We start from the raw sequence: 60,013 nt of genomic DNA on the forward strand, positions 1-60,013 counted from the left end.
TCTCTCTCTCTCTCTCTCTCTGTCTCTCTCTCTCTCACACACATACACACACACAGAGAGACACACACACACTCACACACTCATGGTCCTCTCCCTCTCTCTCTGACACTGGGCACTATGGTTCATCTTCTTCTTCCCGTGAATTAGTGGTGACCAGACACAGCTCTGGCTCCTTCTCAGACTCTTCTGTCTTTGCAAGCTTTCCATCTTGTGTGAGAAGTAGAATCTTCTCTGCCTTCCTTGAACTTTTATTCTATCAAAATGCAAAGCAGAGAGGTTTTTGGATAGAAAGCGAACAAACCTAATAGAAACGCGTTTGACTCGGTTGGATTTTCATCTTTCTCTGAGAGTTTGCCCCTGTAGCAGATAGGTGGGTTTCTGTGCTGCTTCACGGAGGTAGGACCCCATCCTGCCCAGGTGTCACATCGTATTTGATGCATGAAGTCAGAAATGGGAGTGAAATCTGGAGAAATCCAGGATCTTTGGCACTTTTCCAAAGGCTAAAGGAAATGAAAGGTGTTTGCAACCTGGGAGAAATATAATCTTAAAAACATGAAATCAAAACTCTGTTCTCAAAGAATGACAGATTTAGAGGATGAAGGGATGACTACTCTGGCCTTGAGTCACAGTGTTCTCCCCTTCACGTGTCAACATCAGATCACCTTTTCTGGTGGTCATCTTTCTGTAAGCACACGAAGCTCTCCTGCCAGGCATCATTGTCATTTGCTTTCCATCTCAGATGTATGTCTAATTTCTCTTGCCTTTCCTTAAAAACAAAACTTCCCCTTTATTAAGCTCAGAGGACTTATTACTCTTTGACTTCAGTTTAAAGAGGATCATTGGACACTGAACATCATTTGAAGGACACGAATTAAAAGATTTTTTTTGTCTTAAATCAGTAGTACTTTAAAGCATGAAAGACACTAAAATCCCTTAGAGATGTTGCTGTAAAAGATGGAGAATATGTAATGTGCTCTCTTACATTAATTCACAAGCAAATAAAGGCACATCCTTCTGGGGATACACAGAAAGCTGCACACCGATAGCCACCCCCCTATATCACTATATATCACTATATCACACTGTTTCTCCCTTTAAGGCAGTTTGACTGAAGCAGTGTCTAATATTGTTGAAGTCTGAGATCAGACATGGATGTGGCTTTTTCTTGTTGTACCTGTTTTTACGTCATTCGTTTTGTATTCTAAGGTCCCAGAGTGATCATCTAACGCCTTTTCACCCCAAGATTTTGTCTTTCACAAGCGAGGAGAAGCTGGTACAGGAAAGGGGGACCAGATCCTCCCAACCACATGAATACTCTTTGGGAGCCACTCCCTTATCCAGGCACCATGGGAATGGTGGAGAAGCTGTTTCAGTTTTAAGCTGGAGTATCCTTCTGAAGTTCACCCTGTCCTTCAGTGTATGGTAATCCTCTTACCCCAACCTCCAAAGTGCTCAAATAGCATATATGAGCCACGACCTGGTCGATGCGTTTCTTAAACATCTTCCCTGCTGACTCAATACAACAATGAGCAAAAGCAGAATCCTGACTCCTGTGAGCTCATGTGGATCTCTGGGCTGCTGTTTATTCGTTTGCAGCATAAGAGTGAAAATTTAGTAGTACATATTTGAGGGCCCTGGTCACAGGCTTGGCCTGTTCCTAAAGATTAAGTGTATAAAGGGTTCATGCTCTTTGAGTCCACTTATCTCTAGAAAACTTGACGAACTCAACCACTTTGCACAAACCCACATATGGGAACAGATGTGCACCACCTCGCGCTTGAGCGCTCCTGCCTGTTGTATGTCCCGTTGCCTCTCCCTGTTGGCCTATCCTGTTGCAAAAACTGTGTGAAACCAAACTTTGTAAACATCTGAGTCTTGGCCATATTTCAACCCCAGACATACTTTTAAAAATTAAGTTATTTGGGGATTTTATACATGCGTGTGATGTGCTTTAATTGAGTATACTACCCCCATCCACGTCCCTCAAATTTCTCCCCATTCATCATACTTTCCGTCCCAACTCCATACACTCTTCTTCTAAACCACCTGAGTCCACCTAGCGCTTTACCAAGTGCAGAGTGTAGGACCATGTCCTGGAACATGGGCTAATTTCTGAGAGGCAACATCCCTGACTCGCCCTTGGTACCATCCATTACCAAAAGCTCCTGAGTTAGAGATACGACTTCATGAGTCCTCCCCAGTTCATGCTAAGATTTTGGAGGACTCGGTTTAGTGTGGGTTATGCGCACGCAGTCACAGCTGTTGAATTCAGCGTGCATTGGTCCTATCCCGCAAAGACTGTTTGCCTGCTGCTGTCCTGGTAGTATCTTTGGCAGCCCTCCTTTAACAGGGCAGCCTCGCTTCGAGTTTAGTGCCCAATATAAACTATGAAAAGTCATCCAACTCCAGGTGAAGGGTCACTAATTAAGAGGTAAGCTCGTACCAAAAATAATAACAGATTTCACATTGACTTCATTCCGTCATGATGGGCTTTGCTGCTAGGTTTCTGTCCTCACCCCTACTCCTGACACCCCCGCCCCCACTCAGACCCCTGCGCCCCTGACTCTCGATTCACACAGATTTTGACAGATCGCTGGATGAAATGTAGTTGAGTGTGATATTAAAAATAAAAAAGGCTGTTTATTTCAGTCCAGTGCTTGAAGAAGACATTAGAGCTAATACTGTTTTGGAGGGAGACGAGCAGTACCTACCACACACTCAGCCTGTTTCTTCACTTAGGTGTGTGGGGGAGACAGCATTATGACGATAGAGCTGTGCAGAAAAAGTTCTGTTTGGACGCAACAAAGGGAAATTTTTTAAAGGCTGGCAACCTTTGAAAATAGAGCACGGGAGGACCTAATCTAGATATGGGATGAGTCTGGAAACGCTTCTTAGAAAGTAGATTTTAAACGGAAATAGTGAAATGAAGAAGCAAAAGGAAACTGGCGCTTGTGGAGGGCTCATTTTAAAACTCAGAAACCCAGATACCTTCCTCTAATCTTCACAGTTTGCGCTTCTCGCGATTTCCGTGAAGGATCAAATCTCATATGGCTTCTCCTCAAATTGCATATTTATCATTTTTAATTTATGATTAGTGCGTGTGTGTGAGTGACTAATGGGGTGAGGGGTGGGAGGCACTGGTGCGGTGCTGTATGCAGGGAGCGCGCAGGTGTCATGGCGCATGCGTAGAGGTTGGGGTAACAACATCCTCCCCCCCCCCCCCACCTTACATGAGTCCAGAGAATTAAACTGAAGCTGCCATGCTTGAAGCACATGACACGTGCCTTTACCCACCAAGATATCTCCCCGGCCTTACATATCTATAGCAGACTAAAACCACGTTAAAGTCTCAGTTCTAGTGATTGTTATATAACTATGAGTTCATCGGAACTCAGTTAAGTGCACTTCAGAAGATGAGTTTTACCACATATACGTTAAAAAAAAAATCAAATCAAAATGCAAATTAACTGTGCAGCTGGCTACTGCCATCAGGTTCCTCCCTCAGCTTCACCCTGAAAGCAGCAAGGAGATGAATGCAGAACTGTGAGTTTCTTGTACTGTGAGCATTTCCTAAACCCTAATCTACACACACACACACACACACACACACACACACACACGAACACACACAGCAGACAGAGGAATGGAATAGGCCCTCTTGATTTGACTCGCGAATTCCTTTATATTTTTAACCCAAGAAGGTTTCTGTAATATGCCTTCAAAATGTAGGCAGGGAAATTCCCAACGAAAGTATGCTTTGTAACTCACTGATTTGACAAATGGAGTGTCAGTTTAAGGCTTTATTCTGGCACCACATGACAGGTGCCTTTGTTATCTGGAAGAGATACAGCGACCCTCACGGAGAACACATGATGTAGGCAACTGAACATCATCACTTCAGTAACGGGGAAGGCTTGGAAGATTGTTTCCTAACCTCTAAGACTCTGCTATGATCGTTGTTACGTTGGAGGGCTGTCATTTCTACACACGTCATCTGGGGTTATTATCTCTGATATTTATGTCAAAAGAAATCCCTTGCGATTTTTACAACTCCAGTTGAATTACATTTTCTTTACAGAATTGAAGGCATCTCACTTAGAAAGGGCAAACCCTTTTGAAATGTGGTCTAGCACTGCCTGGAAAGGGTTTCCAGTCCCTTCTTGTGCACAGGGTGGTCACTACCAATTCACAAGCGACATCATTTTCACATAAACAGTACAGAGAGACAGGCCTGGGTGCTGTTTCTACTTTACAGAGGAGGAAAATAAGACTTAGAGAGCTTAGGACACTTGCTCCATGTTGGGGAGCCAGGAATTTGGAGAGGAAGACCTACCTTAAGAGTTTGTGTGCTTCCTGCTCCCAGGCTGGGGGAGGAGACATCATAGGACAGCTAGCTCATCCAGCCAGTCTTTTATCATCATCAACATCATCATCACCATCATCATCATCTTTTTACAGTCTAGTCCTTATCCACCTCCTGGCCCTCTCTCCTCTCTCTAACTGTTCCTCATCCCATTCCTCCTCCCCTATCTACAAGAGGATGTTCTTACCTCCACACTCACACCTCATCAGACCTCCCCACTCCCTGGGGCTTGAGGGTTAGGTGCATCTTCTCTCCCTGAGGCCAGACCAGACCGTCCTCTCCTATATATATGTCAGGGGCCTCATATCAGCTGGTGTATGCAGCCTGGTTAATGGCTCAGTGTCTGAGAGATCTCGGGGAACCAGGTTAGTTGAAACTGCTGGTCTTCCTATAGGGTCGCCCCTCCTGCTCAGCTCCTTCCAGCTTTTCCCTAATTCAATCCCAGGGGTCAGCAGCTTCTTTTCATTGGTTGGATGTAAGTATCTGCATCCGACTCTTTCAGCTGCTTGTTAGGCCTCTCAGAGGGCAGCCATGCTAGGTTCCTGTCTGCAATCACACCATAACATCAGTAATAGTATCAGGCCTTGGAGCTTCCCCTTGAGCTGGATCCCAAGTTGGGCTGGTCACTGGACCTCCTTTCCCTCAGGCTCGTCTCCATTTTTTGTCCCTGCATTTCTTTTAGACAGGAACTATAATCTTTATGTGTATGCTGATTTCTTCTTGCTGGAGGATCACATCTTGGGTCCGCTCATGTTAGTAGCAAAGTACAGGCCCCTTCCATTTTCATGGACCAAAGTTTCCTGTGATTTCTTTTAAGGAGTTATAAGCAAAGGTCCCTTAAGGCTTTGCTTGGCTAACAATCCTGGCAGGGATAGCAGTGTATTAAATGTCAGAGAGTTACAAAGGCAGGATATAATTTTTTTCTCCTTATCAATGATCAGAAAGGTAATAGAAATTCTTAATAATAATTTCAAATGTCAGTGGCAAACCAGTGTTTAAGCCAGTCTTTAACACTGACATAGGCCATTCCTTTACTTCTCTTCTTCTCTTCTTTGTTTGTAGCAGTTTGGCGCCACCACCAGCCTTGGCCAGCATGATTCTTCTCCTTAAAACACATTGACCATTCAAATTTCTGACTTGACTACATTCAATTTTTTTTCACCAAAAAGGCCTATTATATTCGGCATACAGTGGAGGGTAACATCTGTCCAAACAAACCCCAGGCCATATCAAATAGCATGGTAAAAAGTCCTAATGTACTTTGCAAATATATCCGAGTGAAATTCTTTAAGCTTCAGATTTGTTTCTTGGTTTCTAATCGATGGAGAGACTGGTGTGGGGATGAATGAAGAACTTCATCTCTAGCAACTTATATGACATGAAGTCATTCAACTCAGTCGTGAGGTTCTCTATTTTTTGAACTACCACGGCACGAGAGTGCTTGCTGTAAAATATTCTAACATGGAGACCTGAAGCAAAAACTCTCTTTTTAAAGAGTAGACAGATGTCTCTCTGGGTCCCCACACACTGCAAACTCCTGCAGCAGATGTGTTCACTTGTGGCTCTTACATAGTTGCAGCAACAGAAGCCGATGCTGTTGAAGACATTGGAAAACACACATGGGTCTTTACGGTCATCACCTTCCTTTCCTTTGGTGGTGTCCTTCGGAACAAAAGCAGCTACAGCCCTCCCATGTTCACTGGAGTTGCCTTTAGCCAATCAACCACCCAGCAGGCTGCACACACTTGTAAGGAGAAGCTACATCATCCCCCCCTGCCGTAAATCAGGATGTTTAAAATCATTAATTTTATTTTATTGTCCGCACTTCTCCAAGTCAAATGAATTTAATTAAGACCTTTTTATCATTAGAATTGTGCTTTTTGTGTATTAGGAAACTTTGTTATTTAAACATACTTAACACAAAAATTATATTTGTGCAGTGATTTCACATTCACAGTAACACTGAGGCTCTCATTTTCTGCTAAAAACAAACAAACAACAACAGCAAAACAAAAACAAAAATGAAGATGGCAAGATAAAAATTATCCCTCAGTTTTACAGAAAAGGAGTGTTAAGTTCTGAGGTTTGATAGATGCTAGTCAGTTGCTATGTGTTCATGTGTTGGGGTAGGCTGTAGGATTGGTTCCTAGTATCAACTCTAGTTTTGAAGCACCATGGGCTTCCATTCTCTGCTCACATTTCTTTGCTTTGATTCTGTGTAGGTAGCACAAATAGCCAGAGCCATCTATCAAACTACACTGTCCCTGTCCTCTGGTACCGAATCCAACTGTGTTTGATGTTCCAGTGGCCTTTCCTCTTCAAGTCTCCTGGGACATAAGTTGAGGCCCCTGAGACTAGGATGTTCTGGCATGACCCAATAGAGTTTGTTTATGTATCCCACATACTTATTGGGTGCCCACAGTGTGTCAGGCATGATTTGTGTACATTGCCTACTTTGGACACAGAAAACATTCCAATCTCCATCGAGCTTACACACTAAGCAACAGATTGAAACAGGCAGCTCTCGCAATACTGAAATTCTCCTGTGGCAGGTTAGAGGATGATATACTGCCACGAAGATTCAAAAGCCTAGCTTCTGGAACAAACTCCTGAGCTTGAACCTCAACCTTCCAAACTACACTAAGTGTGTGTGTGTGTTTCTTAGCTCCTTTGTGCCTCGTATGTGTTAGTGACCTAAAAGGAAACAAGACCATGGTTCCTGTTTCTGAAAAAATTTGTGAGCATCTGACAAATTAGTGTCTGACCAGAATGCTTGCCTTACGGTTACAGTCTTTGTAACTGTGAAACGAGAAAGACCATGGCTGCCTGGGAAGGAATCAGAATGCAGCACAGATTTCACAGAGGGGTTTCTTCTCACAGTCTTGCTCAGAAGTGAGGAGAAAACATCGGAGAAAAGACTTAGAGAGGTAAGGGAGTTAACCAGACGCCTATACTGGAAGCCTCAGCCTCAGCAGAGGAAGCAGCCCTGGTGGCCATCTGGAGATAAGGAGGTGGTTGCCGAGTTGGAAGAACTGAGGGGAAGCCAGGGTGGCCTCAGTGGAGAAAACCTCACTAGGTTGGGGCTTGAAGGTCACTCATGACACTTTTATTTTGGATGAAATGAGAATCGATGGGGAGTTTTAAGAAGGAGAGTGAGTTATAGACTGATGGTAGCTTTATAAAAAGATTACTTAGCTATGATGAGATCAAATTGCAATTGCCCAGAGCCCAAAGCAAAGAGACCTGAGGTTGCAAATATCCACAAACAGTATGGTGGTGCATAAGGTGTGATGGCCACTTTATTCTATCTGGGTACAGGGGGAATTTACGCCCAAGTTACATTTTGTAGATAACAGGATTCTTTATATATTGAATGTGGAACATGCAAGGAAAGAAAACCCAGCAATGAACACAAGAGTAAAATCCTCTAACAATTCTTGTCTTCCCTCCTTTCTGTGTGCAATATTTTTTAACTTACCTTAAATTCCCCTTTGGAGTTAAGTGTAAAGAGCTGTCTGAGAGTAGGAAGGACCATGGTGCACGGAGAGGATCTTGGTGTTCTGAGAGACAATGGGGCAGAGGCAGGAAGCATATCTGCCCGGAGGAGGAAGACTGGCTGGCAGCTCCCCCAGAGAGCATCCTGGAGAACAGTTCCAACTGGAATAGGTGCAGAAGGATCCTTAGGAGACCCAGCTGTGTGGGCAGTCCTTCACAGCAGGAGGCAGGCTCCAGAAATTTCCGTGTGCCAGCATGAATTTCTATACATACTGAGCCCAGGCAAGAAAGGTTTAGGGCCCGATAGTGAGCAGTAGTGCTGAAGTCTCTTAGGAAAAGAAAAACCCGTGAGCTATTTATTTTTGCTTATTCTCACTCCCTAACGTCTGCTCCATTTTGACCCCTTCTTTCTCCATATAAGGATATAAGCTGTTGTCAATATCTAACCTGTCCAGGAAGTACTGATTATTAAGGGATTTATTATGTTTTTTCTAGTGATGTGTAGGACAGCATATTTAACTGTCCCTGGAAGCACCAGTCTAGTGCCACCATTTCTATAGAGAACAAATTTGCTGGGCTTTCCTGTTTATATCATTGCCTCCTTTTTCTCTCATAGCCTTTCTTCTTCTCGTATCAGGTGGGTAATCACCGGCAAAATCGTTCCGACCTGCTAAATTAGAGCCTCCCCTAAAAAGGCGTTCTCCCGGACTCTGAGCACGTTCCTTTGCTCATTAACAGATGTCGCAGCCCCAGGCTGCATTTCTCTGGGGTAGACAGAGGAAGGCCAAGAAACTCATGGACATCTTCTGTTAGAAGTCCGTAAGCTGCCATTTGTTCCTCCCAGGGCCTGGGCAGTTGCTCATCCTTTCTTCTGACAATCGAAAAACGTTTCCAAGACCCCATGACAGCATTGAGTGGGTCTCCTAACAGGTGTTCCTCCGAATAACCAGACAACAGGTGTGAGCCTGGAATGGCCTGCCAAAAGCCAGGGTATCCGGAATATAAAACATAGCTCATTTTTGAAAATGATTACTATAATTAAGCTCTATAGTAATGCAAATGATGACCACACACACACACACACACACACACCAACACAGACACACACACACACCATAATCACCCAAATCCCCTGGCCACTTGGTTAAGGAAGTGATTGAGAACAAATTAGGCAGCGTTACAGTATACTTTCAAATGTTAAAAGTTCTTACTGCGTTGGGGGAGACCTTTAAACAACTATTCAGCATCACTAAAGCACATTTCCCATAAGGACCCTACCCAGGGTTTGCTCTCGATGGTGTAGAGCAGGATACCCATGAGAGCACCACAGTATGTTCGTTCACTCAGGAGTGACTGTTGCCACACCCAAGTCTTACTGTGCAGCCTCTGGTCACCTCAGGAACTGCTTCATTCATAAGCAATACAAATTTTGATCCTTGAGGGGCATGCCTTGTCTGCTCCTTACTTCTTTCCTTCAGAATTGTGCAGGAACCTCTAAGACAGGGCAGCCATAATGATTTACAAAAGGTAATGTGGTCCCCCCCCCGCACCCCCATTTCCCCTCCTCCCTCCCTCTTCCTGCTCTTCTTGAGACAGGAGTTTTGCCATGTTGCCCAGGCCAGCCTCCAACTCCTGGGTTCCATGTGATCCACCTCCTCACTGAACAGGGGAACTGCAGGCAAGCCTTGCTGACTACTGTGCCCAGAACTCCTTCTTTTTCTCCCCCCTCCCAATTCCTCTTCCTCTCCCTCTCCCCATCCCTCATTCTCTTCCTCTTCCTCTCCCTCTTCCTTCCTCATACCCCCTTCCCTTCTCTCTTTCCATTTCCCCTCTGCCCTTCTCTGTCCCCCCCCCCCCACCTCCCTGGTCTCTCATCCAGGAGCTAGGCTATGAAGGCTGGAAATCCTTCATTGCTCTAACCCAGCAAGCTACAGGGATGGAAAACAAATGTATCAGACCCAGGCACAAATTATAGCAACATGATTTTCTGGTTGTGTATCTATGGTCATAATAATCAAACTGATTCACATGAGTTAGTGCTGTGTTCTACTTTAGATTTCTTGGTTTGCAAGTGAGAGGAATGGGGGTATTGGGTAGAATTCAATTCCAGCTAGTATATACTATGGGTTATCAATAATTCCCACATCACTTTGAATAAACAGTTTGGACGTTTAAATTAGCTGTTACCTACTTAGGAAAGAGTGGCTTGAAGAAACCAGAAGGACTATCCAAGTAAGCCTTGTAGAGGCTGCAGCAGCAGGATATTTTTCTCCCTCCCTCCTTTCCTTTCCTTTCCTTTCCTTTCCTTTCCTTTCCTTTCCTTTCCTTTCCTTTCCTTTCCTTTCCTCCCCTCCCCTCCTTTTCTTTTCTCTTCTTTTCTTTTCTTTTCTTTTCTTTTCTTTTCTTTTCTTTTCTTTTCTTTTCTTTTCTTCATTCCTTTTATTGATTGATTGATTGATTGTAGCATCTTTTGGCTAAGCTAAACGTCACCATTTCAACTTCTAAAAGGAAGTATGGAACAACTGTTTCTTGAGTATGTTTTGCCTAAACCAGGTATGAGGTGCACACCTTTAATCCCAGCACTTGAGAGACAGTGCCAGGTAGATCTCTGTAAGTGAGTTCATGGTCAGCCTGGTCTACATAGAGAGTTCTAGGTCAGCGAGGGTTACTTAGCAAGACCCTGTTTCAATAAAGAAACAGATAAATAGTGTGTATTCATTTTTTCCTTGGAAGAACAAAAACTACCATCACACCAAACTTAAACAAATATCCACATGTGCTATTGTTGACAGCATCTTTCAAATTTTGTATACAGTCTCCGGATGGCTGCACAGCTATGTCTTCCTCCTTCCCGATCACCTGAGTGCACACTCGTAGTTTGAGAAGGCATCTTCAGAGTCCCTTCCTGAATGAAGCCTTTCATTCAGGTTGGCTGGTGAATAGACAACATTGTGAGTTTGGCACTCTCCAATCAGCTTAGGGCCTGTCGCTGCTGTTCACATCCAACCTTTTCCATTTGACATGTCCCAGGTGACAACTCAACATTTCTCTTTTTCCTACCCCCTTTCCCCATCTTCCTTAATGCTTTCCTGTTTGCCATCACTTGCCTTTCTGGATACAGAGGGTTAGATGGACCTATCTAAAGAGCAGACCTGATTGTCTTCCTTCTCCTTCTTCACAGATGGAAAAAACCTGTGATCTCTCACCCAGTGTCCCATGGTAACCTGCTGAGACCCGGGACACGGAACTTACCCCATGTGCACATAATATGTTCTTTGACGTGATTAGAAATAGATAGGATAGTGCCTGGAACAACAATCTGTCACATACTGCTATTGTGTATGGATCTTGTACAGGGCTGCAGACGGCTCTATATTGAAGGAGGGAGGGCTTGAGTAAACCGAGAGTTATGACTTTGGCATTCATAATAAATAAATAATCCTCTTGACATCTCATCTTCTACTGCTGACCATCTAATACTTTTAGTCATTTCCCCACTGTTGGATCTTGTGCTCTGAGATCATTTGACAGTGTTTGGGGGGAAATTGGTGCATGAATTTATGCATAAGCTCAAACACGAACAGTTGCTAGGTTAGTTCAAAAGCCTAGGAACTGAGATATACTGAGAAAGATATAGCTGACTTCATTGAGTTCATTCAGATTACAGAAGGTCTCTTTACATCTGATGCCACAAATGCCAAAGAGGGCAGCGACCAATTCCAACCGTCACCCCCTTTGTAGAGAGATCAATGGACTCTGAAGACAAGGGAAGAGATCTAATCCTCTTCTGCTCTCCTTGGCTTTCTTCTTCCACCCAAGGCCCTTCCCACCCTTCTCAACCTGTTCAGCCTGCTCCTGTAGCCATAGGCAATTTGACTGCTGTGCTAGCTGCCAACTTGGTTGGTGGGAAGCCAGGCCTGGAGGTGATTGATGGTCATGGCAACAGCATGGTCTGAGGGCCCTACAGGTCAGCTCCTAACTCTTCCCACAAGACAACCTTGTTGCTTTTTTGTCTTCAGCTGTTTTAACAAGACCATTCGAGACTGGATGGCTTAGAAAACACGTAACTGAGCTACACAGTCCCAGAGTCTGAGAAGTCTGAGATCAAGGTACCTTATGGCTAGGCTCTTACTTTCTTACATGGTGGCAGGGGCAGGGAGGGAACCAGGTCTTTTCTTATCCCTTTTTATAAGAACACTGATTCAGGAGGAATTCATCCCCAGAGCCCACTTACTCCTCAGAGTTCCACTACCATGTACCACTATGCTGGAATTTAGAGTTTCAGTGTGAACTTTGAGACAATATATACATGAAGTCCACAGCAAACTTCTTGAAACTTTGTATGGCATCCCTGAAAACCTGGCTAGCACAACATGGTGTGTATTGTTATGTGGACATAGCCTCTTAGTAAGGAAGAGAGACAGAAATGGTGGGAGCCACATAACACTTTAAAAGCAGAGTTAAGACAGCTTTTGTAGGCAAAAAAGATTCTGACTGTCTCCTCATATCAAGAAGAGGCCTTACCTTCCAATTTTATGAGTCACAGACCCTTGAACATACAAACCTCACCAAGGACTTGCATCGCCAGGAGCAGAGATTTGGCTCAAGTGGGGCTTTGGGGCAGAAGTCTAGGCAAGGTCCTGGCACTGGAGTCTACTTCCAGGTAGGAGAGCCTGTAGGATGGCTTGCACTGCCCTGGGTAATGCACCCTTAGCCATTATCTGCATCTTTGCCCACATCCTGGTCCTAGCATGATGCACACTTAGGAGGGATGCCTCAGCAAAGCTAGGCCTTGACTTACAACCAGTTCAAGGTCATTAACAGTGAACCTGTTCCTTAGGTAAAAGGAAGCCTTCACCTGAACCTCTATCTTCTTAGGCTTCTGAGGTCTATACTGTGTCTTCCTTACAGATGATTTCTGGGGCTAGAAACTAGATCAATGATGTAGCTGATATTCTTCTCAAGTAGGAGCGGATTGGAAGGGTCCAGATTCTATGGTCAAGGAAAAGGGAGTCTGAGGTGTTGGGGCTTCCAAATTTGAGGTTTAAATCAATAAAGTGAGCATGTGAGACTGAAGAAACAGGACGGTAGAAGGCCACCATGATGGGATGGGGCCGAACAGACGGCACACCCCTATCCTGGAGCCTAGGTCATTGGTGGAGTCAATCAGCTGCCGGAGCGTTTTATTGCTCTGTTAGGCAGCAATGAGTACTTGCACTGGCTCTTCTAGAACTACTAGCTTTACAATGCAGACAGCTAAGAGCATAGTTTTTTTTTGTTGTTGTTGTTGTTTTGTTTTGTTTTTTCCCTCCAGGTCTAGCCTCTCAGCTCTGAGAGACTGGGAAGTGGGGAATGAATGACACCATGGTACAGGCTATGGGCACAGGCTTTTAGGAACTGTGTCCAGGGTTCAGTGGCTCATAAATAGCAACTGTGGGACTAACACCAGCAGGGGACTTAGGGTAAATGCCTTTTAGAAAACCACCTGAGAGAATGGAGAGAATGTGGTATAGAGTCACACTCATTTTGGGAGCAGCCAAGACGTTAAAAGGAGAGATTGTCGCCTCCAACAGAGTTTCCTCTGAGCCCAGCTCTGGCTGAGACCAGGTAGTCATGTGTGAGAGAGGATGTGAACACTGCAGGTATGCACAGCACTGGTGTGTGGAGCATTAGGTAAGCTGCAGAGGAAAGCTGGCTGGCTTGGTCACCCAGCTCACTGGCAGGTGACAGGCATGCTGTTATTGTCTCAGTTCCTCTGGCTCAGTTTTTGCAGCCCCCCACCCCTTAAATAAACACAATCCCAGTTTAACAGTCTTTCATAAATATTAAATTAATGGCAATTTCTCTATTTGCTTAGATGCAGCGACGGGGCAGGGTTTTAGACGCACATGTACACACTTCTGCCTTCTGAGAAGAGAGCGAAGTTGCTTTGCCAAATTTAATCACTTTCTCCAAAGCAGCTGGGGTTTGTCTCTTTTTAGTGAGCCCCACCCGAACTCTCGAATGCCAGAAAAAGTTCATCTGGCCAGGCCCTGAACTGAGACAGACTAAAGCCAGAGTAGGTGGTAGCCTTCCTAGGTCACCCTTAGATAAGGAATTGACCTTCAACTTGGTTCTTATGAGAGACGAGAGTAACACAGAGATACTGCCTCGGCTGAAATGGAGCTCAAAGAGTAAAAAGTCAAGAGGATGAGTTTCGATTTTAGAAAACTCCCAGAGTCCTCCGCTTTCCCCCACCCTGCAGCAGGGGGATGATCAGACGCCTAAGGAAGAAGGTACTCCGGCTGCTCCTTCCATAGACTCCTTAGGATTGGAGCTGGTGACCCAAGTTAGTCTTAAGGAGTGGATTGAGTGAGAGTCTTACTGATGTCATCCAGAGACACCAAAAGTGGCCTAAACCATGGAAGACTAAGGGTTTCCTCTTCAGAAGGCACACACAGTAGATCAGCATGCTAACTTTTAAAAAGACTTATTTATTGTTATATGTAAGTACACTGTAACTGTAGCTGTCTTCAGACACCCCAGAAGAGGGCATCAGATCTGATGGTTGTGAGCCACCAGGTGGTTGCTGGGATTTGAACTCAGGAGAACAGTCAGTGCTCCTAACCGCTGAGCCATCTCGTCAGCCCCGAAGTGACTCTTCAAATGGACCTTTTGGAAGGAAACTGGTGTTGTTCTCAGAGTTCAGTGCTGTCCTGTGAGAGATTTGGGCTGTGATGCACACCAGGGGCACCGAGCCTCAGGTCACAATCTTTTGTGTTGGATATTCCTTTTATTCCCTTTGGTGACTTCCTGTGTTGATCAGGTGACTGGCTGTCTGCTGCCTTGTCCCCAATCCACGGAAGATTTGCAATTCTGAAAACAAATCTACATCTGTTTTATAGGTTTTCACGATGAAGATAGGAAGCCTGAAGCAGATACTCAGTAATTAATAAAGTCATGTCTTAACATCTCGCATGATTGATGCAAGTTGACCCCATTGGGCGGCTTCATTGACTTGATTTTAAATGACCAATGAGTGATATATCATAGTGTTGTTTAAAGTTTCAAATATGTTTTCAGACAGAAATATTCCAAGAATGCAAGTCAGGTATATTTCTCAGATAAATAACAGCCACAGCATTACGTACGGGGAAATTCTCCCTTCTCAGGTTTCCCTAGGTTGAGATTCAGGGGCCTGTCATTAATCATTCATTAGGGTCGGTCCTCCAGTCAATGGAAGTTGAAGAGAGCTGTTAGCTAACTCCTCCAGGCAATGGATCATGGGGTCAGAGAGGACAACTGGGCAGTCCCAGTGTTCAGACTCAATTCATCCTTGCCTGGAGTTCAAGTGTGTCTGGTGTGTGTGTGTGTGTGTGTGTGTGTGTGTGTGTGTGTGTGTTCGAGGGCATTCACCTGTTCCAACACAGACATGGGTTTTCCTGAAGAAAAAGCTGGACACGTCGTGCATCGACAGAGTTTCTTAGAGGGCAGCCTGAGACCTGGCATAACAATTCAGGGTGGCTTTCTTATGGAGAAATAAACGCACGCCTTAGTTCTTTAATAAATCAATAACAGCAAGAAACCAGTCTTCTCTCCCACCCTGGGCCACCCCAAAGCCTTCCCAAGTTCTGCTGCCAATCAGTTTTTGGTTCCCTTCGGAAAGTGGTTCCCAGGCTCCAGATGGTAGGGGCCAGCAACCTGGAATGCGGGTGCTGGGTAAAGAGTGAGTTGGCTGGGACACATGTGACCACAGAGAACGGGAACCCATGCCCACGTTGCCGTCCGTCCGTGCCCCTTGCGTGGAGAGCAGCGCGCGCGGAGCCGATTCCGGAGCCGCTGGCTCGGGCAGGGGGTGGGGTGACTGGGTGGCTCATGACAACCGCTGGGTAGCATGACCCGTGCATGGTCGCAGCCAGCGTCCCGGGGGCAGCTTCTGAGGGCGAGACACCTCCTCCCACTCCCGGGATCGCATCTCCCTCCTTCTTCACACCCCCGCCCCCGGGACCGCGGCGCTCCCTCCCCGTACCGGCCGTGAGTACACAAAGCGGCGGGTGAGGGGAAGCTTCGCAGGCGTGCACGGAGCAGTGAGATCACTGGCGTTATAAATATCCCGGTGCCAGCGCCGAGATCCGCTCGGGTGGCCTCTCTCTCTCTCTCCCCCCCTCTCCCTCTCCCTTCCCCGAGGCTATGTCCACCCTGTGCGGCCAGGGAGGCAGCGCCAGAGGCACGCAGCCGCGCGGGGGCTACGGAGCCCGGAGCCAGCCCTGCAAGATGCACTTAGGACCCCCGCGGCCGGAAGAATGAGCCTGTCCTTGCTCTTCCTCATCTTCTGCAGCCACCTGATCCACAGCGCTTGGGCTCACGGGGAGAAGCGTCTCACTCCCGAAGGGCAACCCGCGCCTCCTAGGAACCCGGGAGACTCCAGCGGCAGCCGGGGCAGAAGTAGCGCGACGTTTTCTTCGTCTTCTGCCTCCTCACCAGTCGCAGCTTCTCCGGGCAGCCAAGGAAGCGGCTCGGAACATAGCAGTTTCCAGTGGAGCCCTTCGGGGCGCCGGACCGGCAGCCTATACTGCAGAGTGGGCATCGGTTTCCATCTGCAGATCTATCCGGATGGCAAAGTCAATGGCTCCCACGAAGCCAGTGTGTTAAGTAAGTTGCTCACTCTCCAACAAAACCTGTTCTGGGAGGGACGGTCAGGATTCCTTTGGGCCACGGGCACCTCTAGGAGCCCTAGCGTCTGGGACTCTGCTGGTTCTGGAAAGAGTCCGGTAGGGTTTCGTGGAGATGCGTCTACTCAGAGCAAGCAGACGCACCCTTCTGTCTTGGGTAGTAAGCATGGCTAAGCCCAGGTGAGGTTACCGTGGTGAGACAGGCAGCTCTTTTCCAGAATGCCCGGGCCGAAAAGACTAGCCACCCACTCTAGCTGGAGAGAGAGAAAAAAATAATGATAGAAGTAACAATCTTTCTCCTGGTACAATTTCTTTCTACTTATGAACTAGAACCGCATTTTTCTTTAAGCGTTAAGTATATCTCTATTCCCTGTACATAATTTACGTTAGTTTATGAAAAGACCCCATCTGAGTACTTCCATTCTCCAACTACAAATATCCTATATACCCCATATTATGTTTGTTTATTAATATCTCTATGTAACTCCGCATGCATAGGCATCTTTCACACGAATACATACATATGTAGATACATACATGCATACATAAGCGCGCGCACACACCAACTACACATGTCTACATAGAATATACGTGTACATGCGTTTTGGAAGGGCAAAGTTCTGCTTGCAAGAAAGCAACATGATTTGGAAAACCGGACAGACAGTATTATGACTAAGTCCGGTGCTGAGTTTAACAACATTTAGTAGGCTGAGACCCTGACAATACCTTGTTAGCCTTTGGTTTCCAGGGACAGATGGAGTAAAGTTCTTAATTTTAAAAGAATTACAGACGAGGTTGTAAATGGTTGTAAATTGAGCAAAAAGTGAAGAAAAAAAAAAAAAAAAAAAAAAAAAACAACCACCCAACCTGAAATTTTTCTGAGTTCTCTCTTTCTCCTTTCATCTTCACTTCCACCCCCACCCGCGTTCCCTCCACCCCATCTGCTTCTCTGGACCACCACGTTAATCATTCGCACTCCCCTCGCTGCTCTAAGCTGCTGAGGTAGGAGCGGAGGTTTGGAGCTGTGTGCATGCATGGGACTGTAGTTGTAGTTGTAATCCTGCAAGCAGTTTTCTCACTAGGTTCAGGTCGGGTTTCCAGCAGGGCTCAGTCCTCCAGATAAAAGCCACAGCAGGGACCGCTCAGACTCCCATGGAGAGCGGAAATGGGGCCAGGAGATAGTGCTGCGCAGTCACCTGCCCCCTCTTGTCTTCCTGGTGGCTCTCGGGTACACTTCACTAGACCAGTGTCCCCAGAAACTAGAACACTTTTGTTTACTCAGCTCCAAGAACCTCGGGCTTTATTTGTTGGGCTGACAGTCGGCTGGGGCCTGTGGGGAGGGTTTGGAAATTCAAGCACAGGTGGGATGGCTGACCGACCAGCCTCTTTCAATGAGTTAAGAGGATCAGGCTGGTGAGATCCGGTAGTAGCTTCCCGACAGGTGCTGTTCTGAGCCTGCCTGCCGGCTGCTTGCTTTGTCTTTGGAGAGCAACACTTCAGTCGGCTGAGGTGCAGGTGGAGAAGCAATGCACAACAGAGGGCCCTAGTCTCCCATCCCATTGAGTCTCAGGGCTTCCAATATGGTCCACATTGGACCCCTTCTCTTGACGTTCGAAAGAAACTTTGGTCTTTGTGTATGAAGGGAATAGTCCGTTCTGGTAAGGGTGGATTTTCTGATGCTCCTCGGAGATGTTACTTCTGTTTCAGTATTTCTGCTCACTCTCCTCATTTTGCAGGGTGCAGTTCTACCACAAGACAGCCTTTAGTCTCGACCTCAACAATTTTCTTAGCTCTTGTAGAAAAACTTTCTCTACTTTGTTGCTGTGAATGAGCACCAAGTATATACAACCTTTGCTTGCTCAGGAGAGACCCCAATAGCAGGTAGCTAGCAGTAGGTTGGGATCTCCTGTGCCTGGGGTAGCTTTGGAGTGCTAGGGAGCTCTGGTAACAGAACATTTAAAAAGCCCATTGAAGCTAAATGTGGCTGCAGTACAGGCCTTGCTAGAGGGGGATTTTTCAGAAACATAAATGAAGGAACTCGAGAGCAGATCAACAGATCATTTATCTAACAAAGAAACTAGCCAGCTACATATTATTTCCAAGGGCTAATTTATTTTAATTTAAAATCCTCATTGAAATTATTTAAAATCCTCATTGAAAGGTGGCCACAAACCAGAGGAGATGTATCCTAGACAGGGACTAATAAAACTTTGTAAGTAGCTTTTTCCTAACTCCCAACCTTGCAATTTTAAACAGCCATTCAGAGTTTAATTTGTGTCTTTCAAAAGACTGGCGTGCATGCATGCATGCATTCATTCATTCATTCATTCATGTACCCAATGTAGGATGCCTGCCTCAGAATGCGTGTTTTGGCTACTTATGTGCCATGTTTTCTTTTCCTTTTTTTTTTTTTGCATTTTCTCTGGCTTTGCCTTCCACAGACAGGTTTTTCTCAAAGAAAAGCATAACTTAAATCTCATAGTCACAGTCCTTTTGGTTATCAGTACTTCCCAACATAACTCTATGAATTGATTTTATGTGCAGTGGAAAGGCATGGGATTTGGAAACTTAAAATGGCTCTTTACACTTAGGTAGCCATGGAAGAAAAAGCAGCATCTATTTGCAATTGATTACTATAGTGCACTTTAAAGATATATATATATATATATATATATATACCTTAGACTTTGTATTGCTTAGAATATATGTAGAAACGTGTTTGTCTCTCACAAGAAAGACTGAAATGCATTGGGGGAAATAACCCTCAGTATGAAGGTGCTTTTGTTTGTTTTGTTTTTATGCCACAATGAGACTTTTTTTTTTAGATAAAATGTCGATTTTTACTTGATAATAAATATATTTGCCAATCATGAAGATTTGTTTAGTTTTACTATCAAAATCATGCTCTAGCCACAGATACTGAAACATCCCTTTAGGTGTACTTCAACTAGTCAGGCCCTGGTTTGCCTCACTCAATAGTGGGTACTATGCTTTACAGACAGAATATGGTATCTGGCATCTTGCATATGAACCCTTGTAGGAAGGAAATGCTGGGGAAAGATGAAGAATGGACATGACCAGGGGCTATGAGCTCTAACCCTGAAGAGAAATGAACAGCTGCTTTCCCTTACAAGCTGTCAAGTCTAGCTGCCATACAGTGTTTGACTTGACTTACCTGGAGCCATTAAAACTATAGAATGAGATAGCAGTTCAGAGGAAAAACTTTGGGTGACGGCTATTCAAAGCAGTCACACAAAATAGGAACCTTTCATTCATTCACATTTTGACTAGGAGGGTCCTCAATGTTACACTTTGTTCTGAAAAATCTGATTTGAGTATTCATTTCAGGATCATAGGCTCATCAGACATCACCCCAGGCTGGATAAGCCAGAATTTAATGTGCAGAGAAATTCAAGGGGGAGATTTCATCAATAATTTAATCAGCAAAAGACAGAGCTAAATTGGATCATTCAAGACTGAGATTCGATAACTTGGCAGAGGAGCATGTCGGTTACCATGGATGAGAGTAGAAAGACTTCAGTGTCGCCATGTTTTTCTTTTGGGGAAATTTCAAATGCTTTATTGAAAGCTTCTGAACACATGTAATATCTATGTTCTCTTAGCTTTTATTCTCCAGTCTGTAATAATGTGTCCCCCATCATCAATAGCATCTTCTGATATTAAGAGAGCTAAAGAACAGGAAAGGAAACTATGTATGCTTTTTTCTTACTGAGGTAAACTTATTCATAGTGTGTAATCATCCTCTGAAGTAGGCAGATTAAGGACCAATTGTAGAGACACCCAGAAACTTTGTCTCTTTCAACCTTTACATTTTACTAAGAAAGGCTTCTTCCTTCCATCACTGTCTCTCCTCTCTTCTCCTAATCATAGACACCTTGGGAAAGATGACACACCATCTTTAGTACCTGCATATGAATATATCCTGAGTTCTCCACACCCATCCCCAAACAGGAGACAGACACAATAAATAGTAAGAGCAACTCAAAACACATGAACCTACAAGGGGGTTGTCCCCAAGACAGTGCAACATCAAAGATAGTCACTGGTCCCTACAGGAGTCTACTTGGGTGTCCCCAAGACAGCACAGCATTGCAGTCAGTCACTGGCAGGTCTGTGAGACAATCACCTTCCATAATTTTGCTTAAGGACACTGTCTTAGCATCCACAGGGTGAATAACAAATTATTACCTTAAGTTTATCATCTCCAACTCCTAAAAATTAGAGGACAAATAATACTGACTTCATAAAGTCAGCTTTAGCGAAATGCACTTTGGGGTATATTAATTCACTATTTAACACACATGGATTTACAGTATTTCCTAGAATTCTTTAATGAGTTACTGAGATGTGTGCTCTCTTGGAGAGAGAGAGATGGAAAGCCCATTGTGAGTCATGCAGGATTGTGCTGGTATTCTAGAAAACCAGACTGTGTGAAATCATTAATATTAGTTTAGAAATTATGATTTTAACAATGACTCCAATATTAGGTTAAAAATTACATTAAGATTTAAAAGATTAATTACAAAGTTGCCTTGTGAAAAACAATTCTTATGCACACACATATGCATATACATGCTCACTTACATACATACATGCACACACACACACACACACACATATATATATATATATATATATATATATATATATATACTTATTAAGCTTTTAGGAACACTAAATCTTAAAATTACATAGTCTTTCCATTATAGGGCATTATGTGATTTTTATAATAGAGTTTATCATACAAACAATGCAATGTGTAATAACATTACACTTTTATAGGCATTACTTCATCATCTCCCCATATTTAAAATTAATTGCAATGAAAATGTATATAATCAACACACATAGAATAAAATACGCAGTGTATTGAGATGCAAGTTAATTGAGGCAAAATGAGTTCTTAAAAGAAGGTCTTATGGTCAGAAAACAGTCGTTTAGTTAAACAAGGACCTATTTTTTTAAACCAAATAAATATTTATAAAGCCATTTGATTTCAACATCTCAAAAGGTAGACTGAAAATATAAGAATTTGATCTTTGATACTGCTGAATATTTTCCTTAATGTAGGACCAATCTACATTTATAAAAATGAGCACATCCATAAGAAGAACAGAAAAGTCTTCATGTTCATTGTCTTCCTAATTATTAAGATACAGAAAAATATTGAATTTAAAAAGGATCAGAGAAAATGTTTGTTGGTCTACATTAGTATATGAGTGAACGCACCCTTAGCAATCTAGAGGCATGAGTACCCTGAACAACCATGAAGAGCTCATGGTCCAACCCTATTGTCTTCTCATGCCAATCATCCCACGTAGACGAGCTCTCGCCACGGCCCTTCCGTACTTCTGATCACATATGTGGTGTCTACATGTTCATCCCGAATCAGCTAAATATTTGAACTCAAGCTTTCAATATTATTCTCAAATTCTGATTCAAATATAGCTTTTTGTAAGAAGTGATGGCCATATTTTAATAACAATATATCCTACTATTTTTTATAAGGTTAAATCTCATGTGTGGAGTATATTTTAAATTTTAGAATGTTAAATACACCATGTAATTATACCTATTATACTCTATATAAACTGATGTATGTAACTTTACAAAGTATTCTGTGTGCTTTGCCAGTATCTGGTAAAGTGACGATGCTTCTAAGTTCCTGCATGTGTATCTCAATCAATTTTTATATTAGGCTCTACCTAAATAAAAATTAGAAATATTTGAAAGGAAATGATATGTGGAACAGTAGTGTCTATTAACACTAGTGTCCGTTACATAAGCAAAACCAGCTCTGGGTAAGGTGGGTTTTGTTTTGTTTTGTTTGTTTTTTGTTTTTTATGTTTTGTTTCTTTTCATTCTCCCGAAAAGACACAACAGTAAAGTGGTGCCTGCCATGGTTTTCTTATTCTGGGCTAAGACTGTCCAAAAACAACAATAACAAAACTGTTCCCCAGGTGTTCCCTTTTCTCTGTGAAACTTCTGAGTGTTTAAACACGGAGCTGAGTGAGCACATGGTGAGGACTGCAGATGCTCAGCTTGCGCTGTGCAGTAATAAGTCTTCAACAAACTGATTCACCTGTATGCACTCATCGCCCTCGTTGGCAAATTTAACCATTGTGCACAAGTCCTGTAGGGGAGAATGCTACTTCAAGGACACCTGAGGAAAATGTCACCTCCACAGAAGTATTTCCACAATACCCTAAGCAGGGTACATGCTTGAAACAATTGTGTCCAAGTGTTGAGGTCTGCTCTCTCCTCCTCTGAGTTTTCTTTGTTTTGTTTTCCTCTGTTCTAATGAACTATCTTGCTCTATTTCAGCTCTAATGAAATATACTGTTTCTATATTTTAACAGTATTATGTGTATAACTAACAAGAATATATTCTCCCCACTCATGTTTATATATAAAGTCTTTTGTGACTTTATATATTAGCCAGGCTTTCTAGCTATGTGCAGAGCACACACTGAACCTTTTAAAAACCCTCGAGGAATTGCAGTGAACAGTTTCTTGACTCAGCACATGTGGGTCTTGAAATGATTGCAGGAAATAAAGGGACTATGGCTTGACACACAGACTGTGCATCACACAGTCACAACATCGTAGATCATTACACTTTTCTAGGAAATGACTTAAAGCGCAATATGTCTCAAAACGTAATTCATTAAACAATTCACAGTAGTGTAACTTATATTTTCAGCATCTTAGGTGTGGTTTTTATGGTTTTAAAAGATTGTTTTATGTAAGAAATTATAACTTTCCAGGCTTTTGAATTTTTTTATACTTGTGGAATAGTAACAAATTAGAATTATCTAAAAAATATTTTAAAAGCCTCTCTCAATACCTTCAGGGCTTGAGAAGGATCTATTGTCAAATTTACTAAAAACAACCTGCTATGTGCAAATACAGAATTACCGAGGAAGCAGGGTAAAGTTTCCAAATCTTGAAATAAGTCATTCCGAGTGTACACGCAGTGTTAGCCATTCTTTAACATGTTGGAGGTCACAAAAGGTCATTCTATGTTCTTTCATTTAATCTCAGTAGTAATGACTGAGAACAGTTGACGTAGTAGACATTGAATTCTTCACAGTTCTGTATAGAAGAGTCTGTGTTTTATTTTGGGATTTTTTGTCATCCTAGGTATTTTGGAAATATTTGCTGTGTCTCAGGGGATTGTAGGAATACGAGGAGTTTTCAGCAACAAATTTTTAGCGATGTCAAAAAAAGGAAAACTCCATGCAAGTGTAAGTAGAAACCCCTTTGTGTTTGTTGAAAAGTGCTCCACCGGTTGTACGTCTGTAACAAAGTGAAGAGATTGTTTTTGAAATGAGTGGATAAGATAGACCATTTGCCTAAGGAACTTATTTTACCTGGTAAAAATGATATGTATGTATAACCAATTGTGAATCTGTCTGTGAGTCATTATTGGAACATGTCTCTGTTTTGGAAACAAATAGAACCTTCAAGGCTGTAAATGTACTTGTAAACAGCCTTTGCAAACGGATTGCCATTGTTAGTTTTCTAGAGAGCCCTGGGCGAGACTTGTCACAGGAGTGAGCTATTCCGTGGCCTCACATAAACTTTACATTTGGTGGCATGTGTGTTTAATAGACAGAGGGGTTCTTCATTGATTTTACAGATTACTCATGATATCAATTTGAGGTCTAAGTAATATATGTTTCCATGTAAGGAAGTAAAGGACAAAAGCGACACCCGCCAAGCCTCTCACCTCCCAGAGAGAAACTGTGCTCGAGGAAGCAGGGGCATTTCTGTCTTGTCTTTTTTTTTTTTTTTTTTTTTTTTTTGTCACTTCAATTATAATTACTTAATACTAATCTTGCATTCAAAAGTTTTCTTCAGAGTGCTTACACATTTTATCATCATTTTAAAAATTATTTGCTTCTTAGCTTTTACCACATCTAGATTCTGTTTGTATTAGTGTATATGTGTCACACTTAAAAGTAACTTTGGGCTTTTTTGTGATGAAAGAGATTTTTCTTAACACGACATAAATTTAAAAGGCAATTACTCCTTAAAGTTAGTCCTTTAATTAATAGGAAATGACTAGTTGAATATTTCTTTTGTAATTTTCAAAGGGTACAGGGAAATCTAACTCGAGGATGAAACCAATTGACACCAGCTTCTAAGCCCTCCTTATTCTACAGATCTTGAAGAACCAACCAGAATTCCACACTTTTCTATATGGAAAGCTCCACAATGTCCTTTCCTTTGCATCCAAAGGGATTAATAACTTCTGGAGAACGCTATATCTATTTGGAGTTTTGTGAGATGGTAGATATAAAGTCCTTAGGACAGCAGTTGGGGCCTTGTGAGTTTTTTTTTTTTTTTTTTTTTTTTTTTTTTTTTTTTTTTTTTTTGGTTTTTTTTTTGTCCTGGAACTCACTTTGTAGACCAGGCTGGCCTCGAACTCAGAAATCCGCCTGCCTCTGCCTCCCGAGTGCTGGGATTAAAGGCGTGCNCCACCACGCCCGGCTGTGAGTTTTTAATAAACAGTGTGAATTATTAAATGCAGGAAGCTAAACATAATGTAACGTAGCAAACCACCACAATCTGGGATTAATGAAAAGCCTTTGTTAAACTCTTTCATCATTAATTTCAAGAATTATAAGAGCAATTTATTTTGTTTCTGTGTTGTTTTACTCCAGTAAGGACTAACACAATTTTTCTTAAAAAAACAAACAAACAAAAAAACGAAGGCTATAACTGAACAAGTAAAAGTCACATTTCATTCATTTCTGTGGGAAAAATCAGACATCTCTCATTTTGTTAAGGATAACGTTTGATCACTAAAAAGTCACATCCAGGTTGGAAAATAATGACTTTTCATTGTTCTGCTTTAAGGCTCTAAAGCCTTCAAAGCCTCAGTGTCCTAAGATACGAGACAAGTAAAGAGATCACCTCTTAAGGGTTTGTCTGAGGAATGAAAAATTGTAACACTGAAAATGTTCTCATCTGCCGTACTTGTGCATACAAAAATAGATGGAACTCGGGCCAGCGTGAGGATAATTGCCACAGAAAGCAAAGTATTATAAATGGATGCCAATTAGAAGGGTCAAGCTGAGAGGTCAGGATATATGATTCCTCCGTCAAATGCAAGTAACTAGTTTCTAGAAATTTGACCCAAATGTCTAAGGACGACTGGTGGAAATAATGCAGATAATGCAAAAAACAGCCATCTGTTATTCTTCCTCATGCTGGCAGGCCAAAGTTATTTCATGGGATAATGACTTTTAAACAGTACAAAGCAAGTCTTGCTCTTGTCACTCAATGGGCTTCTTAGATACAAAAGTCATTCTTGTGACTTTGAGCTGAACTGGAGATAAAAAAAATTAAGCCCCACAATTGTGCCCAAACCTCCATTCTCTTATCTGAGCTTTTATTAGCACTTCCCCCCCCCCCCGATGGAAACCTAATTAAATTATGAAGTGATTTATTTTTAAAGAAGTCGAGTTTAGAAACAGCATTAATCATAGCAATTATCGGCTTTATGCCCAGCCACTTTGTTTTCCTGTTCTCACTGTACTGGAACACGTTAGAAACACTCTTCTAACTTTCAATGTGTTTACCTGCTTTGGTTTTGACGCTTACAGAATGATTATCACCCAAACTACTAACCCACACTCAGTAACACGTAGTTGGTGAGTTGCTTTATAGTAACAACCTTGCAGTGGCCTTGGAGAGCACCTTTCAGCTTCTTCATCCGAACTGAAAGTGAGTTAGACGTGTAAGGTAGCCAGGTAACTCTCGAGAAAATGATTCCCCTAAGGTGGAGTGTCCATTTCAATCCAGTTCTGATAACAGAGCTTAAGCTGGCCACCAGGCTACGGTGATGTCGTTTCACAGTTCTGCAAAGGACCTTCCACTCACATGACCACATCACCCACTGAGGCACATGACCTCATCACCCACTGAGGCAAGGAAAGAGGCTGGAGAGGGGTAGTTATTTCCCTAAGGTTACATAGTTGTAGGATTGAAAGGAAACTGTGTCCTTTTCAAATTCCACCTTTAGATATCCAAATGGTTTGCAGACATAAGTTAGTTTAAAAGATAGCATTGTGTTTGGGAACAAATTACATTGTTTCCATGTGCTTATAGGAATTATTAAGCTATAGCCTTACACCATATGTCAAAAATGAAGACTATGGCAGACCATTAAGAGCATTTATAGCACGCTGTTAACTAGCAAAGAGGGAAGGAAATTCTAGACCAGATGTGTAAAGTTATAAATTAATTTCCACCGTCTCACCTTCCCTTGGATTCATAACATTTATTTTGGCCCTAGCCTTTCCCCCAAACTCTCCAGTACTTGATTTTAGTCTACAGAGGAGGGGATATGTCTGCCACAGAGCTTTACACAGACATATTCATTCGGTGTGACAATGGGTCACTTAGGGAACCCCTCTGGAGGCTAACTTTCAAACAGAAAAGAACTGCTTGGTTCCCCCAAATCCTCAAGCAGTGACTGCTACTTTTTTTGTGGGTGTGGGCAAAGATAGCAGACTGCAATGGTCTGCCTGGAGCAGCATGAAGGAGGCACGCTGGTGCTGACAGAATTGTCCCGTTTGTCAATGTCACAATAGGAGTTTTACTTGAACCTCCAAGAGTGGACAGGTGGTGTTGAAGCTCTCACCCCATCCCCTCATCCACACTTGAGCACCTCTCCTCAAAACCATTCACAGATTCCAAACACACAAGATAGCCATATTCCACTGTGTGAATTTCCCAGCACACTTGAAAAGAATTTAATTAAAAACATATATTTTTCCATACAACCTATTCTGATGTTGGTTTTTCCTCTCCCACCTCCTCACAAGATCCTCCCCACTTCCCACTTCCACAAATCCATACTCTTTCTCTGTGTGGAGAGAGAGAGAGAGAGTGTGTTTGGGCTGAAAGTTTATGGTCTTTTTGTCAAAATGTGTGAGGAGTTCTGGACAGGAGAAGAGCATGATTGCTTCCTAGAGAGGCAGCAGGGTTAGTCAGGGTATCACTGTGGCTCCCATTCACTGTCTTAAACTGTTCTGGATGAAGGCCCTTGCTGTGTCCTCTCAGGCTTTCAGCCTGTTGCCCTCACGTTTGGGGCCACAGGACCTTTCTGGCTCTTCCGACACAGTTTAGGTGTGAAGAGTGAACACCTCTGGGTATGCAGTTAAGCCCAATTCCGCTCCACACTTGTGTCACGTTATCGAATATTCTGTGTTTTGCTTTTATAGTTGAAATAAACAGGAAAACTATAGTGGCTGCCTGAAGTGGTGGCCCTGTTTTCCATGAGACAGTGTGTACAGAGGTCTTGCTGTAGTGCCTGGAAACTATTATCACTGGCCATTTAAACAAATCTTCCAGAATGTGTTCTCCGGCAGCTGGTGGGTGATCTCCAATGTCTCCTTCTGATTTCAAGGTCAAGCAGCTTCGGCTCCTCGGCTATTTAGATTAGCCTAAATCCTACTCGCCATTAGTCCTTCTTCCTTGGGACATCACTGTTTGCCCACACAACAGCCTCTTATCTGCTAGGTTTTCCTTTTGCCAAGGAATCAAATTTGAAGGCAAGGTTTCCAAGCTCACACCCGCAAAGGGGGGGAGGGGAGTTCCTGTTCTCATGGTCTTCTGGTCCCTTTGGAGTCCTACAGTCCATTTTAGTATGGAAAATTATAAATCTTGGGGAAGTTGGAGGTCATATGTGCTTCAGTGTTTTCATGAAGTATACATGGTAGCTTGTTACATATTGGGAAAAAACAACTATCCAGAGAAAGGCATATGGTCAAATGGTTATTTCCTTATGTCTCTGGGTTTTAGGGGATCATGTTTGGAAGGAAGTCTAATTGCAGAGTTTACGAAACAGGCTTGGAATGTGTGCTGATCAGCCCTGAGTGAGGATTAGAATATTCTCCTTTCCTGGGTTCAGAGGGTGCCAGCTGGCTAGCCAGTCTGGACTGGACATCCAGCACTGGGGGCAGTGAGTGAGGAGCCAACAGCCCCCCAAGCTCAGCATGTTTAGTAAAAGGGGAAACAGAAAGACAGGAGCAACACTTACAATTATCTCCTGGAAACATAACCTATTGCAAGCCCCACTTCCTGTCACAATCACGGGTTCTAGGTATAGAAATGTCATTAGCACAGTAAGAGCTCACTTCTATGTAAAAAGGAAAGAGACTGTGATTTGCCATCCAGAATGAGTTTGCAGTTAATTCCTGTACCAGCCTTTAATTTTTCCTTCTGTCAGGTTGATGAGAAGGACTTTGTTGAAGAAATGTGGGGAAAATGAAGGGACTTGTTGATTCCAATTACAAGTTGTTTAAAGCAAGTATAGCGCGCCATCACTGATGGCTTAGGGGATGGTGCTTAGCAGGTATCAGTCTTTAAGGATGGAAGAAATTCAGAGTAAGTCGTCTATATAAATGTGAGGAGACAAGTCTCAGTCAGGAAATGAGAGCCATGTGCCCAATCTGGTACTTGGAACTGTGGGACTTTAGGTGGACAGTGTCTTTACTCTTTTGACTCAAAGCCAAACAATAGTATCTTGATTATTGCAGGAGGTAAATAATGCAGGCTGATCATGGTATATAGAGTAGTGCAGTTTTACAGGGCTATTAAAGACACCAGAAATCAAGCACCCGTTTCCTTCCCCTGGTCTTCAGATACTCTTTTTACCTTGCCTCCATCACTATTCTCTATCTGCTGGTGATTCAAGTCCAAAACTCCCATCTCCCGCTTACTAAAATAGAATCTCTGGAGATACAGCCAGGGGTATAAGCATCTTAAATCTGCTCTATGATTAATTTTTTAAAAGTTATATTGATGTCCTTTTAAGCTGTTTATTTTGAAGCCATCTGAATATCTGTATAAAAATTTTAAGCCTTCTGAGGTTATGGACAACTAAACTATAAATCTGCTATCTGATTGATTTTTAAGACAATTCCTGGTTGGCATTTGCTGCTGTCTTACTGGAATGGTTATTGTTAAACCCAGTAATCCCTTGACTTCTCAGTAAGAATAATGAAGCAGAGAAGGGTGAGATGTCAAGTGTCAAGCAGGAGCTACGGCCCTGCTGGGATAGCACAGCAGAGCTACCATGGACCTCCATGGGACATACATGGTGAAGGGTAAAGGGCAGCTCCTTTGGGCTTGCATCTCCCTACATCAGGACACAGCTATACACAGCAACACTGGTAAAATAAAGGCAGGAGCCAAGCATTACTGAACATGGGCAGGGGAGCCAGAAGCTGGGATCCATGCAGTCAGAAAACTGCTTAAAGCACACCTTGGCTGATACTTGTTTTTATTGCAGCATAGAGTAACATTTTAATTATTTGGGTTAAGTTAGTTCTTTCTCGAATTTATAACTTTTAGGAGGATGAAGGCAACCAATGAAAACATGGTAAAATAGATAAATAGATGAAACGCCTTATAAGCTCTGTGTGTTAGGTGCCGTCTATCCAAATTTACTTCGGTTGGCACCTTGTTCATGCACTGCATCTTCATCTGTCACTGTACATTCTGAGCACTGATATTTGCGTAGCCCTGGCCGGGAGCTAGAGATCCTTGGATTGAGCTTTCCCAGTGCAGAGATTACAGGTGTTCGGCAAGAACCTTTAACTAGCACCCATAGTTTAGAATGGATTCCACACTGGGAGAACACACAATAAAATCTAAACACTACTTATTTATTTGCTTACTGATTTACTTATTTGTTTCTTTGTTTATAAATTAGCCCACCAGTTGCCTCCTTAGCGCAGTAGGTAGCCCATCAGTCTCATAAATCAGCCCACAAAGTATTAGAGTTCACTGTTTTCAAAGACAACTTGTGGTTATTCATTTTCTGTTTCTTTTCTCTCAATCTCGACCCCTCCCTTGTGATCAAGTGCTAACCCCCCACAGCTACTTCCTGTCTCACTTTTGCTACCACGCTTACCTTCTTTAACTCCCTCCCCCTCTTCTGGTCTCCTTTCTAACATGGCCTGTATCCACTTCTACCTCTCACCCACATTAATTTAAAAAACAAAAACAAACAAAAAAAACACCTAAAGACTCAAGAGAACACATGAAGTTAGTCTTTCTGTGTATTGCCTACCTAGCTTGATATAATACTCTTCCACCAGATGTCTGAAATGTTCCTGAGTTCACTACTCTTTACAGCAGAATAAAATTCTACTTTGTGTAAGTACCACGCTTCCCTCACCCAGTCTTCCCTGGATCATCATCTAGAATGGTTGCATTTCCTTGCTAGTGTGGATAATGCAGCAATGGAGATGTGAATGTCTCTATGGTGGGATACAGTGTGGTGTCTGAAGATGCTCAGGGTCATATAGTAGGTCCAGATAGATTTCCATGGTGGCCACATTGGTTTACAGTCTCAATAGTACATAAACTTTCCTCCTTCCTCCATCTCCACTGTCATCTGCTGCCATTTGATGTCTTGATCTTGCCATTCTGAGATCAAACTCAAAGAAGTTTTAATTTGCAGTTTCCCAATGTGCACTTCCCCAATGGCTAGTGATGTTGAATGCCTAAAAAAAAAAAAAATACATATTGATAACTTGTATTTCCTTTTTGGAGAATTGTCTGCTCATGCCCACGTATTAACTGGCTGTTTGATTTTTCTTGGTGTTTAAGTTTTACAGTTCTTTGTGTATTCTAGATACTAACTCTCTGCAGCATTCTGCAGAATCCCTGATAGCTTTCTTTGCTCAGAGAAATGCTCCAATTTCAAATGAGTCCATCTGTTGATTATTGGGGTATACTATTCCATAGGCTACAGGAGTCCTGTTCAGGAAGCTCTTACCAGGAGCTATAACTTGAAATGCATTCCCTGTTGTTTTCCTCCAGGAGCTTCTGCACTTTGGGTTTTGAGGTGAGGTCTTTAACTCACTTCACGGGTATCTTTGTGCAGGGTGAGAGATGGACTTATAACTTATTTCCTTTGCAGGCAGAGGTCAGTTTTGCCAGCACTGTTTCTTGATCCCTTTATCAAAAATTAGGTAGCCATAGCCTAAAGTACAGCGTTTGGCAATAACAAACTCTTGCTTTCCTTAGCATTGTATGTATCCCCTTCCTCTGTGTAATGATTTGGATATTTAAGCAAGCATGATTTAATTGCTTAAATTTTACTTGTTTTGACAGAAACAGTAAATTACAATAAATTAGTTGGTTTGAATATTTCACTTTAATGTTCAACTCAGGGCCTCTTGATTGTAACTTGTTTAGACTCTTGTAAAATGAAAGAGAAATACACAGATAATTTAATTCATTAAGGAAGACTGGAAGGGCTTATATGCCTATATAGTGTTTCTCTGTAGAAGCTGTAAATGCCCTAACATTTGGCTACACAGTCAGCAACAGTTATCAAATCAATTAAAACATATCTGAAACAAAGATGGTGATAATCCTGTTTTCTACTTTTCTTTCTTTGCTGAGACAAAGTCTCACTGAACTCCTGGCCATTCTCTCGGTTTTACTCTCCTGAGTGCTAAGATTACAGCTGTGTGCCATCCTGTCCAGCAATGATAGTGATCTGAGGCATTGCTGCCCTAGTGAGAGACAGTAGGTGAATGCTAAAGTTATGGCTGATTTCAGTGGCTCATTTAGCATTTGATTTACCTGTCTATATCAGACCTTTGATAATGAAAATACCTATGGCAACTTCACTCTTCCCCTTAAGGAAGTAATGCATGCCTACCATTTAAAAACCATAATCTTTATTGGAAAATGTCCTATAATTTAAAGGAGAATGTAGCATGAAATTCCCTTAGAAACGCTCAGAATGTCATCATCAACTTCCCCCAGCCCCAAGACTCAGGGAAAGATGCAGAAGAGGAGGCAGAAGGGGAGCGTAAGAGCTCGAGGGTATGGAGGATATCAAGGAAACAGGGTCTCCAGACACAACAGGACAGATGCACACATGAACTCACAGAGACTGTCAGCACGCATAGGGCCTGCACAGGTTAAAGCCAGATGGGGCCTCAGAGGTGAGAGGGGATTGGACACAATCTCTCATTCCTAACCCAGAACCTGTCTCCAAATGACAGCTTGCTTGCGAAGAAGAGTCAGTTTTCTCTTGTGGAGTCTCACTGGTGTACAAATCACACTTAAGGACAGGCAGGCCTGATACCCCATAGTAGAGTCACACAAAATGAACTCAGGGATACTTTTGTAGGAATTTTTGTTTGTTTTTTTTTTCTCATATTTCTTGTTTGGACACTTAAGAAACCTCACTGGTATTTTGCTTGTGTCTTATGGTTTTTGATTTTGTGTTTTTTATGGGTTTTGTTTGTATGTGTTCCTTGTGCCTTTCCTTTTTGATAATCCTACTCTCTTTTATTTGCTTGTTTGTTTGAGAGAGAGAGATAGGGGGAGAGAGAGAGGAGGCATGGCGTTGGATGGATGGAAGGTGGGGGTCATGGGAGGAAATAAGGGAGGGAAAGTAATCAAAATTATCATTTGAAAATTTTATTTTCAATAAAATAGTTTTTAAAAATATCACTCTAGAAAGTAATTTTCCAACTTTTTTAAAGAGTCGTTGTATCCACTTTGGTAAATGTATATGTATTGTGTTAGGCCCATGTTTTCTGGTCACTTGGCTCTTGAGATGTTCCACGCTAATCATTGCATTAGAGATACTCTGTTTAGTCACCATTATATCTTTGAGAAGGCATGAATAATGATGGCAGCCGTCAGTCCTTTGAGATGAAGCTAGATTTTCTAATGAGAAAGGCCAGGGAAAGATTTGTTTAAATAGTTCTGGTACATCATAGATGGGGGACATTTTTCAAACAAAATACAAATTAGAAGTCAATTAAGAAAACACAAACAGTCTGATTCTCTTTACTCCGGCTTTCAAGTGGAAGGGATAGTGAGCTGCACACAGCGTACAGGGCATCAGCACGGTGTTATCGCTACATGTGACCTCTGAAGGATGGGCTGCTTCAACAGCCAGCACCTTTGAAGGACTTTCTAATGAACTTCAGAGCATGAAACCTTCAGAGTGGAGAAAGTCTCTAAGTTGAATAGTTTTAGAGGCCGAGTAAGTGGATTTTCACTCTAGGATGGAACTGATACATTTTTTTAAAGATATATTGTATATGCATGCTACTATGAACATGTGCATGTGCATATGTATGTGTCCGACACCTCCTAGGAAAGAGGGCGTGTCTTTACTTACTTAGAAACCAGGGGAGTAAACAAGACTAAACAATGCAGCCCACTTCAAAACCCTACATGCCAGTGTGAGCCCTTGTTATCTGGCAACATTGTTAAGTAAAAAGAGTTTCATTGTTTGAGATGCTAAAGGTTAAAACCAGGTCCTCTCAGATACTCAAGAGTCTAGCACCAACCCGTTTGAGGCTCAGGTCTGTTATTCTGTTATTCAAGAAATGCACCACATCTTTCTTGTCCTTTTGTGGAATCACAAACAGCTGAGATGTTTAAAATTTTTATTTTAAAGTGTAACTGCAAGCCAGGTGTGGCAGACAGCTTTATACCTTTAATCCCAGTATTTGGGAGGCAGAAGCAGGTGGATCTCTGTGAACTTGAGTCCAGCCGGGTCTAAAGAGTGAGTTCCAGGACAGCCAAGGCCATGGAGAGAGCCCCTATCTCAAAAAAACAAAAAACAAAAAACAAAAAAAATAACCCAAAAAGAAAAACATAAGAACAAGCAAACAAACAAATAAACAAAATCTACCCTCTGTCAGAAGATAGTTTCTGGGAGTTTAATTTCTGGGAGTTCGAGGCTAGACTGATCTACATAAAGTTTCTGTCCAGCAAGGGGTATAGAGTAAGACTTTGTCTCACAAAAACCAAACCAAACCAAACCAAACAAACAACAAAACATTGAAATCATAAGTATGTTTATTTAAGTGGGAAAGCCTTTTAAAGAGCTAAATAGCTATAGATAAAGTTAAATTGAATTTATAAAGAAAGTTTCTTTAATAAAAACTGGGAACAAATAATGTACAGCATTATTATAAGGGTCATGACAGCACCCTCTCTGCAGACCCTGGCTGGCAGTTTGGGAATTAAAGACAAGAATATATATATATATATATATATATATATATATATATTCTTCATAGCCATTGCTTTGAGCCTAAGTGTAAAGACTAAGGAGACCGCTGGGTCGTTGTGACATAGGACTTTGATCTCGGCACTCTCGAGGCAGAGGCAGAAGCAGGCAGATCTCTGTAAATTTGAGGTCAGCCTGATATATATATATAGCAAGTTTCAGGATAGCCAAGGGCAAGACTTTAATCCCAGAACTCCAGAGGCGGAGCAGAGGTAGACAGATCTCTTTGAGTTCAAGGCTCTGGCCTACAGAGCAAGTTCCAGGCCAGTCAGAGGCTATACAGAGAAACGTGTCTAGAATCCCTGCCCGCTTCCCCCAAAACACAAACTTGGGGCATCTGTTACACAGAAATAAAAATGTTAAAAAACACTGTAAAGTTGGTTGTGTCTTTGGATTTGCAGAGGTAGAAATTTGTTTATGGGAGTGTTATTAACGGATTTGTGTACTTTTCCTTGAGGGTCGAGACGTTCAGACTTCAGTGTGTGATCTTCATTATGGAGAAAAATTGGGTATTATTAGAAAAAGCAAGGCACAGAACATTTTCTACACAGACGCATACCACAGCGGGGAAAGCCACCCGTTGTTCTCAAACCCAAGAAGTCTTTACAAATGGGACTCTCTGAAATTGTGAGCCTTGTTAGTCTGGACTAGTACAGGAACTCCTAAGCCATTCAAGGTTTGGGGTTCTCTTATGTTTGATGGGAACTATCAATCCCTTTCTTGGGAATATGTGTTTGTTCACATAGTGGCCATGTAGGCAGGGCTTCTGTTCTGCATAGGAGCCAAAGGATAAGAGCTTAAACAGTAGTCCCAGGTCATGGTAGGAAAACCGGAGTTCACCCGCACTGTCCCTCCGTCGTATACCTCCAGATTGCTCAACTTAGCAGACAAGCTCTTTTGGGGCTGGCACCCGCTTGCTTTGTCAGCCCCATCTCTTGTCCTTTCTGCCATACATCCCAAGTAGAAATCACACGGCAGCACTAGTAAGTGTTCCCAGTGTGCGCACACACATTCATGTTCCCCCGGGGGCTCTTTCTCAGCCATACACCATTTTACTACTGTCTCGCGCATGACACAGCCACAATGCTGCGCTCCCACCAACCACCTCTGCGGCTGACATTGTACTCCCTGTCCAGAGAGGTCACATGACCTGTTATCAACAGCTGCACCTTGGTGGACTCTTCCTTTCTGGGCATCCAAGCTAGCTTGACTGTGTGGGTGTGGATAAGACTCAGGTAAAATGTTGCCGATGACTCTTTTCTTCCCGGCATCAGCTGTACTTTCTTTCTTGAACCACATATGTGAAGAGATATTTTTTTTCCTAAAGAACTTTAACACATGCAATATTAATAGAGCCATATGCCACCACTCTCTCAGCATCAAGAATCACACTGATAACACTGAAAATGTATGCCTGTTTGAAAAGAGTCACATGACTCTGATAACTACATCCCTTGTGGGAACGTGGCCCTCTGCTAACACAAATGCTTGTTTGATTGGGCAGTTGTTTCTTAGGAATCAACAGATCTATTTTTTTTTTAATGACTTAGAGGGGAAAATATTAAGTTAAATTTTAGGTACAATTTTTAAAAACAGTAACAGTATTTATACATATTAAAATGAGAGTTCACAACGCTTAAGTAGTTCCAAGAATTTGTGTTAACAATGATACTGTCACCTAAGCTTAATGAATAAAAATTGTGTTGCAGAGGTAACTTAGAAATATATAACCCACCCTGAACGCGCGCGCACACACACACACACACACACACACAGAGCTAACTCTAAAAAGAACATATCTTTATAAAAGGGAACAGAATAAGGGTATCCCAAATTCATCCAACTTTTGGATTTTCAAAACTTAGTATTTATTATATGTTGAAATATTGTCACAGCTTAAATGTTCTCTTTCCTCCTCCCCCCGTCCCCCAGGCCAAATTTACGGATGACTGTAAGTTCAGGGAGAGATTCCAAGAAAACAGCTATAATACCTATGCGTCCGCGATCCACAGAACTGAAAAGACAGGCCGGGAGTGGTACGTGGCCCTGAACAAGAGAGGGAAAGCCAAGAGAGGCTGCAGCCCACGGGTCAAACCTCAGCACGTCTCCACCCACTTCCTACCCAGGTTCAAGCAGTCCGAGCAACCGGAACTTTCCTTCACTGTCACTGTTCCAGAAAAGAAAAAGCCACCGGTGAAACCAAAGGTGCCCCTGTCGCAGCCTCGCAGAAGTCCCAGCCCAGTGAAGTACAGACTCAAGTTTCGCTTTGGATGATGCTCGTCCGCCAGGGCCTTGTGGGAAACAGCTCTCTCTACAGGCGTCATCGGAACCCTGAAGGAAACTCTCGGATACAGCATCCCTCTGCTGTGCCTACACGAGTGGAAGTCAGGTCATTTTGTTCCGCTTTGACTGGAACTAAACTGCTTTCTAAAATTTAAATCGAAACAGAAGTGGGATTCTCTGTAGCAATCCAGGGAGTTCATCTCTTCAGATCACCAAGGTTATAAAGGCTTCGTGATTTGAGGATGGTTAGCATTCTGCAATTTCAGACCAGTTCGATAGCCTGGGACTATGTACTTTTCTCATTTTTACAGATCAACCGGAAAGAACATACATGATACATGTTTATTTTTGTTTTCCAAAGAATATTTTGATGCAGATAAAATATTTTATAAACTTTTGTTTTTTTTTAAGGTACCTCAGCATTGAGCATATTTTCTTACTTTTATTATTTTAATTAACGTGACACAGCAGTTGGTTTATTGCTGTTCATGGATTATAAACATTTTGATAGTTTGTGTGGTAGGCTCTGGATCTCCTGTGCGTTTTTCTCTCTACTACAGCATCGTTTACTTTATTTTAGCTATACCTCAAGTCGTATAAATTTAGTTCTACATTTTAAAATTTTTTTAAAATGTGCTTTCAAAGCCCCAAAAGGCTCAGCTTGGAGGTGTGCATGGTGTATGAAGTTACAGCATTATGTAGAATCTGGCCATATTAGTGGCTGGGCTCACGATCATAAGGAGGAAAATATGAGGATGTTTTGATGGATTTAAAGGCTTTATGTAAAGAAAAGGACAGAGGTCACCGCACACTAAGTGTGCAGCGTCCACAGAGATTTAACTCTGTCTTTTGCTTTTTCTCCTTTTATCTGCCCCCTGCCCTCATTCAAGAACAGCTGAAGGAATAAGTTTTATTCTGTCCATCGAGCATACACTAGGAAACTGGAGTGCTTAAAAATACTTCTATAACTCCCTGTTATCCTTACTGTATGGACCCACAGGGAGTAACTAATCAGGGTGTGTGTGTGTGTGTGTGTGTGTGTGTGTGTGTGTGTAGCTGAAGGAGATGAATCACTAACCAAGTTTTCATGTCTCGTCTCATGGTCAAAAATACTTCTATTATTCAGTCAAATACCCTTTGAGCTTTCTACCCTAAAGGTAGTGACTGGAATGAGTGCATCTGCTCTGCTCTAAGAAAACCTGATGTACCCTAGAAGCATCTGCCCTTGTGACCCAGGAGCTTAATCTGGGGATTTGATGAGCTGAAAATGACACTTCATTCTCAACCCAAATTCCAAACCCTGAACAGAAATCACAGAAAGTTTAGCTTACAAAGAGTTACAAAATGTATGTTCTTGGGTAATCATTTTTATGGAGATCTATGAAGAATAAGTGTTCACCTTATATTCCTAAATGCTGCAATAAAGAGGTGTAGATGACCATAGATGTGTGTCTTTCATAGCGCAAAAGAGTTCACGCGAAGTCTGTGCTTTATCCTCTGGGATATTTGAGGGATACTGGTCAGCTCTTTACTTAAGATGAAGTATGGCTTACTTTGGAACACAAACGGTTAAGGCACATCAAAACTGAGCTTAGTGGCACACACAGAAATTATATTATTTTAATGGGAACAAACTGTACTTGAATATGTTATATATAATATGCTCAGAATTAAAGTCAATAAGGTGACTGAATATCACACTCAACACAAAGTAATGAATTGCTACAAATTTTAATTAGCATATATGTGATAATTCTCCTGATTTAAATGAGACAATGGTGTTCTGCACAAAACAGGTTATGTCAAACGCCTATATAACTGCCACAGGACCCTGTCTACACAGGACCATGGTACAAATCCTATTCTAGTTTATTTAAGTGTCTTTTTAAAAAAAAAAAACTGTGAAGTCTTTATTAAGTTATTAGACTACACAAAGAAACAGATTAGTAATCTTGTTACTAAATGGGGAAGGAACAGATGATAGTTAACATATTAGTATATATCAAATCAGCTGAATACCACTGTGCACTAAGCGTAGCTTATCTTGCACTTTGAGTTTGATTTAATTAACATATGAAGGTTAAGTAAGGAGAGCCACCCAATATGTAGCATATACAAGTCAGGACTCATTAACTTCAGAATTTAAAGCTGCACTAAAATTGAAAATAAAGTAAATTACACTTATCTGAAATTTACTGGCACTGCACGGTTACATTTAATTAATGCACAGTTAAGCAGGAAGCTCCTAAGTTAAGCGAATCATGTACAGATAACATGCATACATACAATTCCGTCTTAGAACAGCTTCCTAAGAGAGACCGTGGCCGTGAGGTTTCTGACTATTTTGAAATAACTAGCCTATGTCACCAGTCAATAACGCTGCCTGATTACGATCTGGTTCACCCCATAGTGTTAATAATTTAGGGAGCCAACTTGTGCCAAACAGACATAAACATCATCAGACAGATACATCAGTTCTGCTAGTTGTTTTATGTTTGGTTTTTTTGTTCACGAAATTCGTTGTCTGAAACACACAGAGACGAGAAACCAATTATGAAGAACTGTGAATATAAAACACCTCTGTCCTTTTAGCTGAATTAGAGTGGCCCTGCCAGTGTGAAGTTGTATAACAATAATAAAAGAGGCGGGCAGTGGTGATGCACGCCTTTAATCCCAGCACTTGGGAGGCAGAGGCAGGCGGATTCTGAGTTCAAGGCCAGCCTGGTCTACAAAGTGAGTTCCAGGACAGCCAGGGCTACAGAGAAACCCTGTCTCCAAAACAAACAAACAAACAAACAAAAAACAATAATAAAAGAAAGATACCAGTGGGAGTCATTTCCAGAAGACACATAGTCTAGGGACAGAGAAGAAAGCACAGATCGGATAGGCAAGTTTATTATAGAAATGAGCTATAAAGTGTTTAAAAGAAAGAAATTTTAAAGTAAAGTATAATTGCTCTCAATTTTCTTTTATTATACAATTTAATTGTACAAACCTGTGGTAGAAATAAAATTTTCATCTCATGAAAGCAGAGACAATATTACTACCTCCAACCTTAAGCTCTTTGCTCTATTTGAAAGTTCTGGAGAGAGAAAAGACAGATGTTGGTGGAGCCTGTGAGCTTCCTAATGCTAAGACTGTTGTGGTGACCCTCAACCACGAAATTATTTTGTTACTACTTCGTACCTATAATTTTGCTACTGTTATAATTCCCAATTGTAAATATCTGATATGCAGGATGATCTTAGGTGACCCCTGTGAAAGGGTTGTTTGACACCCTCTAAGGCTCATGACCCCCAGGATGAAAACCACTGGTCTTATCAGTACTAGATCATTCAAGTGTGCCTCAAGTCATCAACCGGCATTTAAAGGGTTACAAATTAAGAAATATGGTAGTTAATAAATAGAGAGCTCTTCAGCATCTTTCAGCTTACTAATCTTTTCATTTTTGACTCATCAAAAACATTACAAGTTACTCAGTCCCAACATGACCCCTACCATTTGATCTTCAACATCATCTTTAGCTTTATTACCATAAACTGTATGGCCTTTAAAACACTGACAATCCTAGTTATGTTTCAAAAAGAGACATAGCTCTTGTTTAGATCTCACTAGTAATCTACATCAGGATGAAATAGGGCAATCACTGGGGCAGGGGGGCAGGGTCAATGAAGTAAGAAATAGACATTTCTTTTCACTTATTCACTTTATATCCTGTTCACTGCCCCTCTCCTGGTCACACCCTCCCACAATCCTTCCCTGACTCCCTCTCCCCTTCTCCTTCTCCTTCTCCCCTTCTCCTCTGAGCTGGTGGGGTTACCCTGGGAATCCCCCTACCCTGGAGCATCTAATCTCTGTGAAGCTAGGTACATTCTTTCTCACTGAGGCCAGACAAGGCAGCCCTGCTAGAAGAACATATCCCACATTCAGGCAACAACTTTTGGGACAGCTCCCACTCCAGTTGTTCGGAACCCATATGAAGACCAAGTTGCACATCTGCTACATATGTACAGGGAGGCCTAGGTCCAGCCCATGTACATTCTTTGGTGGTAGTTCAGTCTCTGAGAACTCCAAGGGTCGAGGTTAGTTGACTGTGTTGGTCTTCTTATAGAGTTCCTATCCCCTTATGAACTGCAAATCTTCCTCCTATTTTTCATTAAGAGTCCCCAAACTCCATCCACTGTTTGCCATGGGTGTCTGTATCTGTCTGGAGTCAGTTGGTCGGTGGAGCCTCTCAGAAGAAAGCCATGCTAGACTCCTGTCTGCAAGCATAACAGAAGATCATTAATAGTGTCAGGGATTGGTGCTTGTCCATGGGATGGGTCTCAAGCTGGGCTGGTTATTGGTTGGCCATTCCCTGAGTCTCTGCTCCATCCTCTGTCCCTGAAAGGTAATACACTTATTTTTAAAAGACAAATTCTTACTTTTTTTTAAAATTATTTGGGATAGAAGTCAGTGGAAGAATGTTGATTAGAATTCAGAGAGCTGTGTGTTTGATCCCTAGACTTAACAACTGGCTAAGATGAAGACTGGATCAATAGACTCATAACATTGAGGTCATACCGGGAGTCCAGTATTTTGTGAAAGATATACAGAAAGCAATGGTTGGAGCAGCATCATTGGGCACAATAAATAGTTCTCAGACCTCACATCATCTTTTAATGTTCCTTTTGTGATGATAATTCCATGTTCTATAAGCCTTCAAGGAATGTATGAAGGGTTAGGAGCCAATATTTCTTGACATCATTGCTCTGAATAAAAACAGCTCACCGCAAACACCCAATCACTTTTTTCCTTCTTTACTGTCATTCAGCAAGTTTTCTCTAATGTTCTAACTTGCAGAAGACACTCAGTTCGTGACATATGTTTGATTTGCCCAATTCTTTTTTTAAAATTTTTAATTTATTTACCCTCCAGTTGTTGCCCTACCCCCAATGTCTATTCCCCCCCCCCACACACACACATACATTTCCTCATCCCATTCCTCTTCCCCCTTGCCTCTGAGAGGGTGCTAGCCCCATTAGATCTCCCTCTTCCCTAGGGTCTCAAGGGTTAAGTGCATCTTCTCCCACTGAGGCCAGACCAGGCAGACCTCTGCTATACATGTGCCAGGGGCCTTGGACCACCCTTGTATGCTCCTGGTTGGTGACTCAGTCTCTGGGAGATCACTGGACTCTATAAGGTTAGTTGAGACTGCTGGTCTTCTTATGGTGTCGCTCTCCCCTTCAGCTTCTTCAATCCTTCTTCCAATTCAACCACAGGGGTCCCCAACTTCTGCCCAATGGTCTGATACAAGTATCTACATCTGTCTCAGTCAGCTACTGGTAGGGCCTCTCAGAGGACAGCCATGCCAGGCTCCTGTCTGTAAATACATCATAACATCAGTAATAGTGTCAGGTCTTGGTGCCCCACCATGAGATAGATCCCAAGTTGGGCCACTCATCTCCTTTCCTTCAGTGTCTTCTTCATTTTGGTCTCAGCACTGCTTTTAAGCAGGAGCAATTCTGGGTCAGAAATTTTGACTGCGAGTTGGTTACCCAGTCCCTCCACTTGAGTCCCTGTCTGTCTACTAGTGGTGGACTCTTCAAGTTCCCTTTTCCCGATGTTGGGCGTTTTGACTAAGGTCACCCCCATTGAGTCCTGAGAGTCTCTCTCCTCCGGGTCTCTGGTACTTTCCAGGGGACCCCCCCCCCATGTCCCCACCTCCGAGGCTACCTATTTTTATCCATTCTCCTGGCCCTCTGACTTGCCCAATGCTTCTTCAATATAGTCTTTGTGCTCTCTTATCCTTACATTTTAAAACGATATTATCTACACTTATTACACTTTACAATCTGACATTAGGCAAGTCTTTCATCAGAAAGCTCTTGTGAAATTCTCTTAGCTAGTAGTAATTTTGAATATGTTTCTGTGACATATTTTTGTAGAGACTAGTGGATATGCAACTTATCCACAGAGCTTACTCTACACATATAGGTCCAGGTCCCTGACATACGCTAGCTGCTCAAAAATTTTAGCACGAAATTAGTTGAGGAGTAGCATGTATTTGAGGAGGTCTATCCCAGGTAAATGAATTTTATGTTAGGTATAGGATAGCCCCTTCAGTGTGAGCAAGACACCCACTCTCCCTGGCATTTTACTTACACACAAATTGTGAGAACAAACTAAATATGCCAGGCATTAATGAGCTGGTTTAGGTACCAGTACATTAGTTAGCACGTGACATTTCAGTGTCATTGACCATCATAAAAATAGGTCGCTAGGCAAATCCCGATGATTTTGCTGTTTGTAAACCAGAGAAGCTGTCTAGTGAGCTGGTCGGTAGGTATCAGTGGGGGAGTGGAGGCATTTCTCTTTCAGCAATTTATTTCTCGATGTGTTTTTCCCCTTTCTCAGATAAATTCTCTCAGGAAGGACTGAGTTTTTCTGTCCCCCTACAGTGGAGATTAGTGAACGCACAATCACACGGTGACAGGTCCTGTTCCAATGTGTTTCTCATTAAATTCTCTGTCGTTCTCTCTGTGGGAAACTGGGAAATTTATCAGATTTTCATACAGGGAGGTGAATTTCTGCTGAGGAGGCAACGTGACTGCTTTTACTCTCCAGAGAGCAATTACGGCTGTGCATCCACCCACAGCCCTGCGCTTTACGGCGGCTTTCTGTAGAATGTGTGCATTCCACACGCTGACACACGCTATATATTTACATCCTCTTTGTAAAGTTTGATTGTTGTCCTACATCTACCTCCACAAAGGGCCCCTGAGAGCAAGGGGACCTGCATATCTGATTAATTAATGTATAAAATATACTACTTCGGCAACAGTCCCTATTCAATTGGAGCACGTGAAAAAAAAATGAGTTTAAATTTTTGAGAGGAAGCCAGCATACAAGCAACACATCTTCCAATAATGTCAATTCTGATTTTTAGGGTTTTTTTTTTTCATGACGGATGCATTACAATGGGGGTGAAGATGTGGGTTTGTTTAGTGAACATAATTTAAGTCATCTACATGACTTCTACAAATATTCTTTGAGGGCTGGAGTTCCTGCAAATGACAATTCGGAAGGGAAGCCATGCTACTTGTATCATTGAGAATTAAAATAGGGGTTGCCTCTGAAAGCTCATTCTTACCTTGGAAATGGTGTTGTCTAAAACTCAGTTTTTGCTGTGGAAGGAGGGGGAGGGGGCGAGAAAGAGAGAGAGAGAGAGAGAATGCTGAAATAAGCACACGGGTACATAAGGCAGCTCGTGGCACAGATTGTAGACCACAAGACCTCTCTCTTTCTCCACTTCTGAGAATTTAATGTTCAATGTTATAAAATGAACTCAGTCAAACAAAACTCCAAAGTCCAAAGGAGCCAATGGTGTAAACTAAATGAATAATGGTTTTCAAGGTTGCTAATAATGTATGCTAGACACCACTACTACATTTCAAGCAAACACTCAATGCCCAGTTCACCACATACCTGGCATCACAGTGAGGGTTTAGAGATGAAATTAAACACAATACCTGCTTGAAGAAAGCTTGCATTCTTGTTTATATTATCATGAGAGTGAACCCTAGCCTTGGAATGTTATATCCTGTTCTTAGTATATTAAAAAAAAAGCCTTTTTATTTTTTTTTGACTAAGTAATTTAATGTTAAGATATTGTTTACAATGATAGACTCAAAGCCTAAGTAGTAGATTTTAAACTACCTATTTTGGAAGTGACCTTGGTATTCCCTTTTAAGAATGCATAGCATATTTTCTGCATTTATTGACTTACAGGATATTATCAAGGGTATAAGACTGTCCTATGCTCATTTAAAGATAATCAGGTACCATGAGGATATTGAAAATAGTACCTGGCTTTTAAAAGGGTGACTTCAGAGTCCATTTGTTTTAGAAAATAGTTGACAGCGAGAATTAGAAAACAAAACACACAGTTTCTCAGAAAGTGAAAAAACACAAAACAAAACAAAACAAAACCCCGTGCTTCCCAGAAACTCAGTATTTTCAAGATGAAGATGTCTGCAGTGCAGAAACAGGTAGAGAATTAAAACATCAGGAAGTGAATCTGCCCGGGAATCCACTGTAACTTTCCAGCTGCTTTTACCTGCTTGCTGCAGGGGGAAAAAAAATGTTAACAATTTAGCACATTTTAAATAAAACATCACCTCCCACTGTTGGTCTTAGGCAAGGGATTATGTATCAGACTCCCTCTGAGAACAGCTGCTGCAGTTTGGACTGCTGGGGTTAGTGCAAATGAACCTCCCCCAGGACATGAGAGGGGGCTGGCAGATGCTGCTGAGTCTACCATGGGTGTTAGAAGCACCTTACCCCGTGGTTTCCGCCAGCTTTTCTCTCACATTGGCTTGCTGTCAATAAATATTTCATGTCTTCCCCCCCACCCCCCGGGGGTGTGCTCAGAGGACCACCCTGCAAGTAGCTGGCTCTGTGGTCACAGTTTCATGCCGTGGGCGGTGAGTGGGTGTGGAGCCGGAGGCAGGATGTGCCGGCAGGATCCAATGCGGTTAAAGTTTGGGATCGCTAGTCTGGCTTTAGGGAATCTGGAGCCTATTCTGTGTCAACACTTGTTCAAGGAGGAGAAGCATGTCCACCAGAGGATTAGCATCAGGCATCAGCGTGACTCACGGAAGGGCTAATGGAAGGAGACATTCATAAGAGGTGAGGTTGCGGGTTAAAAGAGAAGTAGAGGCCTCCCTAGGAAACATATGACTCTTCCATTTAAGCAGGTGACTCAGTTTTCAAAGGATTTCAAAGGTATTCAAAGGAGGAGAGCGTCTATTTCTTCTCCATTCCTTAAAATAGGCCATGGGCTCTGTATCAGACAACACGAGTGAGCATAGAACAAGCTGAGCAAGGACTGACCAAGTTTGGTTGCCTTTTGCGCAAAGGCAGAAGAGAACAGAAGTGATGTTGTACAGCCTACATTGATCTGTGGCCTGACATTAGGTACCCATCACCCTGTCAGAGGCAAGTGTGGAACACATTGTAATTTGAATAGCTGTTTAGTTGTTCTCTGTTTTCCACAGACATCAGTAAAGACTAATGACGTGCCCAATGAGGCACCAACTGTTGGGGTGCACAGAAATAAGACATGGTCTCTCCCATCTAGAAGCCTTAGACGGGGTTTCTATGACCAAGAAGCAAGTTGGGGGAGGAAAGGGTTTATTCAGTTTACACTTCCACACTGCTGTTCATCACTAAAAGGAAGTCAAGACAGGAACTCACACAGGGCAGGAACCTGGAGGCAGGAGCTGATGCAGAGGCCATGGAGGGATGTTGCTTACTGGCTTGCTTCTCCAGGTGGATGGGAAGATGGACAGTGATACAGACAAGCTCTGCTGTGTGGAGGGGTTGGACTCTGTAGTATTAGTCTCTGACTGTGGTAGTTGCTCCCACCACCTCACACTTGAACAGCCTGTTTTAGTTACAGTTCAGTGCTCTTAAGTTTCCAAATGCATTCAGCCCCCTTGATTAACTACGTGGGTAAATCACTCAACGGAGGCAGAAAGTTCCCACAGTGTTGGCATTCAAACCTTAGATCCTTTGGGGTGTGGTCTGTAGTCCTGTGACATGTGTGCCCCAGTAACAGAAAATGCAACTGCTCTAAGATGTGTCCTTCAACGTTAGGGAAACTGAGAGATGGACTGGACGTACAAGGATCCTTTTCAAGAGGACTCCCCAGTAAACCCTCTGCCATTCTTGGCCTTAGTGTTCCCAGGAAACCAATTCTCCAGGAAAACTTGCTTAGTACAAACAGGGGGTACCCTGGATGAAGGAAAAAAACTTGGAGCAGAGTTAGAAGAGGACCCACGGGGAGGACCCTGTTTTTATGTTTAGAAGGAAAATTTGACATTCTTATACCTATGCTATAGAGTGCGTGTAAGCGAGCATAAATTCAAAAGCATTGTCTGCTGGTCCTAAAATGTTCCTTCCTCAGGCGAGGCGTGTTTCTGAAGCATTTCCTCTGGCACAACAGGAGATTTTATGTATGCCACATGTCACACGAAAGCTTCTGGGTTGTGTTTTCCAAAATCACAGAAAGCATGTACTCAGTTTAGGGCTTATCAATACTTCTAAAAAGTCAGCCAATGTCGCTGGTCTTTTTGCTCCCCTCCCACACGCCCACTCCTTTTCTCTGGTTAATACCATCTCTTCTGGCTGGCCTTGGGGCCTCAGGTCTCTCCTCGCCTCAGCCCCCTTTCCTTTGTCCTGCACTTGCACTCACTTTGTGATTTTTCTCTCTGCCTTACTGTGTGCATGATGATGGCTCCCATGTTTAAAACCCCCATCCTCAACTCCCCTGAGCATGTCTCAAGCTTAACTCTTGAGACCAGATGACCGTAAAATCCCAGGCTTCTACAGGTCAGTCAACGGCATGATGACTTCCTCAGGAATTTGAGCAAGACATCTGGGGGTCATTCTCCTGTCCTTTTCGTTTTGCTCACAACCCTCATTCAAGCTACTAGTGACAACTTTTATCTAAACCCTCAAAAATAAATACATCTGTCCCTTCTGTCAGTCCTTTATACTTGAGTCTAAAATACTCTTGAGCTTGATCTATTGATTCAGTCTTCCACCTGCTTTGCCTTCTTATTATAATATATTTTCAGCCAAAGGGAAATTCGAAGCATAGAAGCTGTTCATTACTTTTCTGCTCAGAAATCATCAGTGGCTTCAGCAGGATGACTTGAGCCCTTACCTCATTCTCCTGTCATGTCTCTGTTTTAACTACAGATGTTTAGGATGCCTCTCCTCTGGTCTTTCACTCACTGCACCCTCTCCCCAGAGATGTCTGCACTGATGGTTCTGTTTAAAGTGTCTCCTCCACCTACTCCATCAATGTAAGTGGTTTGTCTCCCACTCAGCTTCCTCATGGCAACAGTGTTTCCAGTCCCTAGCAACATAGTACAACTTAGTACAAAGGAGGTACCCAAACTTTGTTGACAGAATAAACTGAACACACACAGTCAGTTCTGCTACAACACTTGTTTTTAAAAATGCTCTTTCCTGCGGGGCATGGTGGCACAGGCCTTTTAATCCCAGCACTTGGGAGGCAGAGGCAGGCGGATTTCTGAGTTCGAGACCAGCCTGGTCTACAAAGTGAGTTCCAGGACAGCCAGGGCTANACAGAGAAACCCTGNCTCGAAAAAAAAAAAAAAAAAAAAAAAAAAAAAAGCTATTTCCTTCCATCGTGATGCTCTAGAGAGCAATTGGAGCATAGTGTGAGCCCATTCACATGTACCATTTCACCTGTGAGAGTCATTAGCAGTTTCAGTTGGGCTAAGCTGAGTACACATTATGTGCACACATATACCTCACAAGACCAGTGAGCCGTATCTGCCTGGTTTGAATGGCGCAACTCTGTCTACCTGCTTTACCCTTGTGATGGGCTGAGTGAACTGTATCCCTCCTAACATAAGCCCTGGCCACCAGTGTAGATATAATGATATCACAGAGACAACTAAGAATAAGTGAAGTCATAAGGTGGGGTTCTAATTTGAGAGGACTCATGCCCTAAGAAATGTAGGAGGAGAGATAGAGCTTCCTTTTTGTCTTGTTCTTTTATAGCCATTTGCAACCAGTCAGTGTTCCTAAGCACCTCCCCAGCCCTCTTTCTTACTGTTACTGTAAAGAGATTGCCTTTGTCATATTTAATATGGCAATTCATGTTTTTTTTCATCATTTGACATATTCAAAACATTTATCACTATTTTATTAGGCTCCTGTCCTCTTAACATCTGTACTCTTAATCCTAGTTTCTTATATGTCTTATGATTTTCTTTTCTTTTAGATTTATTTATTATTATATGTAAGTACACTGTAGCTGTCTTCAGACACCCCAGAAGAGGGCATCAGATCTCATTACAGATGGTTGTGAGCCACCATGTGGTTGCTGGAATTTGAACTCAGGACCTTCGGAAGAGCAGTCAGTGCTCTTAAGCGCTGAGCCATCTCTCCAGCCCCAGTCTTATGATTTCTATGGAACAATTTTGCATGTAGCAGTGGCTCTCAGAAGTTGGTACGTTGTGCTCTACAGAAAACAAAAACTACTGTCTTTTCTCTTTTTCCTTTCTGAGTTAGAAAAACTTACCGTCCTTCCACACATGGCACAGAAAACGGAAGCCTAAGACCCAGTATCAACTTAAGGCCTATACTCCATGACATACCTTCTGAAATTAATTTCTATTATAAGATTATAGAGCAGCTTTCATCCAGTCATCTCCAAAGTTACCTACTTTGTAGTGAGGTTTACCAAGCATAGGAAATGAAGATGTGTGGCTTAGATAATTAAACCCAAACTCTGCCATTGACAATACAGTTTAACATGGAAATTTGGTAGCACATCCTTGTTGCTGGGTCCAAGAAACTGAGTTAACAATTGCCTGATGCATACTTTATTTTATTTTAGGTCACATATACATTAATTATTAAATCGTGTCAGTTTCAAGTTGTATAGATCAGCAGCAATTAAAAATAAATACATTAATATATAAATAACCAAGTTTTTTTCTTTTTGAGACAGCCTCATGCATCTTAAACTGGCCTTGAACTCCTGATTCTCTTGTCTCTATCTCCCAAGGACTGAGATTATCGGTGGGTCTCACCATGCTAAGCCTTAACCACAGTTTCAAAAGGCCGCTTGTCTTATTATCATATAGTATTTATCCGATTTGCCACATGAAGACTTGCAAAAGGGACTAGAGGGGACTCACAGGTCCTCTGCTGTCTTGTGTGTTTGTCTGGGCCTCTTCCTTATCTAAGCCCCTCTGTTCTGAATGCACTCACTGTAACCGAGAGGAACAGACACTGACTATGCAGTAGTTCTGCTGAGAATTAACTAGCAAGGTCTAGACATCTTGTTGGGGTTCGACCTGATCATTTATAAAACTCTCTAGAAGTTTGAGGTGGTATTTTTTTTTCCTGTTATTTATCCTCCAAGCCAGTTTCTAAATTGGGTCCATGTCACACTGACCTTTCCATTCATGTGGTGCATACGACTGTGGAGAAGGCTTTGCTCCCCTCTCCTAACAGGCTCTCGTTAGAAAAGACCTGGTAAACAGACATGATTAAGAGAAAGTTATGAGTATAGTATACTTAGGTATTATCTATTTAACATAAAATAACAGACTACTATGGGGAAGGGAAAATGCTGATGAAACTTTGTTAGCTTAATTATTCCGGCTATTGAATGAATATAAAGAATAACAAGTATTTCTTCGTCCCCTCTGCTGGTTGGTGCACATTAATTCATAGAGGTCTTTCAACACTCTACTCTGGGTACCAAGAATCAATGATTTTAATTTAAAATCGACTAAAACCTTAAACTCTCCTACTAGATTAAACTTCGCCTTCATCTTGAGTCTCTTGAGCAAACTACATGATGCATTCTAATATGCCTTCTGTCACTCTCTTCTACCAGTGTTCATTTCAGTTCTAAAATGCTTTCAGTCATTCTCAGAGCGAATTTCTTTTTTCTTTTTTTTTCCAAATTAAAAAAAAAGGGGGGGGATGGGTGGGAGGAAGACAGCAATCCTAGAGTCATAGAATAGCTATAAACATGACCATGAACAAGACAAAGTACAGAAGCATTCACACATAGGAAGTTGGGATAGGGTGGTGCTACCACACTCTCTAAATCTAGGGTTTTAGAAAAATATCATGAAAATAATTGTCAGTGCTGTGCTCAGTCACATATGGGACACCCACATTTCTCTCTCCCTACAAAGTTCAGGACCATCTCAAAGGAAGGCATGGAAGGATTGTAAGAGCCAGAGACATAGGAGGAATGCAGCAAGGTAGGAGCTTCTAGACACGAAAGGATCCCTGACCTCACAAACTTGCAGTACCTGTGGTTGTCTGTCCAAAGCCTGAACAAGACCAAGCCAGTAGACATTCTAGCATGGAGTCAGAATGGGTTCACGAGCCTCCGTGCCTACCTGAGGAGCTATGGGCAGTTGATGGCCTCTGGGCAGGGCAGATTTCCTCAAGGGCGTGGCTCATGGTAGGTTGACCGTACTCAAAGGGATGCCCCCATACTTTGGAGTATTTGGCAGGTCAAATGGATTTTAAAATGAAGATACAAAGTTGGTGGGGGAAAGGACATGGGATTGGATTTGGGAGAACTTAGGGGGAGGCATACGGTGTGAATTCAATCAAAATACATTGTATGAAGTTCTCAAAAAATTAATAACATAATTTTAAGACCCTCATTAAATGGACTCACTGGTTGTAAACACCTTGATTAGCTGCTACATTAATCATTATTTAAAGTCCTCAGTCAAAAGCTCACTACAGAGGAAAATCATGGCAATAGTGCTCAGAAGTGACCTTATGATGTGACCTTGAGACCTTAAGATTGAATGTTTCCATGACATGACACACATTCAATAAGAAGTTATTCACTCAGAAAACTTGGTCTTGACTCTAAGAGGTTTGGCCAGACTCATTTCTGACATTTCAAGAGTCGCAAAAAAAAAAAAAGAGAGAGAGAGAGAGAGAGAGAGAGAGCAGTATTGTCAGCAACAACAATAAAATGAGCAAGACTGTTGAACTCTACAAAAGATGGCTTGTTTTGTCTCCAAAATCCAGTCGGAGGCGAGCAAAAGGTCACTTGAACAAGGACGTGCATATTTTTAGCAGAAGTTATGACCACTCATGATTCAGTGTGAAGTGTGTCACATCTGCCTGATAGACTCATATGGCCATTGTGCTAACTGCGCTCTGTGTGTGTGTGTGTGCCTTTGGTGCGTTCCAATTCGTGCTAAAGTGCAGTCAGAAGTGGTGGAGGCGCGGTCATGGCAATGGGACACACTAGGTATCTTTCTTCTAGGACTCTGAGTCAGTCTCCACAGTGGATTACTAAACACATTCCAGAAATCTCATAAGTTACTACTGCTCTAAAAATGGACATAATTACAGATGAGCAAACCTACCGCAGAGCTTGATGTAATCTTTAAGCTAATTAACACAAACTATTTGCAACTGGCTTTTACTCCACTTTTCTAAAGATTGCATATATGTTACTACAAGTTCATAGACCTTCCATTACAGACAGGGCCCCTTCCCCAGCATACTGAGACCCACAAAGTAGAGAGTGACATTGAGGGATAGACAGAGCAGACAGTTCCAATAACTGGAGTTGTTTACTCCCACCAGCACCAGCCAGAGGTGTGGGAATCCTTTACAAATCCCATTATTTTAAGGGTTTACCAGTAGATTCCTCTGGGTGTGGGAGTACTAAGTTCTGGAGCACGCAACACCTAAGATCCCTGAGTGCCGCAACAGCATTGTTTTTATTGCTATGCAACCGGCTGCTTGCTATGGTGGTGAAGACGATGATTCACCCCCAAAATTCTTCTTTTTGGGACTGACTGAATGTTACTAAATTCTTGAAAATAAACATTTTTTTTCCTGTCCAAAGGTGCTCTTAACTCAGATATTATAGCCATAGCAAGGCTCTCAGGTCCGCAAGGGTTTCCTGAAAGAGCTTTTTACTGTAGAGTGTCCTGTCTTTATGTTCATATGAAGGTGGTATCTGATATAAGCCAGAGAGTGTGTCAGGTGCTTTGACTGCAGAACCACAGATTGTGTAGTTTTCCTTCAGGTTGGACCTGAGACTGGAATACTGAATCCAAGATCTGGAGGCAAAGTTTACAAACTGGATTGTCTTTTTTTTTTTTTTTTTGTCCTGTCTTCTTCAATGCCATACAGAGGTTATTCATTTCTGTTTTAATTTCTATAATATGCTTATTCTTGAGACTCTATAACACATACAATTCAAAACCTTAATTTTCTCTTTTCTATTGAGACAGCTATGGGAAGGGAGGCTTTTGAACCAAGGTTCAGAAAGGATGGGGGGGGCGGAATTAGGAATTAGATGTCAATTCGGTTAGCTGAACTGGAACACAGAAAGTCTATGGTTGGAATGCTTGTATATACAAGAGATGCCCGGGCACTGAGGATGAACTTGACCAAATGAAAGGCTGCTAATGGATCGTGGACACTCGTTTAGTTACTTACATCTGTGTGTACCCTTCAGTGAGCCTTTGATGGCACTGAATCCTTTTGTTCATTCTGAGATATATATATATATATATGTGTGTGTGTGTGTGTGTGTGTGTGTATGAATGAGAATGTTTCTTTCCAAACTTAAACTTACAGCCATGTTTACATATGATTTTATATCAGGGATTCAAATCACATTTACTTTTAACATCAAAGAACCAGAAAACAAATTGCAGGCATCAATTGTCACAAAGCCCAGCACCCGAAGCCCCTATCTTTGAGATACCTCCGTCTCATTAGAATTTGACCCTGGTCTTACTTTAGGAGTAGTTGAGAGAATATTGCTCATTTTTCTTAGCTGTCAAGATTCAGTTTGATCCATCGCAGATCCCTAAAGCTATGTAGGGAGCTCTCTCCTTAATTCCAGTGGTTTCATTTCTAAGCATCTGTAATAGTCCCTGCTGGGTTCAGGGAGAGTTTTGCTTGCTCTGAGTGTGAGATCACGCCCTCAGTAATTACAGTGAGCGTGCCGTGAAAATATGTGGTGAATATAATGTCAGGAAATCATGCAAATTTTATTATCACCCGTGAAGTGGTGGCTGGTGGAGAACTTGTCAGTATTTTCAACGTGAAGCCTAATTACCTTGATTTACTTGTACTGCCATTCATAACCTTGCTGCGATGTTGCTCCTGACAGCGCTTCTGCATTTTACAAGGAAGGAATAACGCCATGTAAATAATTTAAAAACAATAAATCATTTAGAGTGGCTTTAAACCAAAACCTAATGCAGTAGCTGGCTGAGTATTTGCTACACTTAACAGGTAGCTGGCACGCAGAATTCATCTGTGTCTAGGAGGTATTTACTCCTAAATTCCGTAAATGCGGAAAAGGCAGGTCGGAAAAAGACCGGAGACCCGAAGCCTATGAGCGTATCCGCCCTTTTACCTTTTGGACACCGTATGGAAAGTGGAGAAATCAAACTCTAATCTGGGTCCTCCTACTTCAAACAGAGATTTGCTGAGTTACGCCAGGCAAATGACTAATTAAGGCTGCTTCTCTGAGCAGAGCTGGCTGAGCTTTGGAGAGGGGGTATCTGACTTGCCCCGGGCTGCATCGCCACCTCCTCCTCCCCCGTCCCAGAGTTGCAGGGGAAAGGACCTGAAAGGTTGGGAGCAGGGGAAACAGAGCTGGCAGGTAAACAGCTGGGGGGCGAGGGGGGGGGGGAGGACACTCTTTTCTCTCTGGTTATTTCTCCACACAAAGCAGATAATGAAAAGCAAAAACCCATCGGACAAAGCTTCTACTTAAGAAGAAAGGTAGGAGGACTCGCTTTATGCCGGAGGGAGCGTGGGGCTGCCAGCTGCTTCTGGACAATTGCGTTCCTACTGGGTGCCAAGCAAGTCATTATCTCTTTTAATCCTCACAACAATTCTCTGAGGTAGGTATGACTATCCCCTTTTACAGATAAGGACAAAATCAGAGTTAGATTAAGTAATTTGCCTGAGGTCACCGGCTAGGGAGTGACTATCAGGATTAAGTCTGGATCTCTCTGACTCAGGCAACACTCCCTCCATCCGGACTCTTCCCTCCCCCACAAGCCGACTTCTTAACTCTGGGAATTCACATATAATTTTGACATGCCTTTGACATTGTCCTGTGAACATTCAGACGAGTGGAACCCTTCTGGTGATAAAGCATCCTGAAGGCCACCCGTCCCTCTCTGCCTCTACTTCCCAGAAAGCTGTCTTGGCTGATTCTGCCCTCTTACTGCCTAAGAAAGGGCAAAGGTATACGTGCTTGATACAGGTGATAACACAGTTTCTTCTTCGCTGATTCCATTGCTTAGCACCCCACCCCCACCCCATCCCAAGTTCCTGGGCAGCTGTTCCTCCTTATCCATTTTTCTTCAGGAAAGACAGAGTATTTTTGCTGTTCCTTTCAAAGCACGAACATTTGAATAATTTTTACCTTAGACTACCTTTTTTGCCTTGATTCTGAGTTCTGTCTGCCTAAGACCCACCTAGAGTAGAGGGCTTGCTCTCTGGTCAATCAAAAATCCCAAGTGCCATGCTTTGGCTCACCCTAGGGATTAATAAATGTTAGTTCCTTTTACATGGAAAATCTTCAGCATTGTACATATTTCCCTCACAGAAGCAGGTGATCCCGGCCTCTTAGACTTGAGGATTTAGTCTGCTTCCGTTTACCATTAGTGGTTTCCTTGAATAGAGAAAATTGTGGGTTTTTTTTTCCTTAATGTTTATTAATCTGTAATTTTGTAAGCAAAACTCTGGCGTATATGTGCCTACTCCTGTCTACATGGCAAACGAAAGAACTATGGGTAATCATGGTTGTTCTACCGTTATAGAAAGCACTTCATTTCATAAACATTTGAAACATTTTGAGGAAGAAAGTTTTGTTTTTAAATAAAAATTCCCCATTATCTGTTTATTGTTACACATTAATTGTTCAAAACAATGGGTTTCATTATGAAGTCTTCATACTTGTAAATAATGTACTTTGACCATGCTCATTCCATATTACCTTCTGTTACGCCCTCTCTCCAGGTATCTTTCTTTTCCTAAGTCCTTTGTGGTAAAGGCTCAAAAAGGCAACTGTTACTTGTTTCCCTCATATGCAGGATGGAGATTTATTTGAAAGAACTTCACTCCTAAAGAAGGAAGGCGAAATGACAGGGTCTGTCAGTGCAGACTTGCTAATGCTCTCAGGGTCAGCGTTTACTCGTTGTCAGTCACTGCTGAGGGCCTTGGAGCTCCTTAGAGAGGACTCTTGACTTCTGTTGTACAAGACCTTTATAGAAAGAACCTGGTGAGCTTTTATCAATGAACTGCCCTTCTCAAAGTCCCATGCTAGGACCAGCTTGTAGAGTACCTGGGATCTTGTTGGAAATGCAAATTCTCAGACTTACTCAATCAGAACCTGTGGGCAGGGAATCTGTCTCAGCAAGTCCTGCAGAGGGTTCTGGTGAGCAAGGAAGTTGAAGAAGATGGTCCTGTGGCAACTTTTAAAAGGAAGTATCCAAAGGTTAGAATGAAGGGCTTAGCGAGAGGGCTCAGCAAGGGAAGGGGCCTTCTGAAGGACCTAACGGCCTGAGGTCAGTGCCTAGGACCCAGATGGTAAGAGAGGACTGACTCTGGGAGTTGTTCTGTGACTTCTATGTGCACAGGATGCTACTTATGTGTGTCCAAGCTCATACGTGTGTAGGTGGATGTGTGTGGGCACAGATACACTACACTAAACACACACACAGCATGCACTCACACCACACCACTGCACACACACACACACACACACTACACGCATACACACTGGGTACATTGGAGTGGGACATGTGTGTGTGTGTGTATGCAGAAGTGCAGTATAGCCTATTTACAATAGGCTAATCAACCAGTAGATAGTCAACCTTAGGGGAAATGAAACTGAAGCAAAATATGCTATAAAGAGACCAGGTAAAGATAAGAGGTTTGAAGCTACTTCCGCTATAATATGCCATGCTCTTTTACAGTACAGTTAAAAAAGTAAAACTCTCTTAAAACAAAAAATGATAGTGAATTATTTATATATATAATATATTTATATTTATATATAAAATGATACTGTATTATATCTATCTATATCATCTATATCTATATCTATCTACTGACCTCAGGCCGTTAGTCCTTCAGAAGGCCCCTTCCCTTGCTGAGCCCTCTCGCTAGCCCTTCATTCTAACCTTTGGATACTTCCTTTAAAAAGTTGCCACAGGACCATCTTCTTCAACTTCCTTGCTCACCAGAACCCTCTGCAGGACTTGCTGAGACAGATTCCCTAGGCCTCCTGCCCACAGGTTCTGATTGAGTAAGTCTGAGAATTTGCATTTCCAACAAGATCCCTGGTACTCTACAAGCTGTGTATAGTATTATAGTGTAATATATATATATATATATATACATACATGCATATATATCACAGTTGCTTAGTCTTATCATCTTATACTATCCCTTGTGTATGAGTGTCCCTGCTATGCTACCTTTTTATACAAATGACAGCAGAGTACATTTATTTATAGGAATAATTATACGTGTTATCATAGCACATGAGTGAAGAGTTGCAGGTCAACTTGGTGACTGCTATGATGTCATCAGGAGGCCCAGTAGTCAACCCATTATAAACCATGAGACTATCATAGATGTAGTCTGTTATTGATCCTAGAGCCATCAGATGTTTCCTGAATGTCTTATCCCAGGTCACTTCCCAGACACTGCTAGTTTATTGCCCTAAGGTAGCACCCCAGACTTCTGCATTTTTCAGAGATTCTCAGCTTATGTAGAGTTCATACATTCTTAGTCGTAACATACAGCTGTGGTTGAGACGCTGTAATCATGCTGACCCGTGTGTCTTGAGTTTGACAGTCACTGTTGTAGATGCATCCAAACTGGGACATTACAGAATTTAAAGCACATGAGAAAAAGTTACAGGTATTTTCTTTTTTTTTTTTTTTTCCTTTTATGTATGAATGCTCTATCTGCATGTACATCTGCGTGCCAAAAGAGGGCGTCAGATTCACACTAGCGATGGTCATGAGCCACCGTGTGGTTGCTGGGAATTGAACTCAGGACCTCTGGAAGAGCACTCAGTGCTCTTAACTGCTGAGCCATCTCTCCAGCCCCTACAAGTGTTTTCTTAAGATACAAATTTATTAAGAATAGGAAGGTAATTGTGTCCACTCAGCAGAGTCCATGGGACTTTTATTGGTTCTTGAAGCAATGTTTGAGCTCTCCAGACTGTAAGGACACTGCCATTGTTCCTACATGACCTGTCATGTAGCCTTCATAAAATTGATGGGTACAGATGTTCATTCTTAACTTAATCCAAGTGCTTCACCGGCACCTCTCCTCTGGGTGTGGGGAGAGAAGCAGAGGGTATAGAGGGAAGTCTGAGATTCAGAGTTAGAATATCAGCATCGGAGGGCAGCCATGCTCTTCCACTAACAAGCTCCACAACTGGGTCAAGTAACATAGATGTCTTGCACCTCTTCCCATATCTGTACTGCATAGCAAATTTCCTCCCAATTTAAAATAAAAATTGTGTTCCTAGTTCCCTTTGTTCCATGTAAAGTGGCCACCGTATGCTTATATATCCAGTGTACATGTATAACAATATACCTATGGATATTGTACATTAGGTAACTGCACAGTCCGCTGCCTGGTAGATCTTGCATCTTATGCCTTCGGCTTACACATTTATTAAAGCTGTCCCTCACTTGTCTGTAGGTAATGCTGATGTTCCAGGGCAAACACAGAAATGGCCAGAATTATGTTTACACTGTGAACCGAGAGGCCCCGCTTCACCTCTTCCAGCAGGGAAAAAAAAGAAAAAAAGAAAAAAAAACCCAAAAGCTATCAGAAGCATTAAATTGCTGCTAAAACCAAGTTTTCATGAAACAAATAGTGCTGCCCATACAAAGTAAGACATTTCTCAAGCTTTTCCCCCCTGCTGTTTGATTTCATGATATGTTTTTATTATGAAGCCAACGTAGAAGGAAGGCTAGGGAGGGCTTGGCTGCTGCACATTCTTTCTCTCCCATAAATGATGCTGCAGATGCGCTGCGACTCTGAAAGGTACCATATGAACCGTATCACACGATTATTACACGCCGTTCATCATGTGGGTTTCAGATGCTGAGTTTGGAAACCATGCAAGGATCAGATTCTAAATGGAGTACCTAGCAAGAAGACAGATATAGCCTCTATCTTTATCATCCCGCCCAACGCCCACCTCCCCCATACACAATCCCTCTTACAGTTCATCTTGTAAATATTCTCTCTGTTACAGTCTCTTATATTAATGTTTCTGACATAAGCTCCAAGAGCCTATTTCAAAGTTTCTTGCAGACTTTTATTGCTCTCAAAGCGAAAATCAATCCATAAACACCGATTTTTCACTTACAAGATTTTTTTTAAAACAAATTTTGATGTACATTTGTATGTCTCTGCAGCCTCCATAGCAGATAATCCCCTTCTCTTCAGCAGAAGTATGGCAACAGAGTTCCTTAGCAAAACTGAGACCAGGGAGAACACGGCTTCCATCAGACAGAGGGGCACAGGACCTTTTAATTAGCATGAAAAATAAGTGCTGGTTCTCAGGGAAGAGAGAAATTTTACAAAAAAAAAATGTTCTATATAGAAAGGTAGAAGGTGCAGTAAGATGCTTTATATAACAGGAATGTCGAATGAAAATGTCAGTATAGTCAGTATAGTAAACAGAACCCACAACTTACCAATCTCATTTAGATCAATAGACTTTTGTAAAGAATTTTTTTTTGAGGGTTAGGACAATTAAAATAACCCTGAAACATACTAAATTTAAAAATATTGCTCTCAATTGTTAAAACATGACAGGCAAACCAACTAAGTTTATAAAATCACATTGCTTTCAGTATGATGTTAACATTCACAAGGGTGAAGGAATCTTAGCTATTGTCAAACATTATTTAAAAAGAGAGTATTTTATTTAATAATTTTCAATTTCTATATCATTTGTGTTTTAATGCTGGTATTAGTTATAAATGTATGTTACATACATAGCTATTGAGGGGAGATACCTTTCCACAGAGTAGTTGATTACGGAAAACCAGGAGGATTCTAGGTAGATAAATTACAGTATTGAAGTCATCAATGATCAAAGTCAGCTACACACACACACATACACACACACACACACAAACACATACTCAATAAATAATATTTTTTTCTTTTATTTATTTTTTTAAATAAAGAAGCCAGGGATGTTTGGGGGAGGTGTGCCTCTTGTGAGCCCATGCTGAGGCATCCCTTCCCCTAAGGTACCAGCCACAGGACAGTATGGTATAGTAGAGTTTATTTAGGGCATGGGGAGGGGAGTTGAGGGTGTAGAAGAGACAGAGAAAGGCAGAGTGATGGAGGGGAGGTAGAGAAGAGGCCAGACATGAACACATGGAGTGGGGGGGGGGTAGGGGAATGTGGAGAGCAGGGGCAGAGGGTGAAGAGGGTAAAAGAGCAAGAGAAGAGAAAACTCAAGCTGGACGTGGTGGCGCACACCTTTAATCCCAGCATTCAGGAGGCAGA

General features: G+C 42.2%; 1 protein-coding gene across 2 annotated transcripts; it reads left to right on the top strand.

The window, feature by feature from the left end:
* Positions 1-15,976: 15,976 nt before the first annotated feature.
* Positions 15,977-36,912, top strand: Fgf5 (fibroblast growth factor 5). 2 transcript variants are annotated; one of them, XM_021163856.1, is made up of 3 exons: positions 15,977-16,489; positions 23,674-23,777; positions 36,542-36,912. In XM_021163856.1, the coding sequence occupies exons 1-3, from the start codon at positions 16,141-16,143 to the stop codon at positions 36,881-36,883; spliced, it is 795 nt and encodes a 264-aa protein (XP_021019515.1). In that variant the 5' UTR covers positions 15,977-16,140; the 3' UTR covers positions 36,884-36,912. The 2 variants fall into 2 exon arrangements, with proteins under 2 accessions (XP_021019515.1, XP_021019516.1); XM_021163857.1 differs by lacking the exon at positions 23,674-23,777 and having other exon boundaries at positions 16,141-16,489; positions 36,542-36,792.
* Positions 36,913-60,013: the final 23,101 nt, after the last annotated feature.

Source organism: Mus caroli, chromosome 5 (assembly GCF_900094665.2).
Source record: "Mus caroli chromosome 5, CAROLI_EIJ_v1.1, whole genome shotgun sequence".
Taxonomy (NCBI): Eukaryota; Metazoa; Chordata; class Mammalia; order Rodentia; family Muridae; genus Mus; species Mus caroli.

Excerpts from the sequence above, each read along its gene's own strand:
- Fgf5 (XM_021163856.1), top strand. The coding sequence starts at position 16,141 with ATGAGCCTGTCCTTGCTCTTCCTCATCTTCTGCAGCCACCTGATCCAC. Across the intron at positions 16,490-23,673 it reads CCACGAAGCCAGTGTGTTAA|GTATTTTGGAAATATTTGCT; the intron begins GTAAGTTGCTCA and ends TTGTCATCCTAG. Across the intron at positions 23,778-36,541 it reads AAGGAAAACTCCATGCAAGT|GCCAAATTTACGGATGACTG; the intron begins GTAAGTAGAAAC and ends CCCGTCCCCCAG.